We start from the raw sequence: 72,089 nt of genomic DNA, 5'->3' as shown, positions 1-72,089 counted from the left end.
GCCCTGATCTGATAGGATTAGTGTCCTTATAAGAAGAGACACCAGAGAGCTCACATTCTCTCAGCCATGTGAGGACACAGCAAGATGGCAGCCATCTGCAAGTCAGGAAGAGAACCTCATTGGGAACTGAGTTTAATCTTAGCCCTCCCAGCCTCCAGAACCAAGAGAAATAAGTGTCTGTTGTTTAAACCACCCAGTCTGTCGCGTTTTGTCATAGCAGCCCAAGCTGACTAATACAGACCCTATTACAAACACAATAAAAATGCCTATTTATAAGCAACAGTAATGTAAAGAATGTGGTAGTAGAGGAAGATCAGATACTGATCAATGGAATAGAATGGAAAATCCAGAAATAGATAAGGTGGCAGATGACATAAAGGAAGCATTAAAAATATTGCAGTTCAGATAAGTGGCTGGCAATTCAGAAAAAGAATAACTTAGAAGAATTTCACAGAATTCACCAAAATAAATTATAAATATATTAACAATTTAAGTAAAGACATAAAGTTGAATATTTTTAGGTATCTGGAGTAAAGATAACTTTAAAAACTTTAAAGCATTAGGAGAAAGCACAAAAGAAAACATAGATTCAACCATATAAGCATCAAGAGCATCATTTTGACAAACAAAATTAAACAGCAAGCCACATACCGAGGAGAGTGTTTCAGGTAATAATTTTCAGGGATATTAGCTTTAAAACAAAAAAGTGGAAATTGGCCAAAACACAAAACATGAAGATATCAATAGAAGTTGGGAAAAAGACAGAAAATTGACACAAAAATTAACTACTTTAGTAAATACACATAAGATGAAATGTTTAACCTTGATTACAATTGAAGATATGCAGATAAAAATCAAATAAAATGTCTACACAAAAACCTGCACACTGATGTTTATAGTAGCCTCATTCATAATTGTCAAAACTTGGAAGCAACCAAGATGTCCTTCAGTAGGTGAATGGGTAAACAAACTGTGGTGCATCCAAACAATGGGATATTACTCAGTGCTAAAAAGAAATGAGCTATCAAGCCATGAAAAAACACGTAGGAATCTTAAATGCATATTAGTAAGTGAAAGAAGCCAACCTGAACAGACTACATACAGTATAATTGCAACCATATGACATTCTGGAAAAGGCAAAGCTATGGAGACAGTAAGAAGATCAGTGGTTGTCAGGGATTGAGAAGGGTGGGGGATGAATAGGCAGAGCACAGAGGACTTTTAAGACAGTGAAACTACTCTGTATGATACTCTAATGGTGAATAGATGTCATTATACATTTGTCCAAACCCTTATAATGTACAACACCAAGAGAGGACCCTAATGTAAACGATGGACTCTGGGTGATAATGATGTCTCAGTGTAGGTTTATCAATGTAACAAATATACCAATCTATGGGGGATGTTGATAATGGGGGAGGCTATGCATGTGTGGGGGCAAAGGGTACATGGAAAAATGTTCTCTTCATTTTGCTGTGAACATACAACTGCTCTAAAAAAATAAAGCCTTTAAGTTAAAAAAAAGTCGAATAGGAGATACCATAGGAAACTAAAAGATATTATGTTTTATCTACTAAATGAGCCACAAAGCACTAGGATTGAAATAATCAAGTAATGAACGAGTGCTGAGGAGAACGTGGTAGTTCTGGAACACACTTGATGTGGAAAGGTCATCATTTGATTACAGTACTTTTAGAAAGCAATTTGACAAGAAAGGTCAATTGCCATAAAAGTGCTCATATCTCATAGGATTTTATCTTAAGGAAACAATCCAAAAAGAAGGTAAATGCTCTACGGGTAAAGATATTTTTTATACAAGTTGCCTAATGTTGAAAAATAAGGAAAAATATAGCTATTTAATTGTAGAGACACACAAAGAAATTATGGTATGGCCACTTGATTGAATATCTCTGGCACTAAGAATTATAATATTGAAACTTTGACATCTACATAATAAGATATTTAGAAAGTGAGTAAAACCCACCAATTGCACATACGCTTTTATTGCAACTATGTAGAAACGTGTAACTATGAACAAAGAGTGGAAGGCAGTACACAGAATTGGAAAGTATTATTGTCATAGGACTGTAAGATTTTTAGATGCTTCCCCCCCGCATCATTTTGCCAAATCTGCAATGCTTTTACATTGTCTTTAAGTAAAAAGGAGAAAATATGACGCAATCTGCCTTATCGATATAATATGGTTAAGTATTCTAGTCTATAAAAAAAGAAACTGTCAGGAAATGAAGAATAAAAAAATCGTTACAGTAAGAAATTCTTGTTGACAAAAATAACCAAGGGGAACATGAATACTTAGATGCCACAGAATATGTGTGAAAATATATTGGAATGTATAGGTCCAGAATTTGTATTCAGGGAACAAAATGGTACTGACATTATTCCTTTCTAATAAAAAAATTGTTTTACTCTTTTCTTATTTTTTTCCTCTGAGTTTGGAATGAGCTAAACTCTGGATGAAATGAAATAGTGCAATGCCTAGCACATAGTAGGCAGTCAATAAATATCAATTTTCTTCCTTCCTATGAAACATAAGATAACTCTCAAATAAAAGTAGCTTTATGGCTTTAAAGAAACAGTAGTTCAGGAATCAAAGCCAACCTCAGCTCACATTCCCTATTAAATTCTTTTAGTTTTAATATTTCAAAAAGAAAAAAGAGAACAAACTCTAATCATTGAACTGGTTTTCCTGAACTTCAGTTTTAAGAGAAAGAGATATATTACAATTTTTAAGAGACTATCAGGTATTTTAGTAATGATCCTGAGAGATTGCGCGTTCAATCCAATATTACACCTTCTCTCCACTGGGTACATCATGTAAGAAAGAACCAGCGTAATTTAGTGTTACTATTTTATTTCTCTTAGTGGAAATAGTGGGGATTGGACCTATCTGGAATTTTTAATAGACATTACAGGAAACCTGGGGCTTTCTGGGCAATAATTATGAATCTTAAGGGGACAGAAATAATCCACTTATGTAGAATGGACTCTTCTTAATGATGTGTTAATGAGGTGGCTGCAAAGGCCTGATGCTGCTGGCTCAAGTGAGAGGGGCTGTAGCTTCCTGGCACCCCTGGCCTCCTTTATTCAGGAGAATGCTCCTGCCGGCCGCCTTACTCGTTCTTCCTTCCCTCTCTCTCCATTTGGGGACTAACCTCTCTGTGTGTAGACACTGTATACACAACAGCCTGGCATATGCACTAGACTCCTCTCTGCTCCGGGGACCAATCAACCCAAGCTGGGGTGTGGCTTCTTACCTGGTCTTAGCATTTATTATTCTGCATCTAAAACACCATCCATTCGTTTTACACAATTAAATTACTTGTGATTTTTAATGACAAAAACTAGAGACATTTCGATTTTGCGAACCATGTGTCATTAAAGGATCAATTTGGTTATTTGGGACTGCACCTTTTTGTCTTCTAATCACCCTGAATCCTATACCGGGGTTAGTATTTGAGCACAGAGAGCGGCACTTCCATCTGGTCTGCTCTCAAATGTTGCACATACTGAAAAGGTGGATTTTGGGGGTAACTCTTTTTTTGCTAACTTTTTACTTTAATTTCAAATTGCAAAAATAGTGTAATGATCTCTCCTACATCCTTTACTCAGATTCACTAATTGTTCACGTTTTGCTCACCTGTCTTATTTGTTCACCTGTCTTACTTTTTTCCTCTTTCTGTGTGCATGTGCATAAGTTTTTGAACTAAATACTCTCAAATGAAAGTAAATTGGCAACATCAAGTCCCTTTACCAAATACTTTAGTGTACATTTCCTAAGATCAAGGACATTCTCTTAATTAACCACAGTACAACAATCAAAATCAGGAAATTTAACACTGATACAATGCTGTTATTTAATCCACATTTCAAATTCACAATTGTTTCAATAATGACCTTTATAGCTGTTTTGTTTTTTCCTAATCCAGTAGTCAATTCAGGATCATGCACTGCATTTGATTGCCATGTCTTTCCCATCTCCTTCAATCGGAACATCTCCTTAACATTTTTTGTTGTTGTTGTTGTTTATCACCACACAGAGCACAGGCCAGTTATTTTGTAGACTGATTCTCAATTTGGGTTTGTCTGATTTTTCCTCATGATTGGTTTCAGGTCAGAATTTTTGGCAGCAATACTATTTATTTATTTATTTTTAACATCTTTATTGGAATATAATTGCTTTACAATGGTGTGTTAGTTTCTGCTTTATAACAGCAATACTATTTAAATAATGTTGTACCCTTTCTAGTATCTCATATATATCAGGAGCATGTGACAATGTTTGCCTTAATTTTGGTCGTGTTAAACTTTCATCATTTGGTGAAGCTGGTATCCTCCAGGTTTGTCAACTGTAAAGTCACTATTTTTCCCATCGGAATAAGTATGTAATTTATGGAGAGATGCTTTGAAACTATGTAAATGGTTTGTTCCTCATCAAAGTTTCAAGAAATTGGGATATTTAAGTGGCCATTACATGGAAGAAAACTAAATGTCCATCGAGAGAGGAATGGATAAAGATGTGGTCCATATATACAATGGAATATTACTCAGCCATAAAAAAGAATGAAATAATGCCATTTGCAGCAACATGGATGGGCCTAGAGATTATCCTACTAATTGAAGTAAGTCAGACAGAAAAAGGCAAATATATGATATCACTCATATGTGAAATCTAATTTTAAAAAATGATACAAATGAACTTATTTACAAAACAGGAATAAAATCACAGATTTCTAAAACAAACTTATGGTTACCAAAGGGGAAACGTGGTGGGGAGGGAAAGACTAGGAGCTTGGAATTAACATACACACACTACTATATATAAAATAGATAACCAGCAAGGACCTACTATAAGCACCAGGGAATTCTACTCAGTATTCTGTAATAGCCTATATGGGTAAAGAATCTGAAAAAGAATGAGCACATGTATATGTATAACTGAATCACTTTGCTGTATACCTGAAACTAACACAACATTGTAAATCAACTATACTCCAATAAAAGTTTTTTAAAAAGTGGTCATTACAATTGGGGCCCAATTTTGAAAAGTAAGGATGACTACTTCTATACTCCCTCTATAACTTCATACTTCCTCACACTTTGCTTCACTCTTCCCTTTTCCCCTCCTGCATCCAACCTCTCAACCTATACCCTCAACTCTTTTCCTTCCATTCACTACCTCTAACTTTTTTGTAAGAACCATCAGTCTTGCCTCCCACTCCCAACATCTAGCACATGTCAGGCACAGTGCTTTGTACATACTTAGTGCCTATTTTTTACTGTAAACATTGTAAGCACAGAGAGAAGTTGAGAGAATGATTCAATGAACATCCATATACCCTCCCTCCAGACACAATAAATGCAAATATTTCGCCATATTTGTTTCATCTCTTTCTTTTGTTTGCCATTATGACACTTCAACCTTAAATTCTGCACACATCTGCTTAGAATGACAATCTTCTAAGTTATCACACCTAAGAAAAATTAATAATTTTAACATATCTTTTAGTGTTCAGCCCATATTTATAGTTGTTTTTAAAATACATCTACAAATTCTTTGATCCTGCTTGTTTTAAGAGGCAAAGCCTAATTACCCTCCCCATAAGTGTGGGCTGGACTTAGTGACTAATTTCTAATGAATAGAATAAAGCAAAAGTGACTGTATGTAACTTCAGACACTAAGTCTTTCTGTGCTCATTTTCTTTCTTAGATCACTCTCTCTTATATCATTCATTCTGGGGCAAGTTAGCTTCCATGCTGTGGGGACACTCAAGCAGCTTATAAAAAGGCTCACCTCTTGAGGAACTGAGGCTTCCAGCCAACAGCCATGGGAGTAAACTGGGAAGCAGATCTTTCACTCCTGGTCAAGCCTTCAAACGAGTGCAGCCCCTGCTGAAATACTGAGCCAGAACTGCTCAGCTAAGGCCACAGAAATTGTGAGATAATAAATATTTGTTGTTTTAAACCACTAAATGGTAGTAATAGACAACTAATACAATGTTCAAATTACCCCACTGTCACAATAACGTCTTATTTAGCTATTGCTTTAGAACCAAGAAACAACCTAGGTTTGCACATATGGTTGTTACATTTATTTACTTTCTTTTTTTTTTTTTTTTAATGTGGGACTGGGACCCAGGACTCCTGGGTCCTCTTCTTAAATTATTTACTTTCTTGTAGATTAGAGCAGTCCCCCTTCTCCAGCACTTATTTCATGATATTGACTTATTGAAGAGTCCAGGACAATTGTTTTATTCTGCATCTTAGATTTGTCTGATCATTTCCTCTTGAGCTCATCTAATTTGTTCCTCTTTCCACTGTTTTCCTTGTAGACTGTAAGTTAGGTTAAGGGTTGATTAGAATCAACTTCAACAGAATTGAAAAGAATACTTCATAAGCATTCATAGATAATTCTGTGTACTTCATATTACATCACATAATGGGGCAGATAATGTCAGGTTGCCCTCTACTAGTTACCCAAAGTTTGATCACTTAGTTAAGGTGGTTTACTACTGGGTCTTTCCATTGGAAAGTCACATTTTTCTTTTTGCAATTAGTAAGAAATCTGTGGGGGATACTTTGGCATTGTGAGGATATCCTATTTCCCAGCAAATTTCCACTTAATGACGTTTTAGCATCTATTGATGATCTTTGCCTGAATCAATTATTACTGGAGAACATGTAAAATGTGGACTTTTTAATTATGTCATTTCTTCTGCACTTTATTAGCTGATATTCTTCTGTACTTTATTAGCTGATATTCTTCTGCATAGAAGAGCTTTCTTCCCTTCCTCCCTCCCTCCCTCTCTCTCTCTCTCTCTCTGTCCCTCCCTCTCTCCCTCTCTTTGAATATCACTATGGGCTTATACATTTTAAAAAATTTCTTGTTACAATAAAATAAGGCAATTTTCTCATTCATGATCAAATTGCCAAATTACTTCATTCTAAACTATATTCGAATGAAACTGATAGTATTAACAGTAAACCTACTGAGTAAAGTTTAAAATATTTTTCTGCAGCTCTTTTCATCTTTAGAATATGTGCTGCTAAATATATAGAGTACTTGCGTCAGAAATGTGTTCAAAAGTCCCTTGAAATAATTTGTAATTCTTTTTTCTCTGTGTGGTTATGTTATCAATTTGACTTATAGCAAAATTCATCTGTTTCTTTTGGTCAATATTAGGGTTTTCTTTTTCTACTTTTTTGATGTAATTTTATTTTTGAATATGTAAGATATTAATATATTGCAAAAGTGAGAACTACACAGAATGGTATCCTCAGTGAAGTATCCATTCCGTCTTGCTACCCTCCTCCCATTTATTTATATATCCATAGTAACAATTTTTATTAGTTTCTGATTGTCCATCCTGTGGTTTTATTGCAAATATAAACATATATATAGTTACATATTATTTTGTGTATATCTTGTATATTGTTATATATATGTATACTATATATACAATGTAAATAATGTGTGTGTATACACACACACACACTGTTTTATATATGTGCATGTGTGTGGGAGTTATTTCTCCCTTCGTTCATACACAAAATGTCGCAGACCATATAGACTGTTCTATACCTTGATTTTTTTACTTGATACATCTTACAAATTACTCCATATCAACTCATAGAGTTTGTCCTAAATTCTTTCTTTATCACTGTATAGTACTCCATTATGTGGCTAGTTTATTCAGTCAGTCCATATTAACAGACATGCATTGTTTTCAACCTTTTGTTGTTACAAATAATACATGACTAATACACATGTATATATCATTTAGTGTTGCAGAGGTATATCTTCAGTACTGCTTAGTAAAAGAGTATGTACATATTTAATTTCATTAGATATTGCCAAATTCCCCACGAAAGGGCTTGTGCCATTTTGTACTTCCCACTATCAATGAGCGCACATGTTTCTGCACAGCCTTGAACAGGGTGTTTTGTCAAGTATTTCACTTTTACCAACTTAATAAACATAAAATATGTTTAAGCGGTAGTAATTTGTATTTCTATTCTGAGTGATTTTAAGCATATTTCCATATGTTTAAGGGCCATTTCACTTTCTTTTCCTGCAATTTCTCTGTCACTTTTCTCATTTTCTATTGGGCTTTTGGTATTTTTCCTCTCAATTTAAAAAAATATATATTTATTTTTCAATTTTTATTTTATTGTGGTAAGAGCATTTACACAAGATGTAACCTCTTAAATTTTGAAGTGTACATTATATTATTGTTGACTCTAGGTATGATGTACAGCAGATCTTTACAGCTTATTTATCTTGCTTAACTGAAATATTATGCCAATTGATTAGTAACTCCTCATTTCAACCTTTCCCCAGCCCCTGGCAATCAACATTCCATTCTTTGATTCTATGAACTGACTATTTTAGATGCCTCAAATAAGTGGAATTATGTAGTATTTGTCTTTCTGTGCCTGGCTTATTTTGTTTAGCATAATGAACCTCAAGGTTCATCCATGTTGTCACATACTGCAGAATTTCCTTCTTTTTAAAGGCTGAATAGTATTCCATTGTATATATAGACCATATTTTTTACTCATTCATCTGTTGATTGACATTTGTGTCCACATCTTGGCTATTATAAACAATGCTTCAATAAACATAGGAGTGCTAATATCTCTTTGAGATCCTGATTTCATTTCTTTTGGATAAATACCCAGAAATGAAATTACTGGATCTTATGGTAGTTCTACTTTCAATTTTTTTTGAGGAAACTCCATACCATTTTCCAAAGAGGCTGCACTATTTTGCGTTCCCACCAACAGTGTGCAAGAGTTCTAATTTCTCCACATACTTTCCAACATTTGTTGTCTTTTGTTTTTTTGATAATAGCCATCCTGACAGTTGTGAGATGATATATTATTGTGGTTTTGATTTACATTCCCCTAATGATTAGTGATGCTGAGCATTTTTTCATATACCTGTTGGCCATTTGTATGTCTTCTTTGAGGAAATGTCTATTCAAGTCCTTTAGCCTATTTTTTTTTCTTGGGTTATTTGCTTTTCACAACTGAGTTGAAGTTCCTTATATATTTTGGATGTTAACTCCTTATCAGATATATGGTTTGTAAATATTTTCTCCCTTTCTGTATGTTGCCTTTTCATTCTGTTAATTGTTTCCCTTGCTATGAAGAAGGTTTTTAGTTTGATGTAATCTCACTTGTTTATTATTTTTATTTATTTATTTATTTATTTTGCCTGTGCTTTTGGTGTCATACCCATGAAATCATTGCCAACACTAATGTCATGAAGCTTTCCACCTATGTTTTCTTCTAGAAGTTTTACAGTTTTGAGTCTTACATTTAAAACTCTAATTCATTTTCAGTTGATTTTTGTGTATGGTATAAGATAAAGGGTAAATTTCATTCTTTTTCATGTGGTTATCCAATTTTCCCAGCACCGTTTGTTGAAGAGATTATCCTTTCTCCATTGTGTATTCTTGGTGCCCTTGTCAAAGATCAGTTGACTGTGTATGTGTGGATTTATTTCTGGGCTCTTTATTCTATTCCTTATGTTGATATGTCTGTCTTTATGCCTGTACCATACATTCTGTTTTGGTTACTACAGCTTTGTAATATATTTTGAAATCAGGAAGCATGATGCCTCCAGCTTTGTTCTTCTTTCTCAAGATTGATTTGGCTATTCATGGTCTTTTGTGGTTCCATATGAATTCTAGAATTGTTTTTTCTATTTCTGTAAAAAAAAAATGCCGTTGGAATTTTGATAGGGATTGTATTAAATCTGTAGATCACTTTGGGTAGTATGGACATTTTAACAATACTAATTCTTCCATGCCATGAACATGGGATGTCTTTTCATTTGTTTGTGACTTAATTGCTTTCATCAATATTTTGTAGTTTCTAATATACAAGTCTTTTACCTCCTTAGTTTATTTCTAAGTACTTTATTCTTTTTGATTCTATTGTAAATGGATTGTTTCCTAACTTCCTTTTCTGATAGTTCATTGTTGGTGTATAAAGATGCAACTGATTTTTGTATGTTGATTTTGTATCCTGCAACTTTACTGAATTCATTTACTAGGTATAACAGTTTTTATGGAGTCTCTAGGGTTTTCAGTATATAAGATCATGCCATCTACCAACAGAGGCAATTTTATTTCTTCCTTTCTGATTTGGATGCCTTTTATTTCTTTTTCTTGCCTAATTGCTCTGGCTAGGACTTCCAATACTATGTTGAATAGAAGTGGCAAGAGTGTGCATCCTTGCTGTCCTTTCAATTTTTAATGGCTCTCTATATGTCAGGAAGATTAGCCATTTGTCTGTGATATAAAACACAAATATTTTTAATTTCATTTTGTCATTTTTTACTTATGTTGCTTTTTTCAAGAAAATTTTATTTTCAGTTTTATGTAGTAGAATTTATCAATCTTTTCTTTTCATTTCTTCTTGATTTTAAGTCATAGTTAGAAAAGCTTTTTCCATGTCTATGTTATGAAGTAATTCACCCATACTTTACTTTAGTACTTTAGTTGTTGTTCATGTATTTTTGTTTACATGTTAAATTACATTTTCAAATTTATTCTCAAAGTTTCTGTCTAAATGAACTTCCCTTTATTAGTTATCTGATTCCCTGTCTTAAGTTGCGCTCCCCAGAAGCAGACCTAAGTTAAGGATTCATGTGTGTGATTTATTTTTAAAGTGCTCCCAGAAGAAACTAGGAAAGAAGTGAGGGAAGCAGGACAGAGAAGGGGAAGAAGCCAAACTAGGGTGCAATTTTAGGCAAGATCTCATGGAGGACAGATTCAGGCTGAACCCTCAGGGGAACTCTCCCATGTAAATTATGCCTCCAAATTGTCTTGGCATGAGGTAAGCAGGCTGAGCTTTCATATTGCCACATCCATTAGTCACTGGCTAAAGGCTGTCCCAGGCAAAGAAAGCAGTCATCAGAATTGTCTGAGATGTAACCTTTAGAGGTAAAGCACACCAAACCCAGCAGAGGGGTGCATAGAAACAGTAAGAAAGACCTGAAGGGATTTGAGTGAGTACTGATGAAGCTTTAACCACAGCTTTACAAACCTAAAAAGCAGGAGGCTGTGGGAGGGGCACTGCTGGTGGCAGGAGGGAAAGAGACATAAAAACTAAAGAAAGAATCACTTTTTGTCTCTACAATCCTGTTATTGCTACATTCCCAGAGCTCAGATAGCAGATCCTTGATTAATTATCTCTGTTTACACTGAAGTCGTGGCTTTGGAAAAAGTTTGAATCAGAAGGAAATTTCCAGCATCTCACTGATTATGTGGAGAAGAGAATACATTAAATAAGCCATTCCCAAGTCTTCTTCCCAATAAAAAGTTTTTCCCAACATGAACCTGTCTTCATATTTCTCCCCAGAAACCCATGTAGATTGATTGTTTAAATATAATAAAAATTAGGGCCATATGTAAAAAGTCATGAATCTGCCCCTCCAACCAAGGAGACAGGTGTCTCCCTAGATCTGATCTCTCTACCACCACACTCTCTCATTCCTTCTTTGAGGGCACAAAATACCCCCTGCCCACATTCCATCTGAAATTCTGAAGACACAGCTGACCCTGACTTTTTAGATACATGACTTTAGACAAGTTTCCAAGTGCCCTCAATCTCAATTTATTCATATGAAAAAGAGAGATAATACCTACATTGTAGAATTAGTGTAATTATTAAATAAGATAAACACATAAAGCCCTTGGCATGGTACCTGACAATATGTTATTATTATCATTCATTATTCTCATTGCACCTGGTTGTTTCTCACACTGCTGATTTCCCTCCAACCATTTCCTCAAAGACTCTTATTTTGTTCTAAATAACCTCCTTTATATTCTCAACCTCTTAACAGAGCACTATCTCCTGGCTCTCCCCAGAGCACAACACCTCTTCTGAAACTTCTTCTATGGAGAAGCCTGATTCTTCTACATTCACATATCACGAGCTGTGGCTTGATTATGTCTCCTAGCATCCCAATAAAACTGGCAGATTATTACTCCTCCAACCTGGGACAAGAAACCTCCCCTTGTTAAGGTTTGTGTCAACTGTATATACTTCCACCTATCCCTCTTTGAAACTCACCTGTTCCCTTTATTCATTAAGGGCCTAGACACCAGCTTGCTATTTTCTTCTCTTCGTCATGTCCTGTCTTCATGTTGGATAGCTTCTATATCCATGTGAACCCATCCAGCATCCCGGCCTCATGGCTGTTTTTAAAAACATCCTAAACACCAGCAGTCATCACCTGTCATTACCTCAGCGACCCAACTGTGATTGTCATACCCTAGACCCTAATATCCAGCTCCACCTCTGAACTCTTATATTCTAATGTACCATTCTGGATCTTATCCTCCTGTCCGTCCAGTCTTTTCTCTCCCTTACTTCAGTTCTTTAACCTCACACACAGAGACCTCAGAGCCATCTTATTCCCAGTCCTTTAACCCTGTTTGGCTTCACTTCCTCACCTATCCAACCTTGACCCTGTTGCACTCAACCACTGTACCCTTGCACTCAAAATCAAGCCCATTGTCTTTCTACCACATCCTTCTTACAGTTTTCAACTTTAGATCAATCTTACCATCTTCCTTTTCTGCTCCCACATCTGGGCTGCTGAATGTTAGTGCTGAACATCACATCCTTGAATGAATTAAGGCTACCACATATTTAGGGTATCCAACCTCTCCTAGACCCTCAGCACCCCTTATTAATTTGCTACCTTATTTCTGACTAGCTTCTCCTCCTATTTCTCTGAATGGATGCTCCACTAACCACAAGTATTTCATCTCTTTAGTGCAGATGAACTTACCTCCTATTTCATCTAGAATATCAAGGCTATCAGGTATTGAACTTCCATAATCCCCCCCCCATACCTACGAGTCATTTTTATCTGCACTTAGCTTCAGGTTTGATCATTCATTTTAAAGAAGGAGAGTAGGCTGTGGAAACTGTTCTTCCTCCTGCTCAAGGCAACTTCTTCCATATCCCCCTTATCTTCTACATATCCAAGACCTTATTCTAATCATTATTCCCTTTTTCTTCTCTATTTTCAACTTCTCTCCTCTTTGAGGTACTTTACTGTGGCCTCTAAATCTTCCAATAACATTGTATCCTCCTCTTGCACTATCTCTATTTTTCTCCTTCATTTCACAACCAAGATATTAAAGAACAATATTCCAGACTTCTGTTGCCCCCTCTTTCTCTCTTCCTGTATATGCACCAACACACCCAAGCCAGGTTTCAGCCTCCACAGTCCACACAGACTGACCTGCCTGAGGTCACCAGTGGCCTCATGACTGTCGAATCAATTTACTGCTTTTCAGACTTATGTCATAAATTCTCTGCAACATGAGACACTGCTTGTATTAAATCTGTCTCCTCTCTTGGTTTCTACTGTGACACTCTTTTCTTGTTCACTTACTTTCTCCATTATCCCTCTTTTATAAAATTATTTTCACAGGCTCTTCTTCCCTTACACTTTCTTAATATTGGCCAATCCAAGGATTTTCCTTTCTCCCTCTATATACTCTTCTCCCTCTATATACTCTTCCCAAAAGATCTCATCAATAGCCATGGCTTCATCTATCGTCTTCATACATACTCATATCCCAAATATGCATCTCCACTCATGCCTCTCTCCTAAGCTCTAGAACATATACCTGATTCCTTATAGATAAGTATCTTGAATTTCCCACAAGCACCCAAAACTCATTGTGCTCAAAATCAAACTCATGCTTTATCTTAAAATCTGCTTCTCTATGCAATCCCTATCAAAATTCTAGTGGCCTTTTTTTGTAGAAATGAAAAAGCCAACTCTCAAATTTATATGATATTGCAAGGGGCTCCAATAGCCAAAATAATTTAGAAAAAGAAGAAAAAATTGGAAGACTCACACTTCCCAATTTCAAACCTTACTACAAAGCTATAGTAATCAAAACAGAGTGATATGTATAGATTAATGGAATAGAATTGAGAGTCCAGAAATAAAACCATACATCTATGGCCAATTGATTTTCAACAAGGGTGTCAAACCATTCAATGGAAAAATAATTGTCTCTTTAACAGATGATACTGGGACAACTGGATATCCACATACAAAAGAATTAAGTTGGACCCCTGGTCTCACACCATACAAAAGTTAACTCAAAATGCGTGAAAGACCTGAATATAAGAGATAAAACCATAAAACTCTTGGAAGACAATACAGGAGTAAGTATTTATGACCTTGGATTTGCACAGTGGATAATTAGATATGATAGCAAAAGCATGAGCAATAAAATAAAAAATAAATTGGACTTCTTCGAAATTGAAAACTTTTGTGCATCAAAGGATATTACCAAGAGAGTGAAAAGACAACCCACAGAATGGGAGAAAATATTTGCAAATCATATATCTGATTAGGGTCTAGTATTCAGAATATATAAAGAACTCTTGCAACTCAAGAACAATAGGACAGACAACCCAATTAAAAAATGGGCAAATGACTTAAATAGACATTTCTCAAAAGAAGATATACAACTTGCCAATAAACACATGAAAAAATGCTCAATGTCACTAGCCATTAGGGACATTAAAACCACAATGAGTTATCACTTTATACCTATTAGGATGGCCACAACAAAAAAAATTGGAAATAATAAGTGTTGGTGAAGATGTGGAGAAATTGGAACCCTCACACATTGCTGGTGGGAGTGTAAAATAGTACAGTTACTATGTAAAACATTTTGTCAGTTCCTTAAAAAGTTAAACATAGAATTAGCAAATGACCCAGCAATTCTTCTCTTAGGTGTATACTCAAAAAACTGAAAACAGGTACTCAAATACATGTACACACAAGTTCATAGCATCACTATTCACAATAGTCAAAAGGTGAAAACAGATGTCCATTACTGGATGAATGAATAAACAAATTGTCGTATATATGTGCAATGGAATATTACTCAGCCATTAAAAGGAATGAAATACTGATACATCCTACAGTGTGGATGAATCTCAAAAGTATTATGTTAAGTGAAAAAAGCCAGACATAAAAGTTCATGTGTTGTATTATCCCATTTATATGAAATATCCAGAACAGGCAAATCCATAGAGACAGAGGACAAATTGTTGGTTTCCAGGGGCTGGCGGAGGAGGGAATGGAGAGAAACTGCTTACTGGGAACAGGATTTTATTTTGGAGTAATGGAAATGTTTTAGAGCTAGATAGAGGTGGTGGTTGTACAACACTGTGAATGTACTAAAAGTCACTGCATTGTTCACTCTTAAATGGTTAAATTTGTTATATCAGTTTCACATCAATAAATTTTTAAAAATCTGCTTCTCCTCCTATACTGCTAAAGCTTAATTAATGGCATCACTGTCTACTCATTCAACCAACTGTTCTTTACAGTTTAAAAGCCTCCTGTCCTTATCCTAAGACACTACAGGGTTTGGCCCCTGTGCAACTTTAACTTTCCTTATCGCCCATCCTTACCCTATCCATAGTAACAGACAACTTTAGCATCTTCTGTTCCACGAAGCTATATCCTTTAGGGCTCTTTTTATCTCTAGAAGTTCAATTTATATCTTGGCTTTATTTTCCATTCTCAACATGTTCAATTTGTCTTCTAGCTTCTTGAATATATGTTAACAAGTTAAATGTCTTTGTCTACTAATCTATATCATTTCTGGGCTTCTCTTGATTGATTGATTATTCTTCTCACTATGAGTGGAATTTTTCTGTTTCTTTGCATACTTGGTAATTTTTTATTGGAATAAGGACTTCCACAGTGACTGGAAAAAGGGTAGCATATCTATTAGCTATGCCACAGTAATGTTGTATAACAAATATTCCAAACTCGGTGGCTTAAAATAGCCAGCATCTGGGACTTCCCTGGTGGCGCAGTGGTTATGAACCCACCTGCCAATGCAGGGGACACGGGTGCAATCCCTGGTCCGGGAAGATCCCACATGCCGCAGAGCAACTAAGCCCGTGAACCACAACAACTGAGCCTGCACTCTAGAGCCCATGAGCCACAACTACTGAGCCCGCATGCCACAACTACTGAAGCTTGCGTGCCTAGAGCCCATGCTCTGCAACAAGAGAAGCCACCACAATGAGAAGCCCACGCACCACAATGAAGAGTAGCCCTCGCTTGCTGTATCTAGAGGAGCCCGTGCACAGCAATGAAGACCCAAAAAATAAATAAAAATTAAATAATAATAATAATAAAAAAATAGCCAGTATCTATCGTCATGGATCTGTGGATCAGTTAAGTTAGCTCTGTTGAGGTAGCCTGGGCTCCACTTGACTGTTCTGCTTCATGGTCTCATGGCTAGGGCATCTCTGCTTCTAACTGCAAGTCTGCAGATCAACAGGGATGACTCTGCTCCATATGCATACATTCTGGGGCCAGGCTAAAGGGGCAGCAGTTACTAGAGGAAGCTCTTCTTATGTTAATAACCGTGGTCCATGAGGGCAAGTCTAAACTGAGAGGTCAGGCTCCTGGCCAAAAATCCATATGTGATCTTTTGGGCCTGAGCATTCTGGCAATTACAAAGGCTCTACCTGGCAGGTCTCACTAGGGAAAGCTACTCTCCCCACACCAGATTTGGAGCACAGTGAATTGTAGTCTCTAAAGGGAGTTGCAGTCAAGGACCCAAGCCCCAAGGCCAGCCACCCTCTTATGCATTACTGCATTGCTGGCCAAAGCACCTCCATTCAGAGGCCTCCTTACTGGAGGCATTTAGCCAATGCCTCTCTTAGATACCCCTACTGATAATATTTTATCAGGGAGCCTTGAAGATGTTTTTCTCCACTCTGACTCAATATTCAGTACTTTTCCACTTTTAACCTTTTCTTCTCTTCTTTCCTCAAGCCCCCAGGTCCATAAAACAGCAGGAGTCTTTTGTTTGGGGTTCCCTCAGCAGTGAGATGATTGCTCCCATCTGCTGACACACCTGACCTTCACCTGGTACTCTTGCATGGTGGAAATGGAACATTGGGGCAGCTTCCACTTTCTCTTGTTTAGTTTCTTGCTTATACTATCACAGTAAGTGATTAAATGCTTGACTGTTATTTCATTTTGGCTTGTTATCTTTATAGACTACCTGGAAGCTCAAGTCTTTCCAGCTCAGCTCAGCTCTTGACAGAAATGTGCAAAGTCTCTTAAGGCCTAGGCTCAGAATTGACCCAGCATCATTTCTGCCCATGTAGGCCAAAGCAAGACATGACTGAGTCTAAAATTAAAGGCCACAGAAAGGGTGAGGATAGGAAGGGTGAAGAACTGGTGTCACTGATTCAGTCTACCGTAGGTGGGGTAAGGGTAAGTTTCCTGCCCAAAGGAGGTTAGACAACCTCTTGACTCAGCCCAGCATCCTCAATCCAGGTGGCTGTTGATGCTTCCGATGAGTTGTTATTCTAGAGAGCTGCCTTTGAGTGGCAGAATGCAGATTACCAAGCTCATATTAGGTTACTTACCCAAACACTCAACAAGTATTTATTGAGTACCTACTATGTGCCAGAAACTCAGTCACTGGGGATGACACAAAAACCATGAGAAATATAGTTACTGCCCTGATGGAGCACAAGGAAAATTTAAGTACAAGAAAATAGACAAATATGATAATTTCAGGTGCTATAAAGGGAACAAATAATGTGCTGATACAAAGACTAATGGGGGGGCTTCATTAGATAAGGTGGTTGAGAGCAACACAATCTCAGGCGAGTTATTAAGCACAGCCAGAACTCCTCCAGAGAGACTGATGAGGGGACTAGCTATATGCCACAGGTTGGTATTTGCATGTTCTAAGATAGATACCAATGACAGATTATCTATCATGGGAAGAAGCAGATCTTTGAGCAGGATGCAAGGATTTACTTTGTTTTAAGGGAAAATTTCACCTTTTACTTATTTATTTGGCTGCATTAGAGTTGCTTATCCTAATATATATAGAAGGTCCCTCTTCTCTAGAAGAAAAATCTCTAGGGAGATACCAAACAATTAATTATGTTTCTGGAGAAGAATGATTCTTGTCCTTGAGTAAAGGAGATTCAACTTTTTTAAATTAATGAAAATTAGGGCTTCATATTTGCTGAGAAATCAAAGTTCTTCTCAATAGCCATCAAGGGCAACCACGTTGAAAAGAAAAGAGTAGGGAATATGGGAAGGGATAAAGGAGGTGTAGATAGGATGTGAGAAAGTCTTAGAAGAGAGTGAGAAGATGATCCTGAGCAGGGAGAGAGGTTAGAGAGTGGGTCCACTGCCTGGGAGATGCAGAGAGAGCTGGCTGAAAGGATGACATCCCAGGATCCATTTTGGACCTGAGACTTTGCCATCTAACAGCCTAGGTTTTGAGAGAGAAAAATATTGTACAGACAACTCCTGGACTTCCCAGATTTGTAGCTGAAACAATGGTACCATCTAAATACTATGCCTGGCACAGATCAGGCTAAGAAATCCCAAATTCATATTCATCTATTAGTTTGTAAACATCCATTGAAAATCTAGATCAATTACCTCAATCCTGTTAATAGTATCTTGATTCAGTTTCTGCTATATGTCAAGCAGCAGAGCCCTTTCTGTAGAAATCACACATGGAGGTTTGGTTGTCTGCTTCTCAAAGCTCTAAGGTTAAAAAAAATCACTTCTACAAGACTGCACTGGGCCATTGTTTCCTCACTTGCAAAATGAATGGGGCAGTAAGGGTGTGTGTCAAGGGTTGTGTTGTCCATACTTTGAGTGGGGTGGACAGAATGACCATCAAACCCAATGTCCTATATTCTTTTTTTTAAATAAATTTATTTATTTTTATTTATTTATTTTTGGCTGCGTTGGGTCTTAGTTGCTGCGTGCAGGCTTTCTGTAGTTGCTTCGAACGGGGGCTACTCTTCGTTGCGGTGCGCAGGCTTCTCATTGCGGTGGCTTCTCTTGTTGCAGAGCATGGGCTCTAGGCACGTGGGCTTCAGTAGTTGTGGCACGCGGGCTCAGTAGTTGTGGCACACGGGTTTAGTTGCTCTGCGGCATGTGGGATCTTCCTGTGCTCCCTGCATTGGCAGGTGGATTCTTAACCACTGCGCCACCAGGGAAGCCCCAATGTCCTATATTCTAACAAGGTTGCTCCAGTTCAAATGGAAGCAAGTTGTGTAGCTTCTGTTTCCATCAGGGTTAATATAGATAAAACTAGATTTTTAAATGAATGATATTATTGTGCTTTCCTCCTCTTTAAGCACAAGGTTATCATTTTTTAAACCCAAGTCAATGGTGAAGTATCCCCTGTTCTCTTCCCATCTATATCCAGCTCCATTGGTCCAGGCTGCCCCAGTTTCTCAGCTCAGTTGAATGGTTCCCTCTTATTTTCTGTTCTCCATCCTTTTTGTCTGTAATCAAAGCAGGCATCCTTCCATCCTCCAGCCTGATCTTTGCTGCTGTTCTTCATATTACATGCTCATTATTTCAGCTGTATTTTCAATGCTCCCTCATTACCCCTCTTATGTGTCCACCCACATCTCCACCTACAGTGTCTATAATGTGCTTTCTATCTACTGTAGCTTAATAAAAGGGAAATTATGCTAATTTTATTCAAATTTTTAAAAGGTAAAACCTGTACCATTATTATTCTGCCCCTCTTTCCCTTTTATTTATTCATTTCAAAAGAAAAAGTGTCTAATCATCTGAGAAAATTATACTTGCACAATGTTAACCACTTACCTATTTTTCCTTCTAATTAAGTAGATTTTTTTTCCAGTCGAGTTTGGATGGAGTAGGAAAGCTGGCCTTCTGAGTAGATCACGTTCTGATGGAATTAGGGGCTGGGTCCAAGGAAACTTCAGTGTCAGCTAACAATTTTTGTGCCTAGGAGATAGCCTGGAAGGTCTGCTGAATGTGCTGTATTGGGGCATAATTCCTGCAGACATGAGTCGAAGGCTTTGTACATAATTAAGATCTTAGAGCCAAAAAGCCTGCTTCCACATTAAATACAGTCTTCAAAAAGCAAGGGAACTTTGCTTGCAAATGCCTAGATGTGGAAAATTTGATGTTAGTGTCTAGAAGAATTTCTTTGTAGGCACAGCCCAGCTTTGTTGAGAAGATACTTGGATAAGGATACGGAGAGGGAGGAGAGAGTCTCCAAGGACCAGAGTCCTCCAAGGAGGAGGAGCTAACCAAGCACTGTTTGGGGCAAAGTTTGGGGAAAGAGAGAGAGCCAGTGGCTGAAACCTCAAAGAAGAGACTTAGAGGAGAAGTGGTTCTGTTTGGGAGTATTCACACAAGATACTGTATGTTATCCAACCTGATTCTTCCCTGTGGCCCCACAAAATCTTCCATAAAACCTAGGAAATATTTTGAATGATTGGCTTTCTTGTAGAGGTTGGTTAAGAGGCCAAGATTGCGTCAAGTTTAGCTCAGAGAAAAAACACACTCAAGGCTTATGGATGAGAGCTGCATCTGGCATCTGGATTATACAAAGATTTATTTTTCCTTCCTAAGAGGTGAATTTTATCATTGTCAAGAAGGACTTTTAAGAGTCTCAATGTGTGGATAATGTTATGTTGGGGGCTGCATAATTGAGTCAGATTAACATAGATTGTGTGTACATGTTACTAGAACAAACAGGTGATTGTGTTCCACTCTGAGAAAAAGTTAACCACATCAGCTACCTAATTTATCACATAATTGAAAACACACATATTTTACTGAAATTTTTACATTTTCACAAGTTACATAAAATGTTTACGTCCTGCTCCATCAATCACCTTTGTTCTTCTAAACACATTTAGATCTGAGACTGTCTAATCCAAATCTTTAATTTTCTGGATGAAAAATAAATAAATATTGAGAGAGTTGCCCAGAAACAAGCAGTTTGCTATTGGTGAAGCATGGTTAGACTTTGAGGTCCTTTGATTCAGATCTCCTCTTAATTTCTGTAAATATATGCAGTTGGTATTGGGTAGGAAACAAATTCACAAATGGGATTTAAATGAACTGAAACCCACAAGCCAGGAGAACAAAAAGAGAGGGACAGATAAAGGGCACGGGGGAGGAAGAAAGATTTGAAAGATTTTGCATATTTCTACCCCCATTCCAGTCAAAAAGAGTAAGCCATGGAGTAAGCATGGTATGTAGGGTTAGAAATTTTTCTTCTCTCTGCCTGTCTCAGATACGGCTTACCTCTCATGATGGAAGCATCTTAGCCCACTGAATATGATCATACCTTTAAAGATATATATATATATATATATATATATATATATATATATATATATATATATATAACAGGATCACTAAAAGCAAAGCAACTACCTCATTTGATTTTAAAATGAAAAAAACAATAACATACTCTAATTGTTAGAGGAAAAGCTGTCTGTGTTGTTAGACTTAGTGAGTCAGTCCCATTGTAGCGTCTTTCTAGGGAATGAATAACATTTATAGACAGAAGTTATTAAATACTCAGAAGGGTTCAGAAAACAATACAACATACATCTAGATACCGACCACTCAGAACTTAGATTTAAAAGTTGTTTAGCCATACAAACTACAGAACTTTTTTATTAAGATGAAGTTAAGGATACTGTTAGAGTTTCATTACTAAACATTTCCTCCTAGCTCCCTCACTCTCTACAGGTAATTACTATCCTTGAATTGGTATATAACATTTCTGTGATGTTCTAGACATTCACTACCTACCTGCATATCCATAAACTATCCTTTATATGTATATTTGATACATATGGTTATGGATTGAATTGTGTTCCCCCCAACTTCATATGTTGAAGTTCTAATCCCTAATACCTCAGAGTGTGACCTTATTTGGAAATAGTTTTGTTGATGATATAATTAGGTAAGATGAGGTCACACTGAAGGAGGATGAGTCCCTAATTCAACGTGACTGGTATCCTTATAAAAAATGGAAATTTGGACACAGATACATATTCTCCAGCTTTATTGAGACACAATAGACATATAACATTGTGTAAATTTAAGGTGCACAACATGAAGATTTCATACACCTATATATTGCAAAACATTTACCAAAATAAGTATAGTTAACACATTCTTCACCTCACATAATTACCATTTTGTTGTTGTTGTTATGGAAAGAACGTTTAAATATACTCTCTTAGCAACTTTCATATATATGATACAGTACTGTTGACTATAGTTACCATACTGTACATTAGATCCCCAGAACTTATACGTTTTATAACTAGAAGTTTGTACCCTTTGACCAACACCTCTTCATTTTCCCCACCCTGCCCCCCCGCAGCTGTCGGCAAACACCATTCTACTCTCTGGTTCCATGAGTTCGGCTTTTTTAGATTTCACATATACGTGAGATCTTACAGTACTTGTCCTTCTCTGACTTATTTCACGTAGCATAATGCCCACAAGGTCCATCTATGCTGTTGCAAATGGTGAGGTTCCTTTCTTTTTTATGGTTGAATAATATTCCATTTTGTGTGTGTTTGTGTGTATGTATATACATACCATATAGTTTTTATCTGTTCATCCACTGACTAACACAAGTTATTTTATATCTTGGCTATTGTGAATAATGCTACAATGAACATAGGAGTGCAGATGTCTCTGTGAGATCCTGATTTCCATTCCTTTGGATATATACCCAGAAGTGGAATTGCTGGATGATATGGTAATTCTATTACTGATTTTTTTGAGAAACCTCCATACTGTTTTACATAATGGCTGTGCCAATTTACATTCCTACAGTGTATAAGGGTTCCCTTTTCTCCACACGCTTGCTAACACTTCTTTTTTTTTTTTAATTAATTTATTTATTTATGGCTGTGTTGGGACCTCGTTTCTGTGCGAGGGCTTTCTCTAGTTGTGGCAAGTGGGGGGCCACTCTTCATCGCGGTGCGCGGGCCTCTCACTATCACAGCCTCTCTTGTTGCGGAGCACAGGCTCCAGATGCGCAGGCTCAGCAGTTGTGGCTCAGGGGCCTAGTTGCTCCGCGGCATGTGGGATCTTCCCAGACCGGGGCTCGAACCTGCATCCCCTGCATCGGCAGGCAGATTCTCAACCACTGTGCCACCAAGGAAGCCCTTGCCAACACTTCTTATCTCTTGTCTTTTTGATAATAGTCATCCTGACAGGCATGAGGTGATATCTAATTGTGGTCTTGATTTGCATTTCCCCGATAATTAGTGATGTAGAGCACCCTTTCATACATTTGTTGGTCATTTGTATATCTACTTTGGAAAAATGTCTGTTGGATCCTTTGCCCATTTTTAAATCAGATTTTTGGGGATTTTTGCTCCTGAGTTGTATGAGTTCCTCATATTTTGGATATTAACCCCTTAGTAGATAGACAGTTTGCAAATATTTTCTCCCTTTATATAGGTTGCCTTTTCACTCTGTTGATTGTTTCTTTTGCTGTGCAAAAGCTTTTTAGTTTGATGTAGTCCTACTTTATTTTTGCTTTTGTTGCTTGTGCTTTTGGTGTTATATCCAAAAGATCATTGCCAAGACCAACGTCAAGGGGCTTTTTGCCTATGTTTTCTGTAGGAGTTTTATAGTTTCAGGTCTTATGTTTAAGTATTCAACCCATTTCGAGTAGATTTTGTATATGGTGTAAGATAAGGGTCCAATTTCATTATTTTATATGTGAATATCCAGTTTTCCCAACACCATTTATTGAAGAGCCTGTCTTTTCCCCATTGTGTATTTTGGCACCCTTGTCAAAGATTAGTTGACCATATATGTGTTAGTTTATTTCTGGGCTTGCTATTCTATTGCATTGGTCTAGTCTATTTTTATACCAGTACCATACATGCTGTTTTGGTTACTGTAGCTTTGTAATATAACTTGAAATCAAGAAGTGTGATGCCTCCAAACATGAAAGGCAACAAAAACATTCTATGTTTCCATTTATGTATTTTATTTATATGACCTTTTGGAAAAGACAAAACTGTAGGCACAGAAAATAGATCAGTGGTTGCCAGGGACTGGGAATGTGGACAAGTGATTGATTGTAAATGAGTATGGGAAAACTTATTGGCGCAATGGAAATATTTTATATTCTGTTTTTGGTGTGGTTATTACACAACTCTGTACAATTATTAAAGTCATTGATATATACATTAAAATGTGCACTAAATTAAAAAAAAGAATATGCATACAGTTACCAAGTGGATAGATATTCGAGATTTTGTAACATGGTCTGGAAATAAAGTCTACACAAAACTTAAAAAAAAAAAAAGAGAAGTATGATGCCTCCAGCTTTATTCTTCTTTCTCAAGATTACTTTGGCTATTTGAGGTCTTTTGTGGTTTCATATGAATTTTAGGATTGTTTTTTCTATTTCTCTGGAAAATACCATTGGAACTCTGATAGAGATTGCTTTGAATCTGTAGACCACTTTGGGTAGTATGGGCATTTTAACAATATTAATTTTTCCAATTCATAAACATGGGATATATTTCCATTTATTTGTGCTTTCCTCAATTTCTTTCATCAGAGTCCTATAGTTTTCAGTATAGAGATCTTTCACCTCCTTGGTTAAATTTATTCCCAAGTATTTTATTGTTTTCAATGAAATTGTAAATAAGATTGTTTTCTTAATTTCTTTTTCAGATAGCTCATTGTTAGCATATAGGAACACAACTGACCTTCATATGTTGATTTTGTATACTGCAACTTTACTGAATTACTGACTTCATTTATTAGTTCTAACAGGGTTTTTTTGTGTGTGTAGTCTAAAGTGTTTTCTCTATATAACATCATATCATCTACAAATTTAACTTCTTCCTTTCTGATTTGGATGCCTTTTTTTTTTTCTTGCCTAATTACTCTGGCTAGGACTTTCAGTACTATGTTCAATAGAAGTGGTGAGCATGGGCATCCTTGTCTTGTTTCTGATTTTAGAAGAAAATCTTTCAGCTTTTCACCATTGAGTATGATACTAGCTGTGGGCTTGTCATATATGGCCTTTATTTTGTTGAAGATCTCATCTTTAGGGGCCTCCTAGGACTTGAGTCTAGTTATAGGTCAAGAAATAAAGAGGGGTTTGGGGAGAGGCTACTGAGGAGACTCAGCAGTGTCTTGTGAAGCAAGTGCCTCAGTAAAGGGCATTTCAGTTCCTTAGACAATGCAAGGTTAATCTCCTTAGATGGAGGTGGAAAGGCTACTTCCTTTGGCAAAGAAGGCTCATTCAAATTTAGGGATTCAGCGTCTCCAGCTTCATCAGGTCCTCCCATACATCCCCATTCCAATTTTCAGGACCTCATTCCTTCCCAATCAACGTCCTCACTTTAATAGTAGACACTCTGGGAAGTTGTGAATTCAATACATGTTGTAATTCTGCAACTAACAAGGTAGGCTGGCAAGCTGGAGACTCAGGGAAGAGTTACAGCTGGAGCCCAAATGCAGTCTGCTGACAGAATTCCTTCTTGCTTAGGAGAAGTCAGTCTTTGTTCTATTAAGGCCTCAACTGACTAGATGAGGCCCAATTATGGAGAGTAATCTGCTTTACTCAAAGTCCACTGGTTAACTGTTAAGCTCATCCAAAAAATACTTTCACAAAAACATCCAGAATAAAGTTTGACCAAATACCTGAGCACTACAGTCCAGCCAAGTTGACACATATAATTAACTATCACATTGGTCTATTTAGTTTCCAACAGACTTGAGTTAGTTTTGGTTTATCTGTGTTCTCTTTTAGCTCTCTGAGCATCTTTAGAAAAGTTATTTTGAATATTTTGTCAGACATTTCCTGGATCTCCAATTTTTGAGATCAGTTACTGGAAGTTTACTATGTTGCTTTGGTAGTGTCACGTTTCCCTGATTCTTTGTGATCCCTATAGCTTTGTGTAGGTGTCTGCACATTTGAAGAAGCAGTCACCTCCTCCAGACTTTATGGACTGACTTCATTGCAGGAAGACTGTCACCTGTATATAGGGCATGTTGGAGCATGCTGGGACCCCAGGCCTAGTGGTACTGGGCCCAAGTGCAGGGGCATGTGGCAGCACTGGGTCTAGGGGGACATGATGGCTCATCAGCTCAGACTTTTGGAGTCCACAGCATCGACAACTGCATGGTCCTTGGCAAGCCCTGCAAGGATCTGTAGAGGTTGCAAGGACTATTGGGGTCCTTATCACTGCCTCCAGGTCCAGCAGCTAGGGACCAGGGCAAGCAGCAGAAGTAGCTAGAACAGGTGGTATGCATGCGCTTGGCTGCAAGTGCCAGCTGTAGGTGTCTGTGAGCGGCAAGTGCCGGTTGCAAACACAGGTAGTGATGAGCACCAGGGTAGGCAGCACTGGTAGCTGCAGGGGCCCTGGTTGTTGGTGTGCACTACTATGGCTGCTGGGTCTTGTCATGGGTGCACAGCAGTGTAGGCTGGTGGTGGGGTTTGTGCCAGTGGCATGCAGGTGCACAGCTGGAGGGATTAGCTACCGGTAACACAGTGTTGCAGGTCAGTGATAAAAGATAGGGCCTGATCCCAGCCCACAAGCTGCTGTGGGGACCCTGGCTGTTGGCATGCTCTCCCATGGCTGCAGGTCTCCCTCTAGGTGTGCAGTACAGCAGTGGAGGCCAGTGATGGGTGTCAGGCTGGGGGGCATGTGGGTGCAGAGCTAGAGGGTCTAGCCTCAAGTAGGTGCACAGCAGTGTGGGTCAGCCACAAGGATCTAGGCTGGTGTCTTGCTCTAGCACAGCTGCAGAGGCCTTGGCCGGCTACTAATGCAGTTCCTGGACTCTGGAGGATGCAGGGGGCAGGAAGGAGGAGTGGGGAGGGACTCAGGCAGCGGGCATCAGGGAATGCAAAAAGCTGTGGGGCAAAGCCAGTGTAATCAGTAGGTGGTCTTTTGCAGCTGCGTTGGCCGTTAGTGTTTTCAGTGGCAAAAGCTGCTGGGTTTGTCTACAGAGCAGGTCACTGGAACCACAACTGCTCCCACTGCATGACTGCTACTGGTATCCCTTGCTTTTAGTTCTTGTTCCTTGCTGTCTCTATACACCTCTGCTTTGTCAGCCCCTGGGCTGGGTGAAACTGAAGCAGAACCTTTGTGCAGTGCCCTGAAGGGCTAGGGAAGCTGGTCACTCATACCACTCTTCCTTTCCCTGTGAGAACTCTTTTTAGCTGGGAATCTCCTCTTGGTGCTGAACAGTGCCAGTGGGTTGTGGGATGGGATGATGCAGGCAAAATGAAGCTGTCTTCCTTCCCTTTTTGTGTGGTTATTCTCAAGTTTTTTATTCCACTCTGTTGTTGAAGTGTCTTTAGTAGACTCCAGAGCACTCCCAGAGCTGCTTTCTGTTGTTTTGTTTTGGTTCATGGGTAGCTAATAATTGATCTGGGTGAGCAGATAGAAGTTGGGGTCTCCTACTCCACCATCTTGATGGTGTCACCCAATTTTTGCTTTTATCTTTACTAGTTTTTTTTTAACATCTTTATCAGAGTATAATTGCTTTACAATGGCGTGTTAGTTTCTGATTTATAACAAAGTAAATTAGCTATACATATACATATATCACCATATCTCCTCCCTCTTGTGTCTCCCTCCCACCCTCCCTATCCCACCCCTCCAGGTGGTCACAAAGCACCGAGCTGATCTCCCTGTGCTACGCGGCTGCTTCCCACTAGCTATCTATTTCACATTTGGTTCTTTACTAGTTTTTATTCTGCTTTGGGTTTCTCTGATATTTTTTAAAGTCTTTGATTTGGATGTAGTTATTTTCTTTTAAAAATATATTTTATTATTGCGAAATTGTTATACATTTTGATTTCTTTTAGTAAGTACTGTGAAATAAAGCATACATATAGAAAAGTACATAAAATGTATACGGTTTGACAAATAATTGTAAAACACTACCCAGGTCAAGAAATTGAATATTGCCAGTTCTTTAGAAGCACTCTACCTTGTTCTTCTCAATCAAAACTCCCTCCTAAGGTGGATGGAGTTAGAGTCTGTCATACAGAGTGAAGTAAGTCAGAAAGAGAAAAACAAATACAGTATGCTAACACATATATACGGAATCTAAGGGAAAAAAAAAGTCCATGAAGAACCTAGTGGCAAGACGGGAATAAAGACACAGACCTACTAGAGAATGGACTTGAGGATATGGGGAGGGGGAGGGGTGAGATGTGACAGGGTGAGAGAGTGTCATGGACATATATACACTACCAAATGTAAAATAGATAGCTAGTGGGAAGCAGCCGCATAGCACAGGGAGATCAGCTCGGTGCTTTGTGACCACCTAGAGGGATGGGATAGGGAGGGTGGGAGGGAGGGAGATGCAAGAGGGAAGAGATATGGGAACATATTGTATATGTATAACTGATTCACTTTGTTATAAAGCAGAAGCTAACACACCATTGTAAGGCAATTATACTTCAATAAAGATGTTTAAAAAAAAAAACTCCCTCCTATTTCCCAACATTACCCATTTCCTTGACTTTTGTCATAATTTGATTTCTTTGTAATTTTACCACTTATGTATGCATCTATAAACAATATAGTTTATTTTTTCCTGTTTGAGTCTCCTAAAGTGGAATTATGGTGTGTGAATTATTTTGTGACATATTTCTTTCTTTCAGCTTTATGTATGTAAGAAGAAATATGTAATTTTGCATAGCTGTAATTTGTTGATTTTTAAATTACTTAATAAGATTCCATTGTATGAACATACTGCAAAAATCCTTTACATTGATAAATCACATTTTTTTCAAGTTGTGCTATTACAAAGATTGCATGAATACTCTTGAACATATAGCCTAGTACACAAGTGTCTGAGATTAAGGTATATATTTTCAACCTTATTAGAGAGTGTCAAGCACTTCGGCAAAGTAATTATACAAATTTACACTCCCATCAGCAGTGTATGAAACTTCCCATTTTAGCACAACCTCTCCAATGCTTGATGTTGTCAGATTTCATAAATTTTGCAACTATAGAGTTTCTACATTGGTATTCCATTATGGTTTTCCCTGATTACTAATGATACGCTCCTTTCCTTATGTTATTTGGCCATCTGTATTTGCTCTTTTGCAAAGAAAATAATAAACATTTTCTTGGTGGTTTGATTTTTATTCATTTGCAAGAGTATTTATATTTTCTGAATATGAATCTTTTTATTATATCCTTTTCTTGCCTTATTGTACTGGCTAGAACTTCCAGTACTATATCAAATATAAGTCGTGACAGTAGCCACCCTTATCTGGTTCCTGATCTTAAGGATATATTATTCAATCTTTTACTCTTTAGTATGAGATTACCTGTGTTTTGTAGATGCTCCTTAGCAACCTGAGAATGTTCCTCCCTAGTCTTAATTTGCTAAGTGCTATGGTCTGAATGTTTGTGTCTCTCCAAAATTCCTATGTTAAAATCTTAATCCCCAAAGATGATGCTATTAGGATGTGGGCCTTTGGGAGTTGCTTAAATCATGAGGTAGAACCCTTGTGAATGAGATTAGTGCCTTGTAAAAGAGACCCCACAGAGATCCCTTGCCCCTTCCACCATGTGAGAACACAATGAGAAAACACCAGCTATGAAACAGCATGAAAGCCCTCCTCCCCCAGTCATGCTGGTGCCTTGATCTTGGACTTCCTAACCTCCAGAAATGTGAGAAATAAATTTCTGTTGCTTATAAGCCACCCAGTCTATAGTGTTTTGTTATAGCAGCCAGAACAGACCGCAACACTAAGATTTATTTTTTTTTAAATCATGAATGGGTGTTGAATTCTGCCCAGTGCCCTTCCTGCATCAATTGATATGATCATGTGATTTTTCTTCTTTAGCCTGTTGGTATAGTGCAGCGGTCCCCAACCTTTTGGGCACCAGGGACTGGTTTTGTGGAAGACAGTTTTTCCATGGACGGGGGTGGGGTGGGGGGGATGTTTCAGGTGGTAATGCGAGCAATGGGGAGTGATGGGGGGGCGGCAGATGAAGCTTTGCTCACTTGCCCGCCACTCACCTCCTGCTGTGTGGCCCAGTTCCTAGCAGGCTGCAGGCCAGTACCGGTCCTCGGCCTGGTGGTTGGGGAGCCCCGATATAGTGTATTACAATGATTGCCATACATGGAATAAATCCTACTTGGGAGTTAAGGTAGGAAGAATAATGGGCCTCAAAGATGTCCACATCCTAATCCTCATGAAGCTGTGAATATGTTACTTATGTGGCAAAAGGGAATTTGCAGACGAGATTAAGGCTAAGGATCATGAGATGAGATTATCTCTGATAGTTAGTGTGGGCCCAATCTTATCACCTGAATTCTTAAAAGCAGAGAACCTTTCCCAGCTGTGATCAGAAAAAGATTTGATTACCAAGAATGGTTAGAGCATATACTCTAAAGCTTCCAAAAAGTAACACAGCCAATGCCTTGATTTTAGCACAGTGAGACCCATGTTGGATTTATAACCTACAGAACTATAAAATAATATGTATTGTTTTAAATCAGTAAGTTTGTGGTAATTTGTTACAGCAGCAATAAAAAGCTATAATAATATAGCTATGATGTAACAATTCTTTTTAGACTTTGCTGGCTTCTACCTAAAAATTTTTTCTTGACTATTTTTGTGTCTAAGTTCATGAGAGATATTGGTCTGTAGTTTCTTTTTTGGGCTGATTTGTCTGGTTTTAATATCAAGGTAATACTCGCCTCATTAAATGTATTATGAGGCATTCTTTCCTCTTCTATTTTCTGGAAGAGCTTACATAAAATTGGTGTTAATTCTTTAAATGTTTGGTAGGATTCTTCAGTGAAAACATTTGAACCAAGAGATTTCTTTTGGGGGGAGTTTTTAAATTACAAATTCAATTTCTTTAATGGTTATAGGGCCACTCAGATGATCCATTTCATATTGGTTGAGTTTGGGTAATTTGTTGTTTTTGAGGAATTGGTCTATTTCATCAAAGTTGTTGAATTTAGGTGTATAAAGTTGTTTGTAATATTCTCTTATCCTTATTAATGGCTGCAGGTGATATCCGATTTTATTTTTGGTGTTGGTGATTGGGTCTTCTCTCTTTTTATTTTTGTAACTCTTGATAGAGGTTTGTTGATTTTATTGATCTTTCAAAGAAACAGCTTTTTGTTTCATTGATTTTCTCATTTGTTTTCTTGTTTTCTGTTTCACTGAGTTCTGCTATCTGTTTTATTTTCTTCCTTCCACTTGTTTTGCTTTATTTTGTCTTCTTTTTCTAGTTTCCTGAGGTACAAACTTAAATTATTGATTTGAGACTTTTCCTTCTTTCTAATGTAAGTATTTAGTGCTATAAATGTCCCTTTCAGCACTGCTTTAGTTGCATTATACATATTTTGATATGTTGTGTTTTCATTTAATTAAATTTCATTTGAGATTTCCTCTTTAACCCATGAGTTATTGGAACACGTTTTGTTTAATTTCGAAGTGTTTAGAGATTTTCCTGATATCTGTTATTGATTTTTAGTGTGATTCCATTATGGTCAGAGAACATACAGTGTATAATTTCAACTTAAAATTTTGTTGAGGTTTGTTTTATGACTCAGAATATGGTTTATCTTGATGAATATTTCATAGGCACTTGAAAATAATGTGTTCTACTGTTGTGGGGTGGAGTATTCTATAAATGTGAATTAGATCCTGTTGGTTGATGGTATTATTGAGTTCTATATCCTTGCTGATTTTCATCTAGCTGTTTTATCAGTTGTTACGAGAGGGCTTTTGAAGTCTCTAGCTTTAATTGTGGTTTTGTCTATTTATCTATTCAGTTCTACCAATGTTTGCTTAATACATCATAGTAAATATCTTTTGTTTATTATAGGATTGGTTATTTGTTCCTTATCCCTTTGATTTCTTACACAGTATCATCAGAGGTCTATAAATTTTATTTGTTGTTTCAAAGGAGCATCTTTTGGTTTTGTCAATCTCTATATTTTTTTTATTTCATTAATTTTTTCCTTATTTTAAATTTTTCCTCTTTTATAATTTATTTTTGTTTATTTTACTGAGATCAGTTTCAGACTTCTGTCTTAATATATGCATTTAAAGGTCTAAATTTTACTTTATATATCACTTTATCTGCATCTCATAACTTTTGCTATACAAAATTTCAGTTATTATTCAGTTTTAAATATTTTCTAATTTCCATTATGATTTCTTCATTGCCCAATAGTTACTATGAGCTATATTTCTTCGTTTCCAAAAATCTTTTTAAAAATTATGTGTAGTTATCTTCCTGTAAATGATTCCTAAGTCAATTGCATTACAGTCAGAAAGCTCACATTGCCATGAATTGCTGCCCCTCCACCATCTTCTATCTCTGTTAATGGAGTTACAGTTAACCACCCCTATAATAAATTTTGGATCCATTCAGAATATCACACTCTCACATATACATCTAATCAATCATCAGACATAAATCTCAAATCTGGACCCTACACATCAACCCACCTACACTGACGTAGTTCAGTTCCTTAGGATCTTACAACACACCTTCTTTTTTCATATCTTGCTTTCTCTGGCCTTCCTGGGTCCAGTCTCTTCCCTACTCTGGTTCATGCTGGCTTAACTCAGGCCACTCCTGGGATATAGCCAGAATGCTGATGATTTGGGACCAAAGTTTTTTCAGGCCTAATTGAAGCACAAAGTGATGGACTTAGGGTTCAATGTTCAACATCTTGCTCTGTCACTTATAAGTTGGATAATTTTGAGCAAGTTCCTTAAACTCTAAGCCTGCTTCCTCATCAGCAAAAAGGTAGTACAATAATAATGCTTACATTATAAGGTTGTTACAAGAACTAAATTATAAGTAAATGTAAGTTAGGTGCCTATCACATAGTAGGCGCTCAATAAATTGTACCCAGTAACAGTAGTAATTGAAATAATAGCAGTACCCAGACTTGCCCCAATTTTCACCAATTTCCAGCTGGGAGAAGGTAGCAGGAGTCACCTGAGGGTAATCGTCTCCCTTCCAAAAGTTGTCTATTTGACAATAATGACAATAAAGACAACAATTCTACCTCTAGGGACACTGAGTTACGTTATTTACCTGGCTCTGCAGCACTAAGTATTTAAAGTAAAGTGGACTTATTTTAGGTAAACATTAATTGCCATATCACTCAACTTCCAAAAGTAAGCCTCCAAAAGGAAAGGGTAACTTATAAAGAAAGTAGGAGGTAAATAACTGCTTGAACATGAAATACTTTTTAGAACACCATATCTTTATTAATTAAGTGCAAATGGATCAAAAATACCACATGGATTAATTTCCTTTTAATACATAGTGGTTTAATAATTAAAAGACAGAGTCTTTAAAAATTCATTTGTTGTGAATCTAAAGTGGTATGCAGTATCTGGATTCTCTAAAACACATCAGTCTCACCCAATATTAATCTAGCCCTTTAGAAAGTGTATATCTTTGTGCCTTTCCCCCCCAAATGTTGAAAGAAAAAGTTACCAAAACACAAAAGTAAGCAAGGAAATAAGTATATTTGATAAAAATGCTTTGAAATTCCAATTCAAAAAAAATTAATTTTTACTAATATCTCACACTAAGGCACTTGCTGTGTGGCAGCTCTCATGCTAAGCGATTTAAATGCGTATTTCAATTAATCCTCACAACATCCTTGAGAAACAAGTGTTATGCTTATCTCTGCTTTTAAGATGTAGAAATTGAGGCTCCAAGAGATTAGGCAAAATTGTAAAACCCAGGTCTTGAACCCAGATCAGCAAAACGTCAGCTCTTAATCACTAGAGCCTCTACTAGATGTGATTGTTTTAGTTGGCTGGAACAGTTATTTTGTACCAACTTCCAGGTAGAAAGGCCAAGTGAGGCTAGTTCTCATCTGTCTATGAAAATTCCCTTGGCCACAGGCTGGTGTTCTTGATTAAACCATAAATGCAGCTGGGGACATCTGCCTTGGTGCCTCGCATACCTCCCCAAGTTCTCTGACCCCTCCCTTTCCCCCTAGGTCAAGTCAATGAATGAGAAATTTGCCAAATTTACCAAATTATTTAAAAATCTGATTCATTTAACCATTTACAACATTTATAGCAGTTCAAATTGGCTGGGATGGTTGTAGCAGCTTTTGGAGATTTTTGTGCAGTTTAGGTTACTGATATAAAGATTTCATTGAATCTAGTTTTAGTTTTTCTGCAGCTGTTTTGCCCCTCCCTTTCATCATGGATAGCTAGAGTTTAATGAATTCTAGATTTTTCAATACTTTGGATATATGACCTTTTAAATTGAGAATTACTTGTGTATTTCAAATTACAACTGTTGCTCATATCTCAAATACCAAGGATTTCAGAACCAAGGTAGAGGGATTTGCTCGTCCAACGTATTTTTAATTCAGTTCCTAGTATTTTGTAATTATTTTAATTCAGACTTTTTAAACTAGCTTGATGAAAATGAATATTTTGTATGTGTTTTGGGCAGTGTCAAGAGCTAGGAAGTGTCTGAGATTTCACTCCACTCGTAATCTAAAAACTTAGTCTGACACAGTTTCATGGGTGCCAGTATAAGACACAAGATTCCTAGGTCAGAAGTGAAGTGCAATTTATTACTCAAGGAAACAGCGGCAGCTAGATTATCAGCATTTTTGAGCAGGTTCCTGGAGCCCCAATTCCCAGAAGGTGATGGGTAAAGGGCCAGGTGATACCCACACACAGGCAGTGGGTTGTATTACAGGAGAAGAATTCTGAGCTTAGGAACCCACATCTTTTGAAATGGAAAGTAAACATTCTTGCCCTTTGCTTAGGAGGGAGACACTGTTCACTATACAAATAACCTTGAAAAGACAGTCCAGAACAAAGACAGTCTTGTCTTACTTACAAGATGCTTATCTTGCTTACAAGATGTACAGAAACATGAGAGAGCCTTGGAAAACTGTCTCCCAATAAGCAGATGAAAAGTGCTCAATTTCTGAAATGTGAATCGCCCAAGAAAATGAGGTTCAACTGAGTTAGACTGACAAATCTATTGTAAAATGCCTGTGGTAAAATGGCTGCAGCAAATTAAAAGTGAAACCCAAGCTAAACTATATTAACTGAAATTAAACTTTAGAAAATCTTCAGTGGCTGGTGAACTGTCTCATTCGACACAGATTGCTACAAATTTTATACTAGTAAACAGAAATATTTTTTTGGTGAATCAATTATACTGCAGTTGGCAATTTGTTGTGTTGGCCATTCTACAAGTTGAATTGATTTTTGGCAAATAGATCTTTGCTTGAATTGGCCTGCTTCCTAGGCCCACATTCAAGGTCCTATTCCCTATTGGATCTTAATCACAACTAGCTATAACCTAAGGTGCTAACCAAAAAGAATATAGTTTTTTCCTTTCTTAATAATGTCTGTATTTTAACTGAGAAATTGGCAAGTTTGACAAATTGACAAAATGACTCTGGCAACTCCCAGAGTAACTAATCTATATGGTCAATTTTTTTAGCTCTTGACGTATGTTGCAGTAGATATTTGGACACATGCTGGCTTCCCAAAATCTCACAAATCAGAACACGTGTTAATTTTTTTCAACCTGATTGGAATCTCTAATTCATTGACTTTTCCATCTCGTTCCAAAGGCTCCATTCTGTTATTCACTCTTTGTTCAGTTTAGCCCCCTCAGTTCATAATTATATAAATTCTTTTGCAAATTCTCTGATCTCCTTTACTTCTCTCTCCCTTACCCCAAATGGCCAGTGCTAGAAAATCCCAAACATTTGCCTGCTTTGTGCCATGTCCATGCAGCTGAGCTTTACTAGAGAATTACAGCACTAGTTAGTATGCCTATAAATTGATGAATACCAACCCCAAGTGCACACGTAATAACACCCAGCAGTCTTACCAAAACTCTAAAGCTGTTTTTTTCCCTAAAGCTGTTTTCCCACTGCCCACAAGGATGTTTCACACTTTACCCACTTTTCACATTTCCTACGCCTCCTTCTCCTCCCTAAAAGGACTGTATTATGATTTTTGTGACCCATAGACATTTTTGCCTTCATGAGTCTCTTCCTCTATTAAAAAAATAAACCTAAAAATTATGTTTTACCACTGAGTTGGAATAAAGACAAATATAATCCCAGGTTGATTCATTATTATATATTCATTGTTATCATATTCATTTGTTTCCTTCTGATTTCAAAAGAAATTAAAATTAAAACATTTTCGTGGGCCCCTAAAAGTATTGTGGGCCCAGGCAGGCACTGTGACTGCCTCCTGTATCTAATGGAGAGGTTAGTCAGTTCTGCTCCCCTGCATCTCTTTATCTGATGGCCTTGCTTTTAACTTTATTTAGAAAATAAGTCAAAGATTCCTCATCTTGCCATGTAGAGCTTGCGAGTGAAACCTGGGTAGGAGATCTGGAATGGGAGTTGTCTCTATACAGCAGGGTTTGTCAACCTTGGCACTGTTGAGAATTTCTGCTGGGTGATTCTTTGTTGTGGGGGGCTGTAGGATATTTAACAGCATCCGTGGTCTCTATCCTCTAAATACCGGTAGCATCTCCCCAGTTATAGCAACCAAAATGTCTTCAGACATTGCCAGAAGTCCCCTGAAAAGCAAAATAGCCCCTAGTTGAGAACCGCTACTATACAGGTAAAAGTTGAAGCCATGGTGGTGGATGAGTTCTCCTTGGAGAAGTGTTTAGAATAAGAAGAGGATAATAGTAAATCCCAACATGTGAAGAACTAGCAAAAGAAAAGGAACCACCAGAAAATACTGCCCTGCTCCTAACCTGAGATAGACCTGGTGGATTTAGTTAGAAATTTTCAAATGTCTACAACCTTTTAGTGAACTAGCTGAGCAAGAGATTTGTAGAACCACCTACCTGGGCCTTTTCAAAGATGGGAAAGTCCCCCACCATCAGGATGATTCAATGCATCCCTGTCTAAAGATGAAGAATTGAGATGGACAACCTCTGAGAATTTGCCTCAGCCCCTGAGGTTCTGTGAAATAGTCCTCCTTGTTGTAAACAGGGGCCAGATACTAGAACGCCATAGAGCCTCTTGATTTTTTTAACTGAAGGTCCTCAGTTTCCACATTCGTTTTGGTCCATAATCCTGTTTATGTACATGAACACATGCTAAAAAGAATGCATACAGGCTACAGCATTTGAATTTAAGAACTGTAGCGAAGTATGCTTTCAAAAGAGAAACTGTAGCCCTTCATTTCCATATTTTACTACTTACCATATTATTTTTTTCTCACCTGAAGGGTGTTTAACCTCACTTCTGTTTGATTCTCCTCATGAGATGACTAAACTCACTGCTGACATTCAAGGAAGACTGTGCTCACAGTGGCTGAACCAGACCCTGTGGTCCCTCGAAGATCTCCATGCCTATTCACTTGAGTAGGGGTAATTCATCCGTGGTGCCACAGACACGATTGCCTGTGCTTGCTATACTTATATATGACCCTGTACACCGTGGGCAGGGTGGACTCATGAAGCTCGTCTGTGGCCAAAGCTGAAAACTGGCCAAGGCCACAGCAGGACAATGCACTCTGCTAGGTTTTGCATAGCCAAAAGAGTCTTTCAACAGGTTACCTTTAAATCCTTGAAATACCTGGGAGTCTTGTGGTTACTCATCTTATAGTTAAATACCAACAAATATATGAATCAAACGCACTGCCTCTGGTAAACTGTCTGCCTTGGATTTCATTGGCGTTCCTTTAAATTGTGTTTCAAATGTGGGCGAGACAGAATTCTTATGATGTTCAGATGACCCCCGTGTTCACACTCTGTATAATCACCTCCCCTTGAGTGCAGGCAGAACTGGTGACTTGCTTCTAACCCACAGAGTATTGCAAAGATAATGAGCTCTCTTTCCTGTGATTACTTTCCAATTTATATAGACGCCTCTGAGCAGACTAGTTCTTCACTCTCCTTTCTTTTTCTTGAAAAAGAAAGCTGCCATGAGTTCTGCAGTCACAAGGCAATAACTGCTTCCAACAACCTAAGGGAACCTGGAAGGATGTCCTTCCCAGTCAAGCCTCTAATGACAACACAGCCTGGCTGACACCTTGATTGTAGCCTTGTGAGACCGTGAGCAGAGGACCCAGATGAGTAGTGACCAGACTCCTGACTTATGGAAGCTGTAAGATAATAAATGCATATTGTTTTAAATCTCTAGATCTGTGGTGATTTGTTCCACAGCAATAGAAAACTAATACAAACTTTATTTTAAATTATTCTTGCTTTTTTTCTTTCCTACCTCTGTCAGTGTTTATTGGAGGTTGTAAATCTCATTTTTTCTTTGTTTCAGAGTAAGCATTTAACATTTTTATGGAAGGGAATAATATTTTAATACTTTTTTCCCTCAAACTAGTAACAAAGACTGCAAAATATTCAAACCCTTTCTATCATGAAACTCTGTGTTTTAGTCAAGTCCAGAAGCTGATTAATCCGAATAAAGTTGACCTTGTTCATATTTCACATTGACGTTCAGTTTGGCCTCCATCTCTTAAATGTTTCATTTGCATTCTATGATGAAATACAAAGCAAAAAAGAACGCGACCCCTCAAAAATCTAAACAATATAAAACAAGCTTTGCCTAAAGGCTGATTTTAGTTCAAGCCATCAAACATTTGGGGAGTATATTTTCACTGAATTGCCTATTAAATTATATTTCTTAAAGGAAGAGAGGACAATTTAAATGCTTCAAACTTTTAAAATGACTATACTAGTGATTATTATGTAAGTAGCTGAGTTTGGTATTTTAGTGATACAGAGAAGAAAATTAACTATGGAGAGAGATGGTTTTGTGCTAGCTTCATGGTTTATATCCCTCAGGGAAGGCTAGCATTAAGTTATTTGATACACAAAATCATTTTCTAGAGTGACCTTTTGGTATATTTATTTTATTTTTCTGGATAATGTATAATAAACACATTTCAGTATTTCTTTACCTAATGTAAAGCCCTTTTTGTCATTTTAAAGGAAAATTATTATCGAAATTTCATTTGAAAGAGTGAGTATGATCTTCCAGCAAGTAACAGAAAGGGACATGATGGATGATGTAGGTCAAATTAAAGAGGTTTGATATGAATTATAAATGGTTTGCAGCATCTTCATAAGTCTATAAGAGTGAATATCTTACCTCCTTGGTCTGCCTTTTTTCTTTCTTTTTTTTTTAAATAGAAAGTAGATGGTTTACTACATTCACTTAGAGAAAGTATCTCAACATGCCTGTAATTGTAAAATTCCTGGGGAGTGAGTTAGTGTATGTGAGTTAACATCGTCTTTTTATAGCTCTTGAGACGTATTGTTCCTTATAAAGGAAGCATATATGCTTTAGAAAACATTTTTTAAACGAAAGAAAATTGCAAAGAAAATATTCTGTCAAAGAATGGCTTAGAATACAAACTACCTTAGAAAAACTCTACGGTGGTACAGTGGGGCAAGCTGTGAAGAGGAGGAAATGCTGAGAGGTTTGAAGATTTTGGAGAGAATCCAGAAGAGAGAAGATATTAAAGCAAGAGAAGATAGTGCATATGGCTTTTTAAAGTGCAAAAGCCATATGGCTTTTTTTTTATTGGAGTATAGTTGATATACAATGTTGTGTTAGTTTCACGTGTACAGCAAAGTAAATCAGTTATACATATACATATATCCCCTCTTTTGTAGATTCTTTTCCCATGTAGGCCATATGGCTTTTTTAAAGCTAAAAGAATAATGATCCCTCCCCTCTCCGAGAAGAAATGAACAAATTGCTTCTTGCATGTAGGTCAATCAACTGTATTATCCCTTTCATACGGTCTGGGAATTCCTTCAAAGACCATTTTGGATTTAAAGATACTTTAATAAACACATGTCATAATTTGTGGCCATCCAGAACTTTTGAACATCTAAATTTGGGGAATGGCCCACCTTATGAGTCTGGTTTTCCGAACCTAGAATCCAGAAACTCACTCGTCCAGCCTTCCTGGAAGCTAGGGCATAAACACTTCAGCCAATGAATAGACTCAGCCAATGAAGTGCACTTAATGAGATTTCAGTTTAAAAGAGACAAACATGAGGAAGCAGACACGCCCAGTTTAAAAGAGACACGGTGGAGACCATTCTCTGAAGGTGATGGCAGAGGCAATGGCTTTCAGGGACAACGATGACAGCAGTTCAGCTTCCATTGCCCATCCTGAAGTGCCATTTGAGTGTTGTTCCTGCCCATATATCTTCAAGCCTGGGTCTCTAATCCTCTCCGAGGGTCTATTGAGCCTTCTCAAAGCTGTTAGTTATGTTTTCCGCTGAACCAGCTATAGTGAGTTCTAATGTTTGTAACCAAGACGTCTGACTGATATGGATCCCTTTCTAAACAGAACAACTCTGAAACCCTATGTACAAGGGGAGTCATCCACAGAGAGCTTTTCTAAAGTGGTTGCAATTTTACTTAATCCAGAGTCAGAAGAAATAGCACCCTGAGGAAGTTCTATGCAACTCAGTAATATACTAAAAAATTGGGAAATTAAAACACCTATAAATGAGTACACTAGGACAAGATAAATGGAATGCTAAATTTTGTTTTATTAGATGGAGGAAAATCTATTTTAAAAAATAATCACGTATAATCCAGTGGGAGTAAGAAATGATGGAGGTATAAATAAAACTAGAATCATGGAATGTTGATAATTGCTGAATCTGGGTGGTGGGTATTCTGTTTATGTGCTTGAGATTTTTCTTAATTAAAAATGTAAAAATAAAAAAAGTATAAACTAGTGAGTTAACATTAGTTGGAAAAATACATGCCTCCCTATTTATCTTTAAAATAAAGAAGAGAAGCAAGACTAAATATTGTTTAGAAATTTGTATATCAGTGTTTGCCAAGCAATAGAACTAAGTGAGAAAATTTCATAAAAATAAGAGATAAGGACAGACTTATAGTTGATGTGTCTGCTTTTTAGGCCATTTTTGTCCTTGATTTCCCAGGAATAGCTCATTCAGTCAATCCACAAATACGTTTATTAGCATCTGCTACATGTTGGCGTTGTTCTAGGTACTTGGGATATATCAAGAAATAAAATAAAGATCCTTACCCTTACCTAAACATTTTCCATTATGTATTACACAAAATCTCAACCAAAGCTTTTTATACCTATCTCCAGTCTAGAAGCCTAATTACCTAATTTTTAAGTTCTAAAACTGTCTCCTATTTCTACAGTTTAGAACCATAAGGTTTTTATAGTTGAAAAGGAGCTTAGATTGCGTAAAGTACTACTGCTCATTTTATTATAATTGATATAATACTTTGCCTTTGTAGGGACTTTTATAAGTTACAACATGCCTTCCTGAGACCCAGAGAGGGCAAGGTACTTGCCAAGTCTATACTGCCTGTTGGTAGCAGGACAAAGACCTCCCGATAGGCACGTTGGTACTTCTTCTGCTATATCAAAATTTGCCTGCTTAAATTGCAATGGCTGTGGTTGACTGAAGAGATTTTAACCTAAAAATCCTATTATTTGTACATCCTGAGCCTGTCTCTTCCTCTTGACTCCATTGCTCTCTGTCCCCCTTCTTCCTCCTCCCTCATAGGCTCTAACCCAAAGCTGCAAATGACTAAGATACACCTTTCTCTTTGGCACTGACATCCTCATATGCTTCCATTCCTTAACCATTGTTCAGCTAGGCTCCCCTAATTTAGAACCTTTAATCTTCTTTGATAACATCATCTCTTCATTACTCGAAATAACCTGTCTGGACATTTTTGTCCATTTCCAGTTATTTACACATTTTAGATGCCTAGGTACTCAATAATGAACAAAGAAAGGGGACCCCAGGGCTGACAATTCTACTGTTGCATTGAATGACTTCCAGGTTCTCTCCTACTTCATAGCTCCGTAGAGTATGTCCCCAACTGATGCAGCCCCTAAGGCCATTCTGTTTCTGTCTTCACTTGCATGTTCATCACATCACTAGTGTCTAAGTTCCCTTAGGAAATATTGGAGGTTCAGGCCTTATCAAAAGTGCTTCCAACAACCTATATAACTGAATCACATTGCTGTACACCTGAAACTAACAAAACATTGTAAATTAGCTATACTTCAATTTTAAAAACTTTAAAAAATCCGAGAAGTGAAAAAGAAAAAGAAAAAAAATAAAATAGAGGTTATGAGATTTGCTCATAGACACTATCTGGGGTGAGAAAAAAAGAAGGGAGTCAGGTCAGTGCAATTGCATTTCATGTTTAACTTTCTCTCTCTCTCTCAATCTCTCTCTCTCTCAATCTGAAGTGTTTGGGTTATATCTATTGCTGTGTAACAAACTACACCAAACTTTAGTAGCTTCAAAAAATTATTATTATCTCTCATGGTCCTATAGGTTGACTGAGCTCAGTTAGGTGATGTTGCATTCTCTCAGGTGGTTGCAGTCAGATGGATGGAGTCATCAGAAGCCTCACCTCAGCTGGATGTCCAAGATGGCTTCCTTAGTCACATGTCGGGCTTATCAGCTGAGATGTCTGAAACAGCTAGGGGCTTATCAGGCATTTCTCTCTCCACACAGCCTCTTCAGGTGGCAGCTTGAGCTTCCTCAAAGCAAAGTGATCTCAGGGTAGTCAGGCTTCTTATGTGACAGCTGTCTTCTCCCACAGTGAGTGTTCCAGGAGACCCAAGTGGAAGCTGCAAGGCTTTCTTTGGCTTTAAAAGGAAGGGAGCACACAAAGGTGTGAATACCAGGTGGTGCAGTTCATCACAGGGGGGCATCTTTGGTAACTAGTTACCACATGAAGGGAAGTGAGATCTGCAGGTAAAAGTCAATTTTGCTGTTAGTCCTCCTGGTTCTCAGGACTCTATTTTTTTAAACAAATAGAATTGCCTAAAATACAGCCCTCATTTTTTGGTTAAGCAGCAGACTCAGAGTTCCTCTTAATTAAACAAAAGAGAAAAAAAAACTTTGAACTTAGATGACATATCTTTCTAAACTATAACCTCCTATTTTTGGAGCATGTGATAATAGCTCAGACTTTGTTCTATCGATGGCTGAAGGCTGACTTGCCACCATCCTAGAGCTGACAAGCCAAAACAGGTGAGTCTATCTTGCATGATTCACCTTGGTAGGAGCAATTACTACCCAGCTCTGGGCTGGCAGACTACCTGCTCCCTTTCATACACACAGGCTCACCCACAGCCTGAAGCATACCTTGTATCCTTTCAGAAATGGCGCATCGAACACGTGCAGAGAGACATCCAAACGCTTTTCTTTCCAATAAGAGAGACATTTTGTGAAGTCTTTGGCAGCATGCTGGCTGGCAAAGTCATCTGGCTGGCACACTTCTCCTGCATCGAGTTATGGCACTGCCACCTCTACTCTGGAGAGTTTCGAAATTTCAATTTGCACACCCTGTAAGATGTGAGTCATTGAGCTTGCAAAGGAGGAGGGGGAGGCGGCCATCTGCTAGTCATGAGCAGATGACAAATACCCTGCACTGCGAATTTCCATCCTCATTTCACAATATTTAAGTAAACACATTTTGTAACCATTTTTTTTCAGAGTTCCTTAGTGCTTAAAATGGAATTTTTTTTGGTAAACAATATATAAAAGCCACCTTCTCTCCTCTAAACAATTATATTACCAAAGTGACATCGAAGCCAACCACTGCAAAGTGCTGCCTGTTGAATGACCAGAGCAAAAAGGATACACATCTGAATCGAATAGTTAAGTCTTCTATCATTTCAGACCCACTCGGTTAAGTTTCCTAGTCTGTGAGCTCCATCACGCACAGCTCCATGGTGACCTCTACTGTCTGACTGCAAGAATCCCATCGCAAAGAGTTTCCAGATAACATCTATCTCCCATTTCTGTATACTATGTTATGGGGAGGAAGGAAATTGAAGAAGGAAAAGATAGATGCTCTTCCCTTAAATTATAAGAGACAGATTACATCCGTAAAATAACTGGGAACTGATGCAAGATCTAATTTTGTATTAGCTTCAAGCTGTGCAACATGGCTCAAAGTGGGACTTCATTTCTTCCCCACTTTTATCTGAAGAAGCTAACAATACCAGGAAAAAAATAGTAAAAATAGAAATAGAAAATTCAGATTAGGGTGAAAAGTGAGTGCAAATGTGCTAAACATAAAGGTCAATGTCTAAAGGAGTCTCACATTTGGCTCTGAGCATCCTAAAAGCTAAAAGAAAAAAAAAAAGTAAGATGGATCGCCTAGACCTTACTATCATGATGAAGAAAGGCTATCATGTCTCAAGTGGAATCATTTTTCTTGGTGTTAAATTCTGAATGAAATTCCCATGGGGGTTTTGTGGCATATCCCAGGTGGGACAAGGGCTGGTGTGCTCCTTAGAATTTGTACTGCTGCTGCAGGAGCAGATTTAGTAGGGTTGTTTCTTTTAGCTTTTGTGAGAAAGAAAGGGTGTGTCATTGAGAAAATGAAATACATCCTGCTGACAAGCAGAGAAAGTGAGAAACGGACCTGCTGGCAGCCAGGTCTCAACTCGTATAAACAGTGCTGGGACAAGGCCACCCCATGATCATATTTGGAACAAGATAAAGCCACTCGGTAATCACAAAAAATGACTAAACATCCTCCTTCTCTGACTAACATGAGTGACTGCTGTCCCTTTACCAGTGACAATTCCAGCCTTGCTTATCCTATATGAAAACAATACTTTCAGGGATCATTTCTACAGTTCGTTTGTCCTGTATGAAAACTATTAAGATGCCAAAACATTGAATTGCTCCTGCTCTTGAAAATGTCCAATCCAGAATGGCCCCTTCTTCCCTAATTTCTCTTGGAAATCGCTTGGAGTAAACCCAAATTCGGTCAGAGGTCCCTGGCCGCTCCCCCTTTCCAAGACATTCCACGATTCCTCTGGTACATGCTTTTTTTTTTTTTTTTTTTTTTTTTGCTGCAATGAGCTCAACAATGACTAGTGTGTTCCTGGAGCTCTTTGGTTGGTGGGCTTTACAAGCATTGACCTACTACACAGTGAAGGTGGTTCTATGAGGGCCTAAGCTAATATAACCAAGTCAGTATTTCTGTTCTCTGCCCTGTATGAGGACAGAGTATGAAGTGCCTAATGGAGGAGAGGAATGGTGGTTCCCTTACACAACATCCTCTAAATGTTCCTTTGCTTGTTGTGGCTTTCAGTATTAGATCACTTGCAGATAGTTGGACATCATACTCTCTCTCTAGACGTCTGGGAGAATGAGCTGGTATTCCATTCCTGGTTGAGAGCAGATCCTTATACTTTGGGTAATCTCTGATGAATCCCTGACCAATGAGGATATTTTCCCATTGTAGCAGATACTCTCATTTTTCTGCCCAAGAGCCCTTTTATTCCTTCTACTTTTCCTATGAACGCCTCTCCCAGCTTCAGTGTCCTTTGGCTTCTAACAGCCCATACCAAACCTGAAGCCACCCTTCAGACACAGAGAACTGGAAACGCCTGGTAGTTTACATTCACTGCCATCCTCTACCCCAAGGCCCTTGGCCAATGACTGGCTGGAACAGGAAAGCCTTCTGTTGCGTCAACTCTTTGGTATAATTTACTCTCCAGAGCTCCCTGCAGTCAGAATGACACTGGGCTTTGCCTTGCTTAGTTTCTTTCCCATCCCTCTCTTGCTTCACCACTGCCTTACTGGTCTCCCTGGGGGCACTGCCTTAATAAGTTACATGCATAGAATCCTCATCTCAGGCTCTGTTTCTGCAGAATTCAACCTATGACACTCATCTAGCCCTCACTATATCCCTCCAAAGTAGAAATTATAACATAATTCTTCAGATGAAGAAAGAAAGGCTTGAGACTAGCCCAAGGTTACACAGGTGGTTAAAAGTGGTCTAGACCTAAAATTCTCGTCTCTATGACATATATGGTTAGGTCTTTCTGTTACTAAGCCTAGTTGCTTCTCCTTTGGGGCCTTGTACCTGGCTTTATATCCTGTTTATGGACATGCAGAGGGAAGGTTCTGTTACCTGGGGTAGGAAGCAAAGACTCAAATGTCCTCTGCCAAGGATCTGATGTGTAATTGAATATTTATGCTGCCATCTGGGGCATGGTTTTCCTGTCCACTGTATGTGGACAGTCCTCCTCCATGACCTCTGAACAGATCACCACCTGCTGCCTATGGTTGGTAATCCTCCCTCCCCCACAATCCTCCATTCCTCCCAGCTTTTATGAGACAAACATTACAGTTACAGCCTCAGGAGAATGCACGCTTTCTGTCCACTCCATCACACAGAAAGGTCACTACTGAATCCTGGGTGTACCTTCCCACCTGTCACCCAGAAAAATGAGAGTCATCCTTAAGAATACCCCCATGCAGTGACTTTCATCATGAGGATATCTTTTCAAATCAGGGTTTACATGTGCAAGGAATACTCCTTACTACTCCCAAACTACTCACTGCTGAGGTCGCTCTTCATCCTGGACTTCCTCTCACAGAAAGTACTGAAAGGAAGGGGTGAGGGATAGTAGCATCTGCGTCCCACATGCCATTGCCAAAATCACCCAGGAGGGCCTGTTGTTGAAGGAAGGTGGGAGGGAGAAAAGTTCACAGAATCTCAGGGCTAGAGGGAACTCTAAACCACAACTAAGTCTTATTCAGGTGTCCCCTCAGAGGCAGACCAGCCATGGGGCTGCGTGGCTGTGACCAAACATTTTTCATTGCCAGTGAGTTTCACCAGGAAATTTTCCTCCCCCTGTGCTAAGAAGTCCCCCTCGCTGACTGCTGGGTCAAGTCTAAGGAAGCAGGAAGGTAAGAGAACAGAGTGTGTATGTGTGTGTGTGTTCACACATACCAGGACAGGATGGGTTGGAAAACATAAATGAGGGTGTGATGCATTTCCACTTTCCTGAGCCTTAATCTTAACCACCACACTTCACCACCTCTCCAGGATTTTCATCAAAAGAGCTTATGTGTCTGTTTACATAAAGATTCTGGGTTGGTCTTATTGTTGGGGGTGGGGGGGCAGAAGAGTGAGCATTCTGGGTAGTGTAATTTGAGAGCCGTCATGGTCTGCACACCAGTGCCTGAAATCTCATCATTAGGTTCAATCTTTCAGGTTAAGGTTTTGCTTCCAGAAAGCTCTGATTAACATGAAGGGGGCAACATACAAACCCACAATCACTGACACCTCAGAGCCTCATGAGAATTTGTTTACCAGGTCAGCAAACACAAAGCCAGATCTAGAGAAACAATTATTCGAGTTTGGGGGTAGAAGGAGATTTGTACTGGGGGGAAGGTCCTGGTCAGAAAGTGGGGGAGGACAGCATGAGAGGTCAAGGTCTAGATGGAGGGGCAGAAGGCAACAACATTAGACTTGTTGCATGGTGACATCCTTACAGCACCTCCTCTCCAGGCAGCAGCTGCGTAGCTGTGGAAAGTTTAAGAAAACGTCCCATGGCCAAAAATATAAAACCTGACTTGTAATCATGTGCAAGGGAACACCAGCTGCCCTCTTAGAAACTACAGGAGCACCCACCCACCCCCACCTACTTAAGCCTCTCTTCCCCCACATCCAGGAGTTCTTGGCTGGATCTCAAGGCCTGAGCCCCAGGCAGAGCTTTCCATGCAGCACAAGGCCAAGCCCAGCCTATCCAGTCACTCTCCAACCAGCCCTATCCAGACTCATCAGACGTCAAGCCTCTTCTCTTTAGCTCTGAAAGTAAAAGGCCACCCTCTGTGTTTAACCCAAATTCATTGCGTAAAACATTAGATCTGAGGTCCATATTTTAGTCTCAGCCTTGACAGACAAACAATGTTCATGGATAAAGCGGTCTTTAGTCCTATCTGTTGCCTTTTTCACGCTCTCTGAAAATTGGAAATAGGAGATGATCTGTCTTTCAGTCCTGGAAACAAGCTTTAGTGAGTCCCCAAAGCATTAAATGTGAGTTGGAGAGGTAAAGGGAGAAGGAAGAAGCAGTCTGCAGAAGGTTATTTCTTCATCACCCTAAGAATCATGTGGAGAAAATGAGTCTTTGCTAATGTAGATAGCAAGAGATTCAAGAGTTTGTGTTAAGTGACACAGGATTAGGGAGCCCAAGGGAAAGGGAGCGTGTGTGTGTATGTGAGTGTGTGTGCATGCGTGTGTGCTTGTGCATGTGCAGACATGGTTCAAACAGTATTACAATGTTAGTCAAAAATCTATCATCACTGGTCGTATCTATGTAGACATGACTTGGTCATTTCATCTCTCTGGCCTCATTTTCCATATTCTTAACAAGGAGATTATACCTGCCCCATCAACCTCAAAATTAAATGGAATAACTCACTTGAAGGCTTGAAACATATTTATGTTTCCATAAATGAATGTAAGGCAGTATTACCAGGAAATCCCTGAAAATAAGTGACTAATTGGCAAAATGAAAAGAAACTCCAAAGGATTAAAAGTGATTTAATTCAATGGCAACAGGTAGTAAAGTGAACAACAATATTTACTGAGCACTTACTTTGTACCAGGCATTTTGCTAAGTGCTGTACAAACATTACCTTATTTAATAATCACAACAAACCAATAAGGTAAAGACTATTATCATCTCCACATTAAATATTAAGAATCGGAGGCATAGAGAGATTAAGGAACGTGGACAATATCTCACAGCTAACAAGTAGTAGAACCAGGATTTGAACTGACGCTTCCAGTGCAAGAACTGTTTCTTCACAGATCTTTAAGCCATCTGCAAACATTATAGGAGTAAACCACTAGCTTATTACAACCATAAAAACAATTGTTATTCTTACAGGGTATTATATAGTGTTAGGCACTTCATTCATTTTCTTATTAACATGCTAACAAAGAGGTTAGCACAGCAAGGTGCACAATTCTGGGGCATTTGCATCTGGCTCTGAACTTACTAAGGGTCGGATCTTGGGCAAGGTAATTAACCTGTGCTGATGTTTCCTAATCTGCAAAATGAAGATAATATTGGTACCTACTTCCTATGGTTATAATGAATTAAGTGAGCTAATATTTGTAAAGCCCTTAAGATAGCGCCTGGAATGTAGTCAATGCTATGTATGTTTGTTAAATAAACAAACAAATGCTCAAAACATAAGCGAGAATTACACATGTGGTCAGCTCATATCCATACATTACTTTCTACATTCTCTAAGAAGAAGGAGTGGATGTGGAAGCGGATTACAGGCAGCCCTACAGGTCAGGGGTTGGCGAGAAAATCATCTTCACCAGCCCCACCTTTCCTCTCCCCACAGACTGGGCAGTGGCCTCTGCTCATTTGTCCCCTTCAGGGCCATGTACCAGAGACAGCTGGCCTCCTCCCTCCTGTTCTCCAGACTGTATAAAATCAGCCAGTGTCAGCTCAACTTTCATCTCAAAGGCTGCCGGTCCCCCGCCAGCATCCACCTCTGCTCTGAATCGGGAGCTGTAAAAGCCCCATTTATAGGTCCCCTCAGGGATAAGCCTGTGGCAGATTGGACAGGTAACAGAGTGGGTGTGTTGAAAATGACTGCAGCAGTGTCTTCAATCAGCTAGGGCTCAGGAAAGGGCAAAAGAAAAATAAACCACAAAGGATGCCTACCGCCAGATAGGGGCAGCAGGGCAATGGTCAGGGAAATGAGAAACCCAGGGAGACAAGGATGGACCAGAGGAAAACCATTCCCAGATGTTTCCCAGACCCCCTCCCTCACGTGTATATGCATCGCTCCTTCATATAGAGGTCTCTGTTACGTCACCAAATCCCCCTGGAACAGATGAAACACCCAGATTCCTTGGAGAATCATCAGTTGTGGCCATGTCTACGTCAGAGCTTGCCAAGAACATTCCCACAAAGCGCAGCTCTCAAAAGCCTCTTCCAGTATAAGTTCCCCAACACACCCACTGTGGAGGTAATGGAAGGGAAAGTAAAGACTCCAACAAAATAACCTTTAAGAGAAAATTTTACCTACACACACACACACACACACACACACACGCACACACACATGCACACATACACCCTGTCACCACCAAAACTCAACTGAAAGCACAGATGGGAGCCTTTAAAAAGATGCTTCTCCAGGGAGTTCCCTGGCAGTCCAGTGGTTAGGACTTGGTGCTTTGACTGCCGTGGCCCTGGTCGGGGAACTAAGATCCCTCAAGCTGCATGGGGTGACCAGAAAAAAAAAAAAAAAAAAAAAAAGATGCTTCTCCAGATGCTCATCATCGCTGCTGCCCCCTCAGATGAGCTCTAGTGAATTAACTTCCATCTTCCTACTCAGGACTTCTTTCTTGAGCTTTATACCCCACTGCTCAGGGGGAGCCTTCTTGCTGTCCAGGGGCTGCCCTCCACCCTGGAACTGCCCTCCACCCTGGAACTGCTCTCAGTGAACTGTTTCTGTTCTGCCCCAGAACTTTCCATCAGACCCAGCCTCAGTGATATGCCCTGGTCTATTCTACCTCGCCCCATTCTATCTCAACCAGTCCCTTCTTGCTCCATAGGATGATGGCTACTTACTAAATGAAATAATTCAGGGAAAATCTGATATGACCTGCTGGGTTTCCCTTCCAGAGGCCCTGCGTGGAATACTGGAGGCTCTCGAGACGCCGTCACTTGATCTCAAGGGACAGCTCAAGGGACAACTGGGATGGATTTCTGTTATCCCTGGCCTATTGCTGGTGTCCAAGTTTCAGGCCCTTTTCACATAGAAATCCCTGTTTGTTTCCTGAGAATAGGGATTAGGTCCAGCTTTGGTAACTTTTGTGATTTGTTTTCTTCTGGTTTCTCCTAAGGCTGGACTTACAGAGAGTAACTAAACCAAACTCATGCCATGTGAGCAGCATGCCAGCCTGCTCCTAACAGAGGCTGTGTCTACATTGCCCTCAAGAACATGACTATTGCTCTGTTCCCCAGTGAGGCCATTGTCCAGAGCCAGAGATAGGAACCAGAGTGCTTCTCTGCTCTGATTTCCAGGAAAGGTGAACAACATCAGGACTAATTAGCTGGAGCTAAGGAAGAGGTCTTTGGGATCCACCTGCAAAAGAGTCATCTTGAAAAAGAAATACCTGTTTCTGTAATATCTTCTGCTTTATAAATGCCTTTTCAAATGCCTACCATTTGACTGAGGAAAACCTTTCAGCTTTCATTTTTTTTTTTCTTCAGGCTTCTGACCTCTCACCTACTTTGAATGATTCACTCAGGCTATTCATTGCCCAGGAATGTTGGCCTTGGCAAAGAACCGCAAGTCTCTTAAAATAAACACAACTGGGCTTTCATCTCACAGCAATCGCTGCTGGCTGCATATTTCACACACTGTACAGCAGGATATGTTAAATTAAAATCATAATCTCCCAAGTGAAATCCAGGGCCTGGTTAAGCCACGCGAGAATTACTCATGCATTTACTTCCAATGAAGTGTGTAAGAGCTTCAGCCATTAAGTCTCGCAGGTAATGGTCTCATACCCTCCCATTTATCCTAACCCACAGTAAATTAAACCCATCCAGAAGAATGTCATTTGGAAAGCAAGAAGTCAGTGCCAACACCCTTTAAATATGGAGGTCCTGGAGAGGTGAGTTTAAATTACCTTGTTCTTTCAAGCACATCTCAAATTTTAACTTAAATCTTACTAAGTCAATATACCCAATCCATATGGATTAACAATATCTTCAGCATTAAGTTCAATGTTTTGAGTAGTTCAAAGAAGTATATGACACTTAGCCTTCAGGAGCTTAACATCTTCTGGGAGATCAATCGGATTAACACATGCAAAAAATAGTAACAGAGGCCAGGTGCAGACAGTAGTAAAGTGGAGGAAGCAAAGGCCTTTCTCCGAGTGAGGTCTGGGGCCTGACTTCCTCCAGATGCATGATTGCAGGGTAAACCCCTAACTTACATAGTATTTTGGTTTCCTCACCTATAAGATGAGGGGTATTATACTAACCTTATTGACCTCAGAGAGTGGTTGTAATGATTAAAGAAGATAAAACTGCAATATACGATACCACTTATTATGGCCTGTGGTAAAACAAGTGAAACAACTTAAGAAATAAGTCCAAAAATGTTATTTATCTTCCGGGGTTGCCTTTAAATGGTAGTGAACAGATAAGCCACCAAGCTGTAAACTTCTTGAGAACCAAGACCATTCCTCTTTTACTTTAAATGTAGTTTATACCTTTCTTAGTGTCTGGCACATAGTAAGCTCTTAATATATTTCTGTTAAATGAATGAATGAATTCTCATGTACAGTTAGATTAAATTTATTTACAATACAGTAACAAGAAGTCCTGCCTTTCAGGCTTCCCAAAGTTTCCTTCTCAATTAAATTACTTAGAGAATTAAAAAGTGGTAAAATTCTGATGCCTTTGCCTTTGCCCTGTCAGATTTCTTGAGATATTACTAACAGCATATCCCTGGGCATCATTAACATGGGCTTTTCTGAGCTATCTAGAACATAGTCACAGAAAAGAGTTTTCTTTAACCCCCAAAAACTCCAGTGGGAATAGATTTATGAAAGGCCCTTTGTGCTTCAGTTTAGCACATTGGCTAAAACAAGACTGAAAATGTATCAGGCTTCAAGCAGCTGAAGATGTTCACCCCACAGTATACAGAATGGATGAGAAAGTAGTCTCAGTCTACAAAGACACTCATCACCCAGCTCATGGGCACATGCCCAGGCAAGCCGTAGAGAGAGGGGCATTTGCCCATCATGCATGAGATCCACTATCTTAAGAAAACAACAACATCAAAAATACTTATAGGGTTAAAACTGATATTTTTCCTTCTCCTAAACAGAATGTGCTTTTATTTCCTTTGGGCTATTATAAAGGGAAACAGATACACACTGTTTAGGAAATGACCGACTTTAGAGAAACAGGAAAACATAAAATACCTTAGAACTGAATGATTTTCCCATAAGGAAGCATTACCTTCACCAAATGAAACACAAAGCAACAAGACCTCTCTCCAGTGACTGGCAAGCTAAAATGTAGGTTCCCCTGGGGTAACATCATGTTATGATCATCTTGCCAGATGAGAGAGTTCACAGCACAAGCAGGCATTGGTGAGGCACACTCTGGTAGGAACAGAGGTTCAGAGACGTATGTTTATCTCCCCCACTTCCCTACTTATGTGTATCTTGCACCTGTCTCTATACATATGGAGTTGATATTGCTCTTATTTATTGGGTTTTGAGACTTGTGTCCCTGTGTGTGTGTTTGTGTTTTTCACATTTCTGCAATAAGCCTGTAAGATCAGAGGTTTTGTTCTCCTTCCTCTAAATTTCCACAATACTGTTCTACAGCTAATACTATTCACAAAAAGACTTTAATGAAGGGACCACCTACTGGGTTATGAGAACAAATAAGAGGTGTTGAGGCACCCAGAGATTAGCATGGTGGGAAGCCCTTGCCGTCTGTATGGCTGAGAAGAGTATGGGAAAGAAATAGAACCCTGTGGGAGCTGGCACCTGGAGAAGGGAAGGGCTATCCAGTGGGAGCTGTGGTCATGAAAGATCTCAGCCACTGTCAGAGAAGTGCGGGTGCAGGAGGAATATCTCTGCATGTTCTCCTTCTGTCGTCCTATCTCATGCCTGTGCCTTCCATTGACCCAACCCAACCAGAGCCTGGGGTAAAGGAGGCCAGCGATTCAGTCCATGGGGAGTCTCCTCCCAGATCACAAAGTAGGGCAGAGAAGAGTAGAGAATAGAATGGGGCAGGGAAGGGGGGCTGGTAACAGAGAATAACCCTCACACCAGTAAAGACTTCAGTGTTTTCTGTGTTCATCCACGTCCACCACGGTGTTCTGAATGTAGTAGGGTTCAAGATTTATTCTAGGGCAGTCATCAAACAGAAGCAAGAGAACACAGAGTCCATGGAATACTGGCATCTGTGTGTTCTTGGTTGCTGCTTTTAATCTTCTGTGCCAGTCTTTGTTTTCCTGACTCTTCCTCATCTAGAACTGTTCTTTGATATTTGTCCTGATTCCTGCCTCCCTCGCCCACTGAGAATGAACCCATAATATGGACAGGTTGCTCAGCCTTCTGGACCACAGTTTTGTCTCTAACAGTGTGGTATGGACTAGATGCCCCCAGCTTTCTTCCAAATGTAAAATAAAGCAAAAAATAAAGATCTACCTGTCTTTGTTTGCTAAGCTTGTTACAGGAAGGAAAAGGAGAAAATGGGGAGGGGGACATGAAAATAAAAGATATTGAAAGGGAAGGAAGACTAAACAAGGATAGCTGAAGTAGTTGCTTGGAAATCGTGGATTTTTACGGAGGTTTTAAATCTCTTCAGGGTGTGTATGTCGGGGTGGGGAGGGAGGAGTGCTCTTAAGCAAATGCAAGCCATTAAATTTCAACTTTAGTTTCCCCGGGAATCCAGAATTTCTCCTAAAGCAGTTAAAACCTTCAAAATTGCATGAGATCAGTTATGGCTTACTGAAGATTATTTATATCAGCCATTGGCCAAAGAAGTAAGGCACCCTTTGCATTTCTGAGAACCTGGATATCTGTTTATTTTACAACTAATAAAGTAAAAGGGAACAAGTACAGCAATTCCTCTCTAGCAGTCTAAAATAGAATAATTGGGGAAGAAGAGATTTAAGCATAATTATCTTAAACTCCTTTAAATCACTCCACTATTTGCAGAACAGCTTGAAGACATATCCAAGCTTGTTTGTATAATGCTGCTAGAATATTACTGTTCCCTCCTATGAATCCCTGAATTCCTTCAACATCCCATTGCCAGGGAAACTCTCTGGGCATTTATAAGGAGTCATCTTGTATAATATCATACTTGTCCTCCCCCACTCCTGCTAGATTAGGTTAAGACACACTTGCTAGAGCCTCCAGAGAATCTGATACTTCCCCAGTAATGTATAACAATTAAATAATTGTCAACCAGCTGACATCTCGCATCACACTGTGGGCTCCCTAAGGGCAGGGCTGTATCTGTATTGACCACCGTTGTGCATAAATGTCTGGCACATAGCACGATAAGTGTTTAAAATATTTTGTGAATAAGTGGGATGAATGAATCATTTTGCCCTCTTTCGCAGAGTATAAGTCCTCTTGAGGTCAAGAACCCAGCTACTCTAAACAGGTTCCCTTTACTAACCTCAGGTCACCAGCTCAAACTTATCAATAAAGAAATGAGTATTTTTGTACAACTAACACAGAAGCACTCATATACCCATCTACTTGTTTCACAAATATTTATGGAACACCTACTACTATATGCGAAGCTTATGCTAGGTGCTAAAAATAGAGTAGTGAGCAAAACTAGACAAGGTCCCTGCCCTCATGGAACATGCATCGTGTTTTATGAGAGAGGAGTATTAACAGGATAATCATACAAATTTAAAAAATGAGAAATGCAAAGTTAATTATTAAATTGGCAAATTTTAGACAGCTAGATAACGCCAAGTGTTGGTGTGGATGTAAAGATCTAGGAATCCTTATGTCTTAATGGTGGGTAGATTGGTACAGTCATTCTGGAGAGACCTAGAAGTATATGATCGAAGTAACTGTACTTATGACAGATGGTCCAGCAATTCCCATATAAATTGTTGTATGGGGCCATAAGGATATGGATAGATAGACTGATACATATTCATTGCCATATTACTTGCAGTAATGGAGAGTTAGATGCAAACTAGCCTCTAACTAGAAGAAAAGATAGGGAACACGTAGTAAATATTGTGGAGATGCCCAGTAGTTGGAAGCAAAAGACTAGATCGGGGGTCAGCACACTATGGCCCACGTGCCAAATATGGTCCATCTCCTGGTGTGTTTTTTTTGTAAATAAAATGTTATTGGAACATGGCCATGTCCATTTATTTATGTATTGTCTATGGCTGTTTTCACATTACAGCAGCAGAGCAGGGTTACAGCAGTGACCATATAACCTGCAAAGCTGAAAATATTTTAAATCTGACCCTTTGCTGAAAATGTTTGCTGATTTCTGAACTAGATGCACATGTAGAGACATGAACATATCTTTAAAATATACTGCTGGGTTTGAGAAGTAAGAAGCAGAGTGATATGTATCACTGGTTCTCAAAATTGGCTGCACATTGGGATCACCTAGTGTAATTTAAAATTTATTATGCCTGGGTCCTACCCCAATGGATTCTGATTTTTTGTGTGTGGGCTATAAGTTGGGCATCAGATTAAAGCTACACAGGTGATTCCAGTGTACAGCAAGTTTAAGAATCCTTCAGATGTGTATGTATGTGTTTATGTGTGTATATATGAGATACAATAATTTTTGCTTGCACACAAAACATGAACACAAAACAATAATACACATTTTAGGAGAACACTTAATGAACTAAAAGATACATATTAAACACATCAAAATGATTATCTACGGAGGGGGAGGAAGAATGGAAATGGTATTTATATGTAAGTACACATACATACATATATATACATGCATGTATGCATACATACATACCAGAGAAGGGCTTTGCATGAAGTAATGATGTTAACATGCAGTGGACTGAGAAATATGATAACTCAACCCTCTTCAACTGAAGTCCAAAAATATATACTAACAATTGCATCTGTTAAATGATGCATATATTTAACGGCCTACTGGACATCTCCTCTTGGGTATCTCAAAGGCAAATTTGACTCAGTTAGCCCCAAATTGACCTCATTGTCTTTCTCCTAAAATCTGCACCTAAAGAAGCACTTCTAGAATGCTTCTAGAGTGTAAAGACCTTTGAAAATCTGCTCATCCATAAAAACAATGGGAATACTAGCAAAAATACCTAAATCAATTAACCCAAGGCTTGCAACAATTCAAGGACAATTTATTTCAGAAAAATGGCTGAATCTCAGTAAGAACAGTGAACTTCATGGTGTTTTAACTTGACTTATACTCATCTCCATCCCTCTAGCTTTGCAGTAGTCTTTGAAAGCCAAAGCCTCAAAATCACAGTAGCTGTGAAAAACAGCAGCCTATCAGCAACTAGAAGGGGCAAAACAGTTTTGGAGTCCTCTCAAAACATCCATCCCCAGAGAATTATCACTATTTGACCTGTCTGGCAGCTCCCTGGAAAAGCCCCAGAACATTTACCCTACAAGAAATTCTTAAAGGAGCTCTTCAGGCTGAAATGAAAGGATACTAGACATCAACTTAAGTTGACAAGAAGAAATAAAGAGCACTGAAATGAGTGATTGCACAGATAAATATAAAAGACAATATTAATGTATTTTTGTTTGCTCTTATTTTCTTCTTAATTTGACTTGAAAGACAACTGCATAAAACAATAATTTTTAAATTGTGTTGATAAGATCATAATGTATAAAGATATAATTTGCCTATCAATAATTGCACAAAGAAAGGGGAGGAAATGGAGGTATATTGAACCAATTTTCTGTATATTGTTGAAATTAAGTTGGTATTATTCCAAATTAGATTTTTTTTAAACATCTTTATTGGAGTATAATTGCTTTACATTCTTGTGTTAGTTTCTGCTGTATAACAAAGTGAATCAGCTATACGTATACATATATCCCCATATCCCCTCCCTCTTGCGTCTCCCTCCCACCCTCCCTATCCCACCCCTCTATGTGGTCACAAAGCACCGAGCTAATCTCCCTGTGCTATGCGGCTGCTTCCAACTAGATATCTATTTTTATTTATTAAAAAGTTAATGTAATTATATTCCATATGTTCAAAAAGTTATGTAGAGATATGAATGACATAAGCCTACATATTCAGATCAATAAATCTCAAACAAAAGAAATATAAAGAAAATTATACCAAAGCACATCACAATCTAATTGCTCAAAATCAGTGACAAAGAGAGAAAATCTTAAAAGCAGCCAGAGGGGTTAAAAAAAAAGACATGTTACAAACAGAGAAATAAAAATGACGGAAGGATTCTCATTTGTAAAAATGTAGTCAGAAGATAGTGGAGCAACATCCTTTTTTTGGGTAAATTCTATAATATTTTTATTTATTTTTTCATGGGTATCTTTTTTTTTCAACATCTTTATTGGAGTATAATTGCTTTACAATGGTGTGTTAGTTTCTGCTTTATAACAAAGTGAATCAGCTATACATATACATATATCCCCATATCTCCTCCCTCTTGCGTCCCCCTCCCACACTCCCAATCCCACCCCTCTAGGTGGTCACAAAGCACCAAGCTGATCTCCCTGTGCTATGCGGCTGCTTCCCACTAGCTATCGGTTTTACATTTGGTAGTGTATATATGTACATGTCTGCATCTTTATTCCTGTCCAGCCCCTAGGTTTTTCAGAAACTTTTTTTTTTTTTTAGATTCCATATATATGTGTTAGCATACGGTATTTGTTTTTCTCTTTCTGACTTACTTCACTCTGTATGACAGACTCTAGGTCCATCCACCTCACTACAAATAACTCAGTTTCTTTTCTTTTTATGGCTGAGTAATAATCCATTGTATCTATGTGCCATTGTATATATTGTATATATTCCATTGTATATATGTGCCATTGTATATATGTGTATCCATTCATCTGTCAATGAACACTTCGGTTGCTTCCATGTCCTGGATTTTGTAAATAGTGCTGCAATGAACATTGGGGTACATGACACTTTTTGAAATATGGTTTTCTCAGGGTATATGCCCAGTAGTGGGATTGCTGGGTTATATGGTAGTTCTATTTTTAGTATTTTAAGGAACCTCCATAATGTTCTCCATAGTGGCTGTATCAATTTACATTCCCACCAACAGTGCAAGAAGGTTCCCTTTTCTCCACACCCTCTCCAGCATTTATTGTTTGTAGATTTTTTGATGATGGTCATTCTGACCGGTGTGAGGTGATACCTCATTGTAGTTTTGACTTTCATTTCTCTAATGATTAGTGATGTTGAGCATCCTTTCATGTGTTTGTTGGCAATCTGTATATCTCCTTTGGAGAAATGTCTACTTAGGTCTTCTGCCCATTTTTGGATTGGGTTGTTTGTTTTTTGATATTGAGCTGCATGAGCTGCTTGTATATTTTGGAGATTAATCCTTTGTCAGTTGCTTCATTTGCAAATATCTTCTCCCATTCTGAGGGTTGTCTTTTAGTTTTGTTTCTGGTTTCCTTTGCTGTGCAAAAGCTTTTAAGTTTCATTAGGTCCCATTTGTTTATTTTTGTTTTTATTTCCATTTCTCTAGGAGCTGGGTCAAAAAGGATCTTGCTGTGATTTATGTCATAGAGTGTTCTGCCTATGTTTTGCTCGAAGAGTTTTACAGTGTCTGGCCTTATATTTAGGTCTTTAATCCATTTTGAGCTTATTTTTGTGTACGGTGTTAAGGAGTGTTCTAATTTCATTCTTTTACATGTAGCTGTCCAGTTTTCCCAGCACCACTTATTGAAGAAGCTGTCTTTACTCCACTGTATATTCTTGCCTCCTTTATCAAAGATAAGGTGACCATATGTGTGTGGGTTTATCTCTGGGCTTTCTATCCTGTTCCATGGATCTATATTTCTGTTTTTGTGCCAGTACCATACTGTCGTGATTACTGTAACTTTGTAGTATAGTCTGATGTCAGGGAGCCTGATTCCTCCAGCTCCGTTTTTCTTTCTCAAGATCGCTTTGGCTATTCGGGGTCTTTTGTGTTTCCATACAAATTGGGAGATTTTTTGTTCTAGCTCTGTGAAAAATGCCTGTGGTAATTTGATAGGGGTTGCATTGAATCTGTAGATTGCTTTGGATAGTATAGTCATTTTCCCAATGTTGATTCTTCCAATCCAAGAACATGGTATATCTCTCCTTCTGTTTGTATCATCTTTAATTTCTTTCATCAGTGTCTTATAACTTTCTGCATCAGGTCTTTTGTCTCCTTAGGTAGGTTTATTCCTAGCCATTTTATTCTTTTTGTTGCAGTGGTAAATGGGAGTGTTTTCTTAATTTCACTTTCAGATTTTTCATCATCAGTGTATAGGAATGCAAGAGATTTCTGCGCATTAATTTTGTATCCTGCTACTTTACCAATTTCATTGATTAGCTCTAGTAGTTTTCTGGTAGCATCTTTAGGATTCTCTCTATATAGTATCATGTCATCTGCACACAGTGACAGCTTTACTTCTTCTTTTCTGATTTGGATTCCTTTTATTTCTTTTTCTTCTTAGATTGCTGTGGCTAAAACTTCCAAAACTATGTTGAATAATAGTGGTGAGAGTGGGCAACCTTGTCTTGTTCCTGATCTTGGTGGAAATGGTTTCAGTTTTTCACCATTGAGGACGATGTTGGCTGTGGGTTTGTCATATATGGCCTTTATTATGTTGAGGTAAGTTCTCTCTATGCCTACTTTCTGGAGGGTTTTTATCATAATTGGGTGTTGAATTTTTTCGAAAGCCTTCTCTGCATCTGTTGAGACGATCATATGGTTTTTCTCCTTCAATATGTTAATATGGTGTATCACATTGATTGATTTGCATACATTGAAGAATCCTTGCATTCCTGGGATAAACCCCACTTGATCATGGTGTATGACCCTTTTAATGTGCTGTTGGATTCTGTTTGCTAGTATTTTGTTGAGGATTTTTGCATCTATGTTCATCAGTGATATTGGCCTGTAGTTTTCTTTCTTTGTGACATCTTTGTCTGGTTTTGGTATCAGGGTGATGGTGGCCTCGTAGAATGAGTTTGGGAGTGTTCTCCCTCTGCTATACTTTGGAAGACTTTGAGAAGGACAGCTCTTAGCTCTTCTCCAAATGTTTGATAGAATTCGCCAGTGAAGCCATCTGGTCCTGGGCTTTTGTTTGTTGGAAGATTTTTAATCACAATTTCAATTTCAGTGCTTGGGATTGGTCTGTTCATATTTTCTATTTCTTCCTGGTTCAGTCTTGGAAGCTTCTGCATTTCTAAGAATTTGTCCATTTCTTCCAGGTTGTCCATTTTATTGGCATAGAGTTGCTTGTAGTAATCTCTCATGATCGTTTGTATTTCTGCAGTGTCAGTGGTTACTTCTCCTTTTTAATTTCTAATTCTATTGATTTGAGTTTTCTCCCTTTTTTTCTTGATGAGTCTGGCTAATGGTTTATCAATTTTGTTTATCTTCTCAAAGAACCAGCTTTTATTTTTATTGATCTTAACTGTTGTTTCCGTTATTTCTTTTTCATTTATTTCTGATCTGATCTTTATAATTTTTTCCCTTCTACTAACTTTGGGTTTTTTTGTTCTTCTTTCTCTAATTGCTTTAAGTGTAAGTTTAGTTTGTTTATTTGAGATGTTTCTTGTTTCTTGAGGTAGGATTCTATTGCTATAAACTTCCCTCTTAGTACTGCTTTTGCTGCATCCCATAGGTTTTGGGTCGTTGTGTTTTCATTTCATTTGTTTCTCTGTATTTTTTGATTTCCCCTTTGATTTCTTCAGTGATCTCTTGGTTATTTAGTAGTGTATTGTTTATCCTCCATGTGTTTGTATTTTTTACAGATTTTTTCTTGTAATTGAAATGTAGTCTCATAGCATCGTGTTCAGAAAAGATACTTGATATGATTTCAATTTTCTTAAATTTACCAAGGTTTGATTTGTGATGCAAGATATAATCTATCCTGGAGAATGTTCCATGAGCACTTGAGAAGAAAGTGTATTCTGTTGTTTTTGGATGGAATGTCCTATAAATATCAATTAAATCCATCTTGTTTAATGTGTCATTTAAAGCTTGTTTTCCCTTATTTATTTTCATTTTGGTTGATCTGTCCATTGGTGAAAGTGGGGTGTTAAAGTCCCCTACTATGATTGTGTTACTGTTGATTTCCCCTTTTATGGCTGTTAGCATTTGCCTTAAATATTGAGGTGCTCCTATGTTGGGTGCATAAATATTTACAATTGTTATATCTTCTTCTTGGATTGATCCCTTGATCATTATGTAGTATCCTTTTTTTGTCTCTTGTAATAGTCTTTATTTTAAAGTCTATTTTGTCTGATATGAGAATTGCTACTCCAGCTTTCTTTTGATTTCCATTTGCATGGAATAACTTTTTCCATCCCCTCACTTTCAGTCTGTATGTGTCCCTAGGTCTGAAGTGGGTCTCTTGTAGACAGCATTTATACGGCTCTTGTTTTGGGATCCATTCAACCAGTCTCTGTCTTTTGGTTGGAGCATTTAATCCAGTTACATTTAAAGTAGTTATCGATATGTATGTTCCTATTACCATTTCCTTAATTGTTTTGGGTTTGTTATTGTAGGTCTTTTCCTTCTCTTGTGTTTCCTGCCTAGAGAAGTTGCCTTAGCATTTATTGTAAAGTTGGTTTGGTGGTGCTGAATTCTCTTAGCTTTTGCTTGTCTGTAAAGATTTTAATTTCTCCATCAAATCTGTATGAAATCCTCGCTGGGTAGAGTAATCTTGGTTGTAGGTTTTTTCCTTTTATCACTTTAAATATGTCCTGCCACTCCCTTCTGGCTTGCAGAGTTTCTGCTGAAAGATCAGCTGTTAACCTTATGGACATTCCCTTGTATGTTATTTGTTACTTTTACCTTGCTGATTTTAATTTTTTTTCTTTGTATTTAATTTTTGATAGTTTGATTAATGTGTGTCAGCGTGTTTCTCCTTGGATTTATCCTGTATGGGACTCTCTGTGCTTCCTGGTCTTGATTGACTATTTCCTTTCCCATTTTAGAGATGTTTTCAACTATAATCTCTTGAAATATTTTCTCAGTCCCTTTCTTTTTCTCTTCTTCTGGGACCCCGGTAATTCAAATGTTGGTGCATTTAATATTGTCTCATAGGTCTCTGAGACTGTCCTCAATTCTTTTCATTCTTTTTTCTTTATTCTGCTCTGCAGTAGTTATTCCCAGTATTTTATCTTCCAGGTCACTTATCCGTTTTCTGCCTCAGTTTTCTGCTATCGATTCCTTCTAGAGTATTTTTAATTTCATTTATTGTGTTGTTCATCATTGTTTGTTTGCTCTTTATTTCTTCTAGGTCCTTGTTAAACGTTTTTTGTATTTTCTCCTTTGTACTTCCAAGATTTTGGATCATCTTTACTGTCAGTACTCTGAATTCCTTTTCAGGTAGACTGCCTATTTCCTCTTCATTTGTTTGGTCTGGTGGGTTTTTATCTTGCTCCTTCATCTGCTGTGTATTTTTCTGTCTTCTTATTTTGCTTTATTTACTGTGTTTGTGGTCTCCTTTTTGCAGGCTGCTGGTTTGTATTTCCCGTTGTTTTTGGTGTCTGCCCCCAGTGGGTACGGCTAGTTCATTGGGTTGTGTAGGCTTCCTGGTGGAGGAGACTGGTGCCTGTGATCTGGTGGATGAGGCTGGATCTTATCTTTCTGGTGGGCAGGTCCACGTCTGGTGGTGTGTTTTGGAGTGTCTGTGAACTTATGACTTTCGTTAGACTCTCTGCACATGGATGGGGTTGTGTTCCTGTCTTGCTAGTTGTTTGGCATGGGGTGTCCAGCACTGGAGCTTGCTGGTCAGTGAGTGGAGTTGGGTCTTAACGTTGAGTTGGAGATCTCTGGGAGACCTCTCGGCAATTGATATTACATGGGTCCGGGAGGTCTCTTGTGGTCCAATGTCCTGGACTGGGTTCTCCTTCCTCAGAGGCTCAGGCCTGACACCTTGCTGGAGCACCAAGACCTTGTCAGCCACTCGGCTGCCTCATGTTTAGGCTTCCATCACCCATCCGGCAGGGAGCAAGCTGCCTCTAAGCCCACACAGTGGTCTTCTGGGGGGAAACACCAAACTCAACAGAAGCCCACAAGACAAAGGCAACTCAGCAAGAACCCCCTGTAACTGAGAACATGTTTTCTTCCTCTTTTTCTTTGATCTGTTGGTACACACACTCTGCCCAAAAAACGTCAAGTTTCTCAAGCTTTGCTTCCCAGCCTATGAAAAGTTGGACACAGGGAAGGGAGGACCACCTGGCTCTTCCCAAATTAGATTTTTTTAAAGTGTTAGTTGTCATCCCCAGGGCAATTACTATGAAAATAACTTTAAAAATATAGTGACTGAAACAAGGGAATTGAAATGGTACACCAGAAAATATTGATTTAACACCCAAAAAGGGAATAATGGGAGAATAAAGGAACATAAAATGCATAAGATACATAAAAACAATAAGAACAAGGCATAGATGTCTCTTCTAAGCAGTTCTTTTCAACATCATACTGGAAGTCCTAGCTAATGCAGTAAGATAAGAAAAGGAAATAAAAGGTATACAGACTGGGAAGGAAGCAATAAAACTGTCCTTGTTCACAGACGAACTGATTGTCTATGTAGAAAATCTCAAATACTCACCAAAAAAAAAAGTTCCTGCAACTAATAAGAGATTATAGCAAGGTAGCAGCAAGATTAATGTGCATGAGTTAATCACTTTCCTATATATCAGCAGTGAACAATTTAAAATTAAAGACAATACCATGTACATTAGCACCAAAATAAAGGTATAGAAATACTTAGGTACAAATCTAACAAAATATGTACAAGATCTATATGAGGGAGGCTGCAAAACTCTAATGAATTAAATCAAAGAAGAACTTAATAAATGGGAAGAATATCCATATTCCTGGATAGGAACGCTCAATATTGTCAATGTGTCATTTCTTTCCAACTTGATCTATTGATTCAGTGCAACCTCAATCAAAATCCTAGCAAGTAATTCTGTGGATATCTACATACTTATTCCAAAGCTTATGTGGAGAATCAAAAGACTCAGAATAGCCAATACTTTATTGAAGAAAAAGTTGAAGGACTGACACTACCTAACTTCAAGATGAACTATACAGCTACAGTAATCAAGACAGTGTGGACTGGTGAGACAATATTCAAATAGATCAGTGGAACAGAATAGGAAACCCAGAAATAGACTCACATAAATATAGTCAACTGATCTTTGACGTGGTATATTCAGTTATTCAGCCACAAAAGGGAATGGGATATTGATACATGCTATAACATGGATGAACATTAAAAACATTATGCTGAGTGAAAGAAGCCAATCACAAAATATCACATATTGTATGATTCTATCTATATGAAGTATCCAGAATAGGCAAATCCATAGATATAGAAAGTAGAGTAGTGTTTGTTAGCAGCTGGGAGAGGACACAATGTTGAGTAACACAGGGTCTCTTTTTGGGATGATGAAAGATTCTCAAATTTAGATAGTGGTGATGGTTGAAAATATCTATAAATATACTAAAAACAACTGAAATGTACACTTTAAGGGATGAATTTTATGGTGTAAAAATTATACCTCAATAAAGCTGCCATTAAAATCTCTGCCCACATTCTCAGATTTCCTATTCTAATGAATGCCAGAATGATTCATCCAACTCTTCAAGCCAGGTACCTTCCTTGACAGATCCTGTCCCTACTCCTATTTTCAGTCTATCACCTATTACTGCCAATTTCTTCTCCTTCATGTTTCTCCAGGCTGTTACTTCCATTTTTCTATCACTACCATCCAAGCGCAATCTTCCATTATTTCTTGCCTGAAATATTCAATGGCCAATTAACTGGTTATCCTGCATCCACTCTTATCTGTTCCCCTAACCATTCTTCATCAAACAGCCAGAGCATTCCTTCTAAAATAATATTTAATTTAATAAACTTTTTATTAAAGTAAAACTTACATAAATAAAACATGCAAATTCTAAGTGTCTAGCTTTGTGAATAACCACAAAATGAACACATCCATGGAAACACCACCCGGTTCAGAAAATAAAACATTACTAACATCACAGAAGCTCCTCCACCTCATGTCCCCTTCCATTCATCATCACCTCTTCCACTGTTATCCTAATTCCTATCACTGTATATTGGTTTTACCTATTTTTGAAGTATATATAAAAGGAATCATAAAAAATACTCTTATGTATATATACTCTTTCACTTGACATTGTGTTTAAGAGATGCATCCAGTTATTGTAGCAGTAGTTTGTTCATTGTCATTGCTGTATAATATTCCATTTTTTGGATCTAATATAATTTATTTATCCATTTTGCATTTGATAGACTGCTGATATAATAGTCCATTTCTGAGTTATTAAAAATAAGGCTGCTATGAACACACTTGTACAAGTCTTTTAGGATTCATATGTACTCATCCCTGTTGAGTATATACATTGGATTGGAATTATTGGGCCATAGGATATGTGTATGTTGAGCTTTAGTCTTTAGTAAATACTTCCAAATGGTTTTCCAAAGTGGCTGAACAGTTTTACACTCCCACAGCAATGTGTGAGACTTCTAGTTGCTCTACATTCTCACCAACACTTGGCATTGTCAGTCTTTTTAAATTCAGCCTTTCTGATGGACATATAATGGTATCTTATTGTGGTCTTAATTAGTATTTCCCCCAATACAAATGAATTTAATACCATTTCAGATGCTTAATGACCATTTCATTACCCATCCACTCCTGTGACTTCTTATTCAAATATTTTGCCCATTTTTTCATTGATGTGTCTGTCTTTTCCTCATAATATTCTGGATCTGAGTCTCTGTGGCTTGCCCATTCACCCTTACTGGTGTCTTTTGATGAAAATAAATTCTTAAAAGAGTCTAATTTATTAATCTTTGTGGCCCAATTTATCAGTTTTCTCCTTTATAGTTGGTGCTTTTTGTGTCTTATTTAGAAATATTTCCCAAGGTAATGAAGCTCTTCTATGCTATCTTCCAGAAGCTTTATTGTTTTATCTTTCACATTGAGGTCCACAATTTATCTGGAGTTAATTTTTGGTTATGGTGTAAAGTAGAGGTTAAGATTTCTTTTTCTTAAAGGAATGAAACTGAGTTATTTGTAGTGAGGTGGATGGACCTAGAGACTGTCATTCAGAGTGAAGTAAGTCAGAAAGAGAAAAACAAATACCGTATGCTAACACTTATATATGGAATCTTAAAAAAAAAAAGGTCATGAAGAACCTAGGGGCAAGATGGGAATAAAGATGCAGACCTACTAGAGAATGGACTTGAGGATACGGGGAGGGGGAAGGGTAAGCTGGGACAAAGTGAGAGAGTGACATGGACATATATACACTACCAAACGTAAAATAGATAGCTAGTGGGAAGCAGCCACATAGCACAGGGAGATCAGCTTTGTGCTTTGTGACCACCTAGAGGGGTGGGATAGGGAGGGTGGGAGGGAGGGACATGCAAGAAGGAAGAGATATGGGGACATATGTATATGTATAACTGATTCACTTTGTTATAAAGCAGAAACTAACACACCATTGTAAAGCAATTACACTCCAATAAAGATGTTAAAAAAACAAAACAAAACAAAACAAAAAAGATTTTTTTCTTTTCATATGTTTTTCCAAATGACCCAACACTATATAAGAATATTATATCAATATAAGAATATTCTTTCTTTATCAAAATGAAAAATTGAATTGTGCTGGAACGGAGAGGAGGATAATCTCTCAAATTGGGATTCAAAATTATTTCTGATGGACACACTTTAGCCTGAAACTGAGAGGTTATAGCTAAAATCCAGCAAGAAAGCCCTTGTTACCTAGGAATAGTAATGAGCCCTCCCATCTGGAAGGAGAATAGAAAAGCAACTGTAAAAATGTAAGCATTACGAAGTTTAATCCCATAAACTACCTAAATAGTTATGAATGAACTGCTGCTGATGGTTTCACCCCAAATTTCCACAAACTGAAGGAAATAATGTCTACCCCTAGACAACTGAGTATTTGCTATGCAGATGACCTTCTGGGGAGAAGAGTACTGGCAAGCCTTTGGGTAGAAAGTGCTCTGATTTCCCTGGGTTATAGGAATGTACATCAACTTTTTTTTCTCATTTCAGGATCACAAACCAGATAGAATTGACTTCTATTTTACCTATGGCTTTGGAATTTTTTTTTTTTTGCACTGCTAGTCAGATTGCTGGCCAGGGATTCTTTATGTATCATCTAACAGTTACATAGATCACATAGGTTAGCTGTTCCTGATGTCTGATCCCTGTTCCTCTTGGGAGGCTGAAAAACTGAAGCACCACATAAGTGGCCTTCTACCCACTCTCCCTGCACTACTGTCCCTCAGAGTTGTCTCCTCCTACACTTAATCCCTCCTCCTATATTTGACAACTTCTCAGAACATACAGATACTGTTCAAACTTCTGAGCAATTTTACGTCCCTTGACATCAACTGTCCTACTGACTTCCCTCTACCACTTCCGTCTTTGCTACTCATGCTTGGTATAGTTCCCAGAACTCACCATCATGATTCATGTCTCTGCACCTATAGTCATGATGTTCTCCCTGCCTGGCCTGCTCTTTCCATCTTCACTTCCCCAGTGGATGTGAAATACAGAAACCTTGAATAATCTATTAGTCGCCAGGAAGCTTTCCTATGACTCAGGTGAGCTAAATACTCATATCTACCTATATAACCACACATAGCACATGATATTGAAAGAATCTGCTATGTGCCCATTCTTCTCATGTTGGTTCCACATCTTGTTTATTTGATCCCCCAGTACCAGGCACTGTGCCTGATACATTGTGGTGGTTCAATCCATCCATGTTGAGTGCACCTGAACTGCAGTAGTACAAGGATTAACTTGCTCAGAAGTTCCTGCAACTGGGGCTGAGGATCAAGCGTGTTGAAGTATTATACATACTGCCAGCTTTGGTTGGGGAATCCATGTCAGTCCAGACAACCACTCACTCCAGCGTCACAGAGAAGACTTAAAGCTCAAAAATTTGGGACTTGTACACAGGCTCTCAGTTTATAGAATCAAAACTCCCTTTGTCACGCACTTACTGCTAAAATTGAATAAATTCAAAAAGGCAACTAAATGTCCTCCATCTCATGTTTTCCTAAGCCAGCAGCAGACTGTATGACACATCCTTCAAATAACTGTGGTGTTCTGAGGAAGTGTTTTAAAAAACGCAGCCCTGCCAACAAGAGCACTTAGGGCTCTTGTTGTTTATTTTTGAGCATTAAAAGAAGTTAAAATTGGAGTGGTCAGTGAGTGTAGACTCATACCACACCAGCTCACTGGCCCTTTTAAAACAGAGATATGCATGTCTCAAAGACTGCATTGGAAAATTCCTTTATACTAGAAACCATTAAAACTTTGAAAAATCCAACATGATTTTAAAAACATCTTCCCAAATAATTTAGTTGGTGCTTAAAATATTTTTTAAATCTCTGTGGTTAATAAAGAAAAATAGCATAATGAGAGCTTAGCTCAATTATTAGTCTTAATTACTGTAGTTAGTAACCTATAACAAGTAATTATCTAACGCAGCAGCTAGGATCCAGAAAAGGGCAAAGGTTTTTGGTCAGGTTTCCTCCATTGGCATCCCCATCATGTACATCCTATGCCCTTTTATGCCCTGCTATGTATCCCAGGGGGCCCTATGGCCTGTATTATTCAAGCCTCCTTGCCAACTGACTTCTGGGTGGACTATTACAATGGAAGCACTCATGAAGGATTGAAAAGTGCTAAGAGAGAAGGGTTGAGGTATTTATTTCCCTGCTTTCTCCGTTCATTAGTGCCACATTTCTGGCATGGTTGTATCCCTATGAAACTATAGCTCCTGCTGGGAAGCTTCCCCCTCTGCCTCATTCCATGGTTTTTTCCCATTGACCCTTCAGGCTTAAGAGTGATAATGGTTTTCTACCAAGACTAATCTCTAAATGTCTCAAAATTCTTTGTTGGATTTCTTGACCAAGGCTGTACTTCTGTAAGTAGTCCCTTCATTAATGTATTTTATTTGATTTACCTTGTTGAATACAGTTACCTTCTAGGATTCCAAATGACACAGCTAGTGTATTTGTAGAGTACGTTTCATATCACAATTGAGGTAAAGCTTCTCTGTCTCACATGGCAAACATTGAACTAAAGGAGAAAACAGCAAAACCATTTTTTGTGACTCATTAACAGAGACTTAGAATTCATCAAGGAGTTATCAATGAAGCTCAAGATTAGGAAATACCATTTTAAAGGCATTTTAAGACCCCACTCTGCTACAAGATATCCATGAATATAAAGGGGGGAAATAGTGTGAAAGTTTTAAATCAAGAGATACGTTCACAAGAAGAAAAAAAACCTATATTAACCAGGCAAAAGGCAAATAAACGACATCCAGTGTTTACATAAAGTATGGAGACCTGATGCTATCACTTAGTTGGGCTACAATAACTATTTATCCCCTTCCACTCTCATTATTGATCCGATGAAATTCAAATCACTTTTTTTTTTTGTCTGTGCCATGCAGCATGCAGGATCTTAGTTCTCTGACCAGGGTTCGAACCCTTGCCCCCTGCAGTGGAAGCACTGAGTCGTACCCACTGGACCTCCAGGGAAGTCCCAAAATCATGTTTCTTTTAAAGAACCACAAGCATGCTACACGACTGAGCATTGTAATTAGCCTCTCCCGTGAGTGGCTGAGGTGAGTGAATGTAAATATCGGTCAAGAGGTGGACTCAAGAGAACTGGAAAAAGACTGGAAGCTAAAGATGAAGAACATTCAGATTCCTGGTAGATTCTAAGTAAATATAAAGCTAGGTAGAAAGAATGGTCACAGTTTAGAATAAGTCCATACTGGACAGAGGGTATGAGTAATGGATACCACTATGGAGGTGGGTAACTGAGATTCAGGAGGTAACTTTAAGAAGGCACTGGATATCAAACCCATGCCTCATCCCATCCAGTTTTATACACTTCCATTGTAAGGATAAAAGCAAACCCCATTGAGGCTCGTCCAAAGGCCCCAGCTGTGGTAGAATGAAAATGTTAAGAGAAAGGCAGTTTCTGATAAGAGGACTATAAGAATCATTTGTAACCCAAAAAGAGCATTGCAGATTGGCTCATTTAATAAACAATTGAGTTATGTTTTTAGACTTTTTTGAGTTTATTTTTTCCACCCAGTGCTACATTGGATCAAGGTTAAAAGGTTCTGGAGTAGATACAAACTTGATATGTTTCCTAAAATCATACTTTCTTTTAAATGATATATGACAAATTACAGAATTACAGAAAAAGGTTGTTTAAAAACCACTTCTCGGGACTTCCCTGGTAATCCGGTGGTAAAGAATCCAACTTACAATGCAGGGAACGTGGGTTCAATTCCTGGTAGGGGAACTAAGAGCCCATATGCCACAAGACAACTAAGCCCATGTGCCATTACTACAGGGCCCACACGCCCTGGAGCATGAGCACCACAACTAGAAAAGAGAAAACCCACACGCTGCAACTAGAGAGAAGCCCGCGTGCACCCCAACGAAGAGCCCGCACGAAGCTACGAAAGATCCCGAGTGCCTCAGTGAAGATCCTGTGTGCCACAACTAAGACCCAACACAGCCAAAAATAAATAAATAAATAAATAAATAAATAAATAAATAAGTCTTTTAAAAAAAATTAAAAACCACTTCTCTACATTTCTGCTTCCAATCAAAATGGAGTAAAATGGCCAGATTAATTTCCTACCTGGAATAAACAAGTAGAGAAAAAAATATATGAATCAATGATTTTCAAGACAATGGATACCAGGCAATGAAGGACAGTGATCCTTGAGAGAAGGGAAACAAATGAGGTAAGCCCTGCGATAGCCCCAGCTTAGTGTCTTAAGAGATTCCAGGCCACAGGGACAGGGAACACAAGCAGAGCCTAGCAGGCTACCTGAGTTAAGAAGACAGAGCTGAGAGTCCAGGGAGACCAAAGTAACTATAGTTCATAGACCAGAATACCAAAGAGGAGAGTGCTGCACACAGAAACCTGGAGATTTGCAGAAGGACCCTTTTAAGTCTTCAATTAAGTATTGATCAGTGCATGCATGCAAGGAAACTGCTGGCAAAAGAACTGTCTAAAAGGATTACAGGGAACCATACCTGGTGCTCACACAGAGCTGGGAATTTTTCCTGTTACTACTAGTCAGACTGGAAAGCCTCATGATTCATAAGGCATTGGGTAGGGTACATAGAAATGTCTTGCCTCAGAGGTAGGGAATAATTAACCTTAAACTGAATACAACTCTGCTTCTGCCTAAAAAGTCTTAAAAGCAAGACCTGAAAGGATCAAACTATTTTCCATTAACTTAACTGGATCCTAGAAATAATATATCAATAATATTTATAGGAATAAAAAATATCCAACCCCCAAAATGTAAAAATTCACTATGTCTAGCATCCAATCAGAAATTATCAGTCAAAAAACATTGTTGATGTATACACTTTACATGGGTAAATTGAATGGTGGGTTGATTATATCTCAATAAAACTGTGAAAATATTACAAAGCAGGCAAATAAGCATGAAATATGATGAATAATGAAGAGAAAAATCAATCATTTGAAACTGATGCAGAACTGACACGGATGTTAGAATTAGCA

The sequence above is a fragment of the Balaenoptera physalus genome (assembly GCF_965194825.1).
Source record: "Balaenoptera physalus genome assembly, chromosome: X".
NCBI lineage: Eukaryota > Metazoa > Chordata > Mammalia > Artiodactyla > Balaenopteridae > Balaenoptera > Balaenoptera physalus.
Note: the sequence above shows the minus strand (reverse complement) of the source record.